At 47.6% G+C, this 71020-nt stretch overlaps 4 protein-coding genes and 1 long non-coding RNA gene across 7 annotated transcripts; all 5 read left to right on the top strand.

The window, feature by feature from the left end:
- The first annotated feature begins 11582 nt into the window (after positions 1-11582).
- Positions 11583-18719, top strand: LOC136504506 (probable polyamine transporter At3g19553). Its single transcript, XM_066499444.1, has 3 exons — positions 11583-12147; positions 17197-17703; positions 17833-18719. Exons 1-3 carry the CDS (start codon positions 11696-11698, stop codon positions 18323-18325), a joined length of 1452 nt encoding a protein of 483 aa, XP_066355541.1. The 5' UTR covers positions 11583-11695; the 3' UTR covers positions 18326-18719.
- A 2212-nt stretch (positions 18720-20931) lies between these two features.
- Positions 20932-22969, top strand: LOC136504886 (uncharacterized). Its single transcript, XM_066499923.1, has 2 exons — positions 20932-21080; positions 21371-22969. The coding sequence occupies exon 2, from the start codon at positions 21545-21547 to the stop codon at positions 22517-22519; it is 975 nt and encodes a 324-aa protein (XP_066356020.1). The 5' UTR covers positions 20932-21080; positions 21371-21544; the 3' UTR covers positions 22520-22969.
- A 5517-nt stretch (positions 22970-28486) lies between these two features.
- Positions 28487-29900, top strand: LOC136505738 (uncharacterized). 3 transcript variants are annotated; one of them, XR_010771292.1, is made up of 5 exons: positions 28487-28657; positions 28749-29050; positions 29179-29284; positions 29365-29465; positions 29801-29900. It is a non-coding gene; the product is annotated as an uncharacterized lncRNA (long non-coding RNA). The 3 variants fall into 3 exon arrangements; XR_010771291.1 differs by having other exon boundaries at positions 28487-29050; positions 29391-29465; XR_010771290.1 differs by having other exon boundaries at positions 28487-29050.
- A 25618-nt stretch (positions 29901-55518) lies between these two features.
- LOC136506148 (uncharacterized) lies at positions 55519-57328 on the top strand. Its single transcript, XM_066501263.1, has 2 exons — positions 55519-55727; positions 55874-57328. Exons 1-2 carry the CDS (start codon positions 55638-55640, stop codon positions 56414-56416), a joined length of 633 nt encoding a protein of 210 aa, XP_066357360.1. The 5' UTR covers positions 55519-55637; the 3' UTR covers positions 56417-57328.
- Positions 57329-64113: 6785 nt separating this feature from the next.
- Positions 64114-64989, top strand: LOC136502619 (uncharacterized). The gene is made up of 2 exons (XM_066497876.1): positions 64114-64311; positions 64456-64989. Exons 1-2 carry the CDS (start codon positions 64222-64224, stop codon positions 64987-64989), a joined length of 624 nt encoding a protein of 207 aa, XP_066353973.1. The 5' UTR covers positions 64114-64221.
- Positions 64990-71020: the final 6031 nt, after the last annotated feature.

Below are 71020 nucleotides of genomic sequence, written 5' to 3'. Positions count from 1 at the left end.
TGCCACCCTGCGAAAGCTCGGAGTCAAAGATCGTCCCGAGTATGAGGGCCATGAGTATGAGGAGCATGGCACCGAGCGGTGTGAGGTTACCGTCTACATCAGGAAGAGTGAAGAGTTCCCCGACCTCACTGAAGCCTAGAGTGTGACCGCAACTGGGTTTCGCTTCGTCGACACCTACCAGGTTGTGGCCCGCAAAGCCTTGCGGTACCTCTGCCAGATCTATGAGGAGCCCATTGCCCATACCCCCATGAGATTCTTTCCACCTTTGGACAAGAATTGGCGGGCATGGAGGGCTCGCATGGAGGCTTTGCAAGGGCGAGATGCGCAAGAGGACAGTCCAACCGTGGTGTACTTGACCACGTACTTGCTTGCTCTGGATGAGCAGTACGACCGGCAAGCCTTGGAACTGAGGAGCTATCTCCATCGCGCCGAGGAAGCTGAGGTCTTGAACCGGATGCTCCAGTTGCAGCTCGCCGAAGCGCATGCTAGTGCTGCAGCTGCTGAGAGCTGGGAGACTGCTATGTCGGAAGCTCTAAAGGAGGCTAAAGACCAGCATGTTCATCAGCTGTGGGTGGCCTATCTTGTCACCAGGGCTGAGCGGAGGATGCTGGTTGCTGAAAGGCAGGATGCCCCGATTTTAGAAGGAATCCCTATCCACCCACCAGCACATCCCCCGTCGGAAGTGTCAGATGTAGAACCCTTGATTCCTCTCACTCAGCCATTACCACGAGAAGATGTAGATTAGTTGCCTTGGGATGTTGTACCTATAGTAGTAGTATTTGTCATCACTGTCCTCCGGTATTGTACTCTCACCGTTGTTTTCGTCCGTAGTTGTTGAGATCGTCCGACCATAGGCGAATGCTGTGTCGTGAATGGGAGCCTAAATGCTTGTGCGTTGTACCCGTATGAGATCGTTGGAACATGCATTTTAATTATTTCGCTATGTTTATTGCGTTCGTCTACTTAAGTTCCGTTAGCCGTGCTTAAAGTTTTCAAGGGCTATGTTAAGTGAGTTACAAGAGAAGTTGCCATTCAGATACCAGCAGATCAGCCATGATTGGATGATTTTGGACACTGTATCGACAAATTATGGATGTTCCAATAGGACACTTGAATCTTTGTAAATCAAATCCACCGTTGGATTTGAATTCCTTGTCCCTTGTTGTTTGAATTTTCACTTGCAATACTCCCCTTATTCTATGGTCTATGACCCCACTGCCTTCATGGTGTGTTAGTTGGTAATAGTTGCTTGGTTAAAAGCTTATGGTGCCGCGATGACACCGAGGGCTCCTTGTGGAACAGCTGCCACATGTGATGCTGCTCGGCACGCGCTGGTATCGAGGTTGTTAACCAAGTACCTTTACCAAGTTACACCACCGTACCTTTTGTTTTAAAAATAATTTCCTTGGAAATGTTTAGGTGTTCAAACGGGAAATCCACAACGGGTTGATAAACTAGTGTTCTCTCAAAGAAAGCAAGAGAACATGGTTTTGGAGGAAGAAAGTATGACATGGTCTCAATCTACATGAAAGACGGATGTGGTCGAGTAAAGGAAAGAAAAAGAAGAGTAGTAAGGAAAGTTATCCGAGGGTAGTCGGGTGTGATTGTAAAAGCCTGAATGGACGTCATGTCCCAAGCCCTGTTTTTAGTTGACCGCGCTACACATGCTGGGTCATTTCGCTGCGTGCCCTGCAAACGTTGTCTGTATCGGGCCTTTAGCACCCTGTTTTCGCGTGGCCGCGGCATCGTGCCGCACTCGCCGTCTTTGTGCACTGTGCGCTTTTGCTTTTCTCTGACATACGGTCGGCTCTCGACCTCTCACGCCTCGTCCCTGTACCGGACCCTCCCTTCCCCTCCCTCTTTTCTTCTTTTGTGAACATGGTCACTCGCACGCCTACATCGTCGAGCGGACCCCTCCCCCTCTCCTCTCTTTTATTTCCCCCTCTGCTGCTTGCGCAGGAAGCGCACTATGTCTCCGACCTTATCTCCACAGCATGCACCGCCTGTGTATCCCATCCCCGCCGCATCCGCTTCCGGTGTGCTGTGCCCCACCTCCGTTCGCCTATATAAGATACCCTTGGTCCTTGCTCTTTTTCTCCATCCCCATTCCACTCGCCTTCGGAGCAGAGCTACAAAATCCGGTCGACATTGTGAAGCTAGGTTCGTCAGTCTGAGGTGATGGTGTAATCTAAGGAGAAGAAAGGATCTGGTTCATCGAAGAAGTTCAAGTCTACCGTTGGTTGGTTCGGTCTTAGGATTCACGATGTTTTACTTCTCAGTCGACTGTTTCTGGATCTGTTGGTGCTACACCATGTTTTGGATACTCATTATCTTTTTATTTCTCCATTGTCCTCGTCTATCTCGACTTCTGGATTAAGTCTCGGTTGGAGTAGGTTGCTCTTAACCATGTATCTCTAGATCTCCGCGTGGTTTAGTATTCGAAGTCATACAATCTTTCGTGTAATCCTAGATCTACGAAATGTAATCGTGTTTTCCCTCTTCTGGTTCTTGCTTCGAATCTCGGGACGAGATTCTTTTTAAGGGAGGTTGGTTGTAACCCCCTGGTGTTACGATCTTGTTTAGCACTGCGATTTAGGCCTACGAAAAATTTCCGAATCAAGTTTTCTCAGGTTTTGATTTAAAACGTACTTGAGGCGATAAGCGAATCCTGTGTGACGTAGTTTTGCGGACTCAAATAAACGTCCAGGTTAAATATCAGCGCGTAAAAATATTTAGGAATGTGGAACGATAATCCTGGCAAATAAATAGCGAACGGTTTGTTCTATTAGATTAAGCAGGAAAAACAACTTTTATAAATAAAATAAAATCCATTAATAAATAGAACGATATGCATATATAGCGTTTGAATCAAATTTAAATTTGAGCTTTGCTGAAATTTTCCTGTGACTAGACGTTACAATTTGTGTAAATTAGTAAACCGATATATATATATATATATATATATATATATATATATATATATATATATCATTATGCAGCGAAGTTGTGTTTACTCCGTCCAGAACAGGACCATCTCGTCAATCAAGCTATTTCCTAGCTATCCAAATGGTTTTATATATATATATATATATATATATATATATATATATATATATATATATATATATATATATATATATATATATATATATATATATAGAAGTTGCGTAAAGCCAGTGCTGAAACGAGCTCCATGTTGATTGGACGTGTTGTTGACTGCTCTTCTCGTTACTGTTTATGTCCAGACGCCTCTGCTGCTCTGTCCATGTTTGTCTCTGATTTGATCTTTCGAGCTGAGCAACCGAGCCTGAGCCAGCACGTGTGTTTCAGGCGTACAGTCACGACGCGTAGACAAGGTTAGGCCAAGGTCATGTTGCTGTTGTTGTCTATGTGTCGAGCACCCGACGTGTCCACAGTGCCAGCGTCGGTACGATGTGTACCACCGACGCTATCCCCTTCTTTTTTTATATTGCTGCTGCCGGGTACTACTCCCCTTGCCTCTGTCTGTTTCCCCTCCCTTGCAGTGCAAATCTCCTCCGCTCCGCGCTCGGAGTTGCCAGCGCCGAGCTTCTCCACCACTAGGCCGTGGCTGCGTCCAGCCTTGGCCCCGCCCTTCCGAACAACTCGCCGGGGCCGCGCTCGCAGTCGCCATGCCTCGCGCAACCGGCGCCCCTTTCCGCTTCCTCTCCCACGCCACGCCCGCGCACGCGGACCCCTGGTTCCGCTGCTCCTCGGCCCGTGCGGGTCTTGCTGCCGCAGCGCGGGTGCGACCGCCCTGGCCGCGCCCGAGCCGCAGCATCCCGCGCGTCCCGCACTGGAGCTCCCTCTCGTTCCCCTCTGTCTTGGTCCACCGCCGTGGCCAGGCGTGCCCGTGTCCCGCGGCTCTCTCTCCAGCGCGCGTGCTCGCTCGAGCCGTGAAGCACCTCCCCGCTCCTCGGCGCGCCGTGCCGCAGCGCCCCGCCATGGCTGCCCACCGGTGTCGGCTCTCCCCGCGCACGTGAGTTCCTTGCCACGCGCCAGAGTCGCTGCCGCAGCACCTGGCCTCTTTTCCCGCGCCGCTCGACCACGCTGTCGTTGCCGCCTTGAGCTCCAGCCCCCAGCCGCAGCGCCTCGCTGGCGTCCGCGCCCCTCCCCGCGTGACCGCGCGCGAGCGCCGCTGCACCTGGTCGCCCCGCTGACGTCCGTGCGTAGCTCCGCATCATTCTCGCCGCGCCATCCCGGGGAGCCCTTCTGCCTGCGCGCGCCCCTTGGCCCCGCGCTATCCCGCCGTTCCAGTGCAGAGCGCCCGAGCCGCCGCGGCTACTGCTGCCCGGTCATCCTCTGCTTTTGGGGAAAGAGAGACATGGTGAGCAAGGGTATAAATCCAAGCTGGATTATTATACAGGGTTCTTAATGCTAAATACGTGACCTTAGTGAATAGTGCTGATGTACCTCAGCGGGATTTGTTAGAAATGCAGGGTCGTTTTTGCATAAACACGCGTGGGCCAGCTTGCTTGGGCCGCTCGCGCCGCATCTGGGCCGGTTTGTGTCGCCGCACTGGGTCGCGCGCAGCTGGTTGCCACCTGGGCCGCCGATCAGTCGTGCGTGTGGGCCGGCCTGCTCACTGCGCGCCCTATCCCCGCGCCTGCTGTGGGCCGTTTTGGTGATAGCTGGTCCCTTTTGTTTTTCTAAAGCACTTAGTAATTTAGTTTGGGAAGTAAACTTGTAAAATAAATATAAAATAGCATAGGAATCCAAAAATAGTGAAACCAGTTTTGTTAGTCTCCTAAAATCACGATCTACCTATTAGTATAGTTTGTTCATATAGTGTGATAATATTCTTGGAAGCTATATAATTAATTTAAGGTACTTAATATTATAAATATAAACTTGTAGGAATTTCCATGATAAATTAGTAATATTGTTGAATCTAAAATTTGTACAATAGGCTCCTAGCTATAACAGGTACTCATTATAATTTTTGTAGCTCCAAAATAATTAGTTGCTAGATAGACAATGGTGTCTTATTTCGAATATAGTACATCAGATAGGATGAAATAAAGAAACACCTTAGTTTATATAACTAAAAGAATTGTTGAGAAATAACGACTTATCCAACAACGTGTATATGTAGCCTAAGTACGGTCGTCGTTAGAACTAGCCCGATAACTCTAGAGGCGTACGTCGTATTTTACGAGTCACGATTGCAGTTGATTAATTACATTTTTGCATTGCATCGTATGCATATCATATAGGTGCGATGAGGGATCAACGGATCGATCGAATGATGATTGGGAATCCAAAGATGGTGTAAGGGTATTCTCTCCAGGAGATGATGCAATGGGCTTCTATCTAGATGATGGTGGATGACCTGAAGATGCAAATACTAACTCTTGGTTATATCTTACCCAGGCAAGCCCCGGTGCATAACCCATACTTCTCTGTAGTTTAAATTATACTATTTATGCATTAAGTTTTAAGGAGTTGAATGAAACCCACTTGCATATATATCTTTATCCTATGAGTCTTACTAGTATGACATGATTGTGTAGATTGCTATGCTATAAGACTCCGGTAGAAGTCGAGTGATTGCCTGTGCTCGGGGGCTCCGATCCCAGTGCCTCTACAACAACGTCATCCACAAACGTCGCCGTACTGGCAATCGATCAAACCGACTAGCGAGTGCCGCTACTCGCCTACCTCCTCGAAGAGGTTCTCCCACCCGAAAGGACTGAAGCCCGATGAATCGCTCGACACGCTAAGACCTTCGTCGTGCTCGATAACGAACTCTACAAACGGAGTCCGTTAGGGGTACTCATGAAGTGCATCCCCTCCGACCGGGGGAAGCAGCTCCTCCTCGAGGTCCATGCCGGGATCTGCGGACATCAAGCGGTCCCAAGGTCGCTGGTCGGAAAAGCCTTTCACCAAGGTTTTTACTAGCCCACCGCGCTATGAGACGTTGAGGAGGTCATCCGCAGGTGTGAAGGATGCCAGTTCTACGCTCGGCAAACCCACTTACTGGCACAAGAGCTCCAAACCATCCCCATCACCTGTCCATTCGTAGTCTGGGGCCTCGATATGGTAGGTCCCCTCAAGAAGGGGCCAGGCGGTTTCACTCACCTTCTCGTAGCGGTCGACAAATTCACCAAGTGGATAGAAGCTAAGCCCATCACCAACCTCCGCTCGAAAGAAGCAGTCAAATTCTTCCTCGACATCATCTACCGGTTCGGCGTTCCCAACTGCATTATCACTGACCATGGGACTAATTTCACCGGAAAGAAGTTCCTGGACTTTAGTGACGGATACGGCATTAGAATCGACTGGGCTTCGGTTGGACACCCGCATACCAACGGTCAGGTCGAACGCGCCAATGGCATGGTCTTCCAAGGACTCAAGTCACGCATCTTCCACCGACTCAACAAGTACGCCGGGCGATGGGTTGCAGAGGTCCCAGCGATCCTCTGAAGCCTAAGAACGACTCCGAACCGATCCACAGGGTTCACACCTTTTTTCCTGGCCTACACCACGAAAGGAAGATCAGAGGAAGGATACTTGAAGTCGGTGACCTCGTACTTCGGAGGACCCAATCGACGAAGGACAAGCACAAGCTCTCTCCACCATGGGAAGGACCCTACACGGTGACAGAAGTAATCCAATCGGGCACCTACCGACTAGAGGACAACCACGACAATGTTCTCACCAATACTTGGAACATTGAGCAGCTACGTCGATTTTTTCCCTAAAATTAGTCCTACAGCTCTTTTCAGTTAAAACACTTGACCCGATAGAGCACCCCGACCCGAACACCTTCTTCGGCCCGGGGCACTCGAGGGCTCCACTAGGGGGCACTACTACCTCTTTATCTTGTTTATAAATAATATGGTGAAATTCCTTCCTACCTAATCGGAAGATTAGTTTGTTCCTTTAATTTGCCTTACGTAGCTTTACCTTAAACATTCCGACCGATCACACCTCGCCTTTCCCTACGGTTGCAAACAGTCGAGCCTCATAGGCCACGCCTCGGGCTCCCAAGGTTGCAGCCTACGGGACAAACGGGCAGGTATGAAAGAGAAAGAAATTTAAAACAAAACTATGCTAAGGGAAAACTTAAGGAACAAAGGGGACAAGCTTTTCCCGAATGGAGTAACTCCATCACAGAAAAACAAACAACTAATTGTAGTAGTCAAACGTACACAATAACTGATCACACGGGGACTCGCCCACAAACTTAACTATTACATTTTTCTACTGCTACTGCAGACGCTCAACGACATCACCGGAGCGCCGCCAGCCGTAAAACTACTTCCACTAGGGCCCTGCTCGATTCTGCTCCCTCGACTTCGGCAGAGCGCAACGGGTACCTCAAAGGCGTCGCACCCATAGATACTCAGCAGAAGAACATGGAGCTCCTGACTTTCTCATGCAGTCGAGGCAGCTCTTTGGTAGGGGCGTTGCCACCAAGCTATGGCCACCATGGCTGAAAGAAATCTCATCAAACTTTATGAACTGACCAACCTGAGCAGCCACAGGCATGGAACCCTCCACCAACAGCGAGATCTCTACCGAGAGAGATCAACCGGCCTCCTGAGTCGATCGATTCACTCAGGATAAGCACCGGGACACAGGTAGGAAGCAAAGGGATGCCCCATGTTGGCCATGCCGGCTCCATCACGAACGACGAGCGCGGGTCCCAATCGGACATTTCTGACTGAAGCTCTCCGAACCCCGTCACTCCAGTCGTCAAGGCACGGAACCCTCCACCAACAGCGAAATCTCCACCGGGAAAGACCATCTGACGCCCTGAGTCGATCGATTCACTCAGGGTAAACTCCGAGACACAGGTAGGAAGCGAAGGGACGCCTCGTGTTGGCCATGCCGGCTCCATCACGAACGACGAGCTCGGGTCCTGGTCGGACATTTCCGACTGAAGCTATCCAAACCCCGTCACTCCAGTCGACAAGGTAAACACTACCAAAACCCCCTCTATTTCTTTATATCATTCATACATCCATACGCGCATTCATTCCATACGCCCGTGCCTCTCGGATGATTCAGGCCCTGAACCGCCCGGGGGCTCGGGAACTAAGCATCGCACGTGCAGCGAAATGCATCAGAATGCTCCGTGTTGCGTCATGAAGCGGGGTTTGCCTCATTCGATATGGGAAACCAACAGAGCCAGGGGAGAAAACCGTAGATGAGCCCCGTGCGGCCCTCGCCCAGTCCGGCAGACCGGGTCATCTCAACCTTCTCGTTCGATCCTAAACCTCTCGCCAGGCCCACAGAATCCCATCGAAGGGGAGGCCGTTAGGCCACCCGGGTCGGTCTCCGGAACGACCTAGGCATCTGCTAGGTTGCAGGTAAAGGAGTAGTGAAATGTCACAAGAGGGCTATGCCGACCCCGTCATGAACGACGGACCCTGATTTCACTGAATCACACCCGTTAGCGAACTCACCGAGCTAGTCTTCGAGCCCGAGCGATCGGGATAGGCGACGAAACTCAGCCCCTCCGGTGGTGAGGCACCGAGGATGAGGTAACGCAAAATACTCACATCGACCCCTGCGAAGGCCCGACAGGGCTCGGGGGCTCAAGACAAATGCCAAGGGTCCGCGACCTCGAACTCATGTTGACAGGATCTACGACATCCGGCTACGGCTCTTGGGTCTGCGACCCCGAACTCGCGTCGACAGGATCTACGACATCCGGCTACGGCTCTTGGGTCCGTGACCCCGAACTCGCGTCGACAGGATCTACGACATCCGGCTATGGCTCTTGGGACCGCGACCTCGAACTCGCATCGATAGGATCTACGACATCCGGCTACGGCTCTTGGGTCCACGACCCCGAACTCACCTCGACAGGATCTATGACATCCGGCTACGGCTCCTGGGTCCGTGACCCTGAACTTGCGTCGATACGACGTCTGATTCCTGAACCAAACTAACTAACTATCTCGATCCACGACGCGCACCGACGCCTAGGTCCCTTCGTGACTCCGCCTCACCCGATCCTACGGCGCGCATCGACGCCAAAGATCAGTGAGCTTTGTCGCATCCGAACTAAAATTGTCTTGATCCACGGCGCGCACCGACGCCTGGGTCCGTTTGCGACTCCGCCTCACCCGATCCCACGGCGCACATCGATGCCAGGATCAGTAAGCTCTATCACGTCTGAACTAACTCTCTCACCTGATCCCACGGCAAGCATCGATGCCAGGAATGGGGAGTTCTATCTCTATCCAAAATTCCCGCGCCTAAAAAACACCTTGGCAGCACAACGATGCCCTGGTTAAATAAAAATGCCGTCTCAAACTAAAAAAAACATGCACACGTGCCCGTCGACGTAACATCCCCCAGCCAGTTAGGCCCGAACTACCCGGGGGCTCGGGGGCTACACCCGCGAGTGCACTTACGTGCACCCGTCGACAAAACAAAAAATCTCTCCCGCTGACAACACAGAAAACCCTCGAGCTGGCTTGGCTCGAACCGCCCGAGGGCTCAGGGGCTACACTCGTGGGTGCGCTCGCGCGCACCCACAAGCAAGACAAAAATCCCCCGGACGATTCTACCCGAATCGCCCAGGGGCTCGGGGGCTCCTGTCGGGTTCATAAACCCAGGGTCCCTCGAGGACCGGCTTCCACGCCAGGGCTCAGCCCAAAAACGCAGCCTATTGCTCCTGAGCCGGCCCAAGAATCTAAACTCAATGGACCGGAGCACTCGATTCGGGCCCTAGTCGCCTTCGGCCCACCTTACCGACTGAAGCGCTAGCTTCAGGCTCAGGCCGCCTCCGAACGGCCTCTCCGATCGGAGCGCTAGCTTCAGGCCCCAGTCGCCTCCACACGGCCTCCGCTTGGAGGGGTCGACCCGAGGACTGCCTCCGACTCTGATCCCGTGTCTCCGACCAGGGTTCATAGAAAACCCTGCTCATCGTTGTTCTCCAACCAGCGCACTAGAGCTGACTAAAGCCATCCGACCGGATACGCCCGCTCGGAAAGAACCAGGAGGCCTGCGGAGAAAGGCAAGGCAAGGCTCGTAAGTCAAACCACGACACCAGGACCATACCCTGCAAAACAGTGCTTTTACAACCGCCCTGCCATAAACAGTGTTGTAGGCGCCGACATTTACCTCTACAGTATTGTGGGCGCCGTTAAAACACCCACATGCGGTAAAGACCCCCATGTGCCTCTGGACACCGATAGTGTTGTGGGCACCGGAAATCACCGTACCGGGTGAACGTGGTGGGCCATGCCTCCGGGCATTGAGACTGTGTTTTGCAGGTACCGACGTCCAACCCTTCCTGAAGAAGCCAATGCAACCTTCCACATGCACCTGACATTCTACAGTGCGCCAACAGTGTTGCGGACGCCTACCATCTTCTTGTACCCGACGGCGTAGGCAACAAGACTCAGTAACCGACGTACCTCTTCCCTTTCACTTGTAAAGTCATCCCCTTTTTCTATAAAAGGGGATGCGCTCCCTCCAACACATGCAGTGGCTTCAAGGCTGATCTGTGACTCCAAGACAACCACAAAGCCGCCAGGCTTGGACTTCAAGCGCACGCTCGAACACCCAGCTCATAGCTTAGCTCCAGTCGATCTCGGCCCTTTCGACCGGACCGACCGGACACCCCATCTTTCTCTCTCTCTCGTTTGTAACCCCACTACAGACTTCGAGCACCTGAGCTCAGGAATAAAGTCGTCGACCGACCCACACTGGACGTAGGGCACGTTGTCTGAACCAGTATAAACCCTGTGTCATTGAGTGCTTGGCCACCTCCGATCACAACGTACAACAAAACTACAAATATTCACTTGTTGGTCACTTTCTGTACCGACAGTTGGATTTCCATAAGGCAATATCGGCCTCTTTTACTGCAAGGTTCGGAATCTTCAACACTCTGTTTTGATGGTGAAGGATTGCAAGCCTGTGTTACTTGAAGGTTTCCTCCAGCCAATGTTCTCTCAGTTGATACTAGATCTCGTTTTGAGCAGCGAGTGGATTATGTGGTCTTCAAAGCCATGTTTGGTGAGGGTGTTTGCAGGTGGCCCTTTTCTTTACGGCTATCTTCAAGTTCTGGCAGGTAGTAGACGTCCAAAAGAAGAAAACGATATTTGATCTTTGATGTACTCTTATTTTTTAAGGTCGTTTTATGCATTTTTGTCCATCGTTTGTAGTGCCTTTGTTTTTCTTGAGATATATCATATCTGAAACACTCTTTTGAATGTTTTTATCAAGAAGAAAAAAAACAGCAACGGAATTCTAATTTCTAAGTTGAATGGAAGTATGGAGTATCCTGTATCCACATTCCACAGCCGCCCACCGAAACCCACAAACATCGGCAACGACAATTTGCTTATATCTACTCTATATATACACGTAGTCGGTAGTCGCACCATCAGCATCAGGCACCTGAAGACTCACACTGACCGACATGTGGGCCACCTCCAGGTCGTCCCCACTTGGCCCATTCGCACATGACCGATTTCTTTTTCCGTTCCCAGTTGCAACTTAACGTGCCGCTTGCTGCATCACAGAATCCCCAACTCGCCGGACCAGATGTCGGGCCCCACCTGTCATCCACCAAACAAACTCCCATAATATCTCTCCCAGCAACCCGTCCTCTCTACCCCAACCAGGCAATCAGGAACACCACAAACTCGCTGACTTGTCAATTCCTCTCTGTGCGCGCGTGGCGCCGGCCACGGAGGCCGTTGACCCGATGACCGGCGCGGCGGCCGTCGTCGATCCCCCGGCGCCGTGGCTGACGGTGCTCCCCCTCATCGCGCTCATTTTCTACGACGTCTCGGGGGGCCCCTTCAGCATCGAGGACTCGGTCCGCGCAGGCGGCGGCGCGCTGCTCCCGATCCTCGGCTTCCTGATCCTCCCGGTCCTCTGGTCGCTCCCGGAGGCGCTGGTCACCGCCGAGCTCGCCTCCGCGTTCCCCACCAATGCCGGGTACGTCGCCTGGGTGTCCGCCGCCTTTGGCCCCGACGCGGCGTTCCTCGTCGGGTTCTCCAAGTGGGCGTCGGGGACGCTCGACAACGCGCTCTACCCGGTGCTCTACCTCGACTACCTCCGCTCCGGCGGCGGGCTGGCGCTGCCGCAGCCGGTGCGCTCGCTGGCGGTCCTCGCGCTCACGGCCGCGCTCACCTACCTCAACTACCGCGGGCTCCACGTTGTTGGGATCAACCCGGCGTAGAACGAGAGAGAAACGCACGCGAGATACTCAGTGGACACATGGTGTTTTTTGTGCTGCAAAGGCGGCAGCGTTTTCTGTATTGATCAACTGAATATAAACAACAAACTACAGAGAGAAAACCGCGGCACGTTCGTGCTCACGAAGTGCCATCCCACCACGCTGGGACGTGCCGCGAACTACGCGCGCATGACGAGCACGGCGAGCGGCTGCATGCACACTAGCTAAACTTAGCAAATAACTGAAACTAAAACTAACTACTCCTGTACACGATCCGGCGCAAGACTTATCCAACAAATCACCCCCTAAGTCCTGCTGCCGGGAGACGAAGCTTGGCGAGGCCGATCTTGCTGCGCAACTCTTCGAACTTCTAGCGCCCAAGTGCCTTCGTGAGAATGTCACCGAGCTGCTCCGCTGTTCCGATGAACTACACATCGATCAAGCCACGCTCTGCGCACTCTCGGACATAGTGGTATTTCACATCTATGTGCTTGGTCCGGTCATGGTGCACAGGATTCTTGATCAGAGAGATGGCAGACTTGTTGTCCACCCTCAGCACTGGTGCGCTGACCTCGACATCGAGCAGGTCGGCGAAGAGGCGAGCCAACCAGACGCCTTGGCAGGTCACTGTCGCTGCCGCGATGTACTCCGCTTCACACGACGAGAGGGCCACCACCTTCTGCTTGCATGATTGCCATGAAACTGGCCCGTCGCCGATGAAGTAGATGACCCCGCCGGTGCTCTTGCGATCGTTGACGTCTCCGGCGAGGTCGCTGTCACTGTATCCGTGCAGCAGCGGCAGCTTCTTTTTGTCGCCCCGCTTGTAGTGAATGCCCAGCGCTGCTGTCCCTGCCACATAGCGTAGTATGCGCTTGACAGCAGCCTGGTGCTCCTTCGTCGGCACCTCCATAAACCTGCTCACGTAGCCAACGCTGAACGACAAGTCCGGACGCGTGTGCAGCAGGTACCTGAGACCTCCCACAATACTCCGGTAAGCCGTAGCATCAACAGGTGGGGCTATGCTCTCCTTCAGTAGCTTGAGGCGAGGCTCCATCGGCGTCGCGCTCGGGTTGCAGCCGAGCATGCCTGCTCGCTCCAACAGCTTCTAGGCATAGCGCTCCTGGGAGATGGTGATCCCTGATGGCGCCTGAACCACCTCGATGCCGAGGTAGTAGGACAAGGTGCCAAGGTCGCTCATCTGGAACCTCCTCTTCATGTCCTCCTTGAACTTCTGAAGCTCGCCAGGATCACCGCCCGTGATGATCAGATCATCGACATATACGCCGACAATCAACCTCCTCTGGGCCTTGCCGCACGTGTAGACGCCATGTTCGTTCTCGCTGCGCCTGAAGCCGAGGGAGAGCAGCGTCGCGTCGAGCTTGGTGTTCTAGGAGCGAGGAGCTTGACGTAGTCCGTACAGCGCCTTGTGAAGGCGCAGCACCTTGCCGGGGTGGTTCTTATCGACGAAGCCCGGCGGTTGAGCAACGTACACTTCCTCCTTGAGCTCTCCATTGAGGAACGCCGATTTCACGTCCATGTGATGGACCGGCCAGTTCCAGTGCGCGGCAATGGCGATCATGAGCCGCACGGACTCGAGGCGCGCCACCGGCGTGAACACCTCCTCGAAGTCCACCCCTTGGCGCTGGACGTAGCCCTTTGCCACCAGACGCGCCTTGTGACGGACGACGGCGCCCCGCTGGTTCCGTTTCACCTTATAGACCCACTTGAGGCCAATGGCACGGTGACCGCCAGGGAGCTTGGTGAGACTCCAAGTCTCGTTGGTGGTGATCCCGTCCATCTCCTACTTCATGGCGTCCTGCCACTCGGGGGCATTCTCCGCCTCCGTGTATGAGCTAGGCTCCTCGGCGGTGACTGCATGAACTTCATCAAAGTCAAGGATGCGAGGAGCTTGACCAGGTGGTGTGTCGTCGCCGATGATGTTGTCGACGAGGCGGTAGCGCTGGACATCGTCATCGTCCACGTCTGCGTCGAGCGCGTCGTCAAACGTCGGCAGCGTCGTGAACTCAATGCCATCATGTGGAGATGGTGGAGGTGGCGTGGCAGGCGCCGGCGATGCAGGTGGAGGTGTTGCCGGTGCTGTACCTAGAGAAGTTGGTGTCGTAGTAGGCTCCGGCACCCCACCACCGACCGGCATGGTCATGTATTCTACAGTGAATGGCTCACCACCAGCAGACGACGTCGATGCCGTGTCCCAGCTCCAGCTTGCGCTCTCGTCGAACACGACGTTGCGCGACACGTGCACTCGCTCACCAACTGGATCATACAGGCGATACGCCTTGCTTCCTTCTTTGTAGCCGAGCAGGACCATCGGAGTGGACCGATCAGCAAGCTTCTTGAGATGGGGCCGCACGTCCTTGACATGGCCAATGCAACCGAAGGTCCTCAGGTGATGGACAGAAGGCTGCTTGCCATGCCAAGCCTGGTATGGGGTGACACCGGACAGGGCCTTCGTTGGAGAGCAATTCAGGAGGTAAACCGCAGTGTGCACGGCTTCACCCCAGAACCTCCCCGGGACTCCTTTGGCCTTCATCATGCTCCGGGCTGTGGCAACCATAGTCTGATTACGGCGTTCGACAACCCCGTTTTGTTGCGGCGAGTAGGGGGGCTGTCAGTTGGCGATGCACGCCATGGTCCGCCATGTACTCCCCGAACTCAATCGAGGTGAATTCACCACCCCGATCAGTCCGGAGCGCCTTGAGCTTGCGTCCGCTCTCCAGCTCGGCACGGGCCTTGAACTTCTTGATGGCGGTAGCCGCCTCATCCTTGCTGGTGATCAAGGTGAGCCACATATAGCGACTCATGTCGTCGATCAACAGGAGGAAGTACCTCTTTCCCCCCGGCGTAGTAGGCTCGATTGGTCCATAGATGTCGCCGTGCACCAGCTCCAGGTGATCGTCGGCGCGGTAGGAGGACTGCTGCGGGAACGACGCCCTCTTCTGCTTGCCAACGAGGCACGCGTCGCAGAGCTGGTTCACGCGATCGACTTGGGGAAGACCGCGTACCATGGACTCCTTTCCGAGGTGACGGAGAGCTTGGAAACTAAGGTGGCCAAACCTCGCGTGCCAGAGCCAAGTTGGCTCGCTGCTGCACGCCGCCAGGCACACGGGCCGAGTGATCTCCATGTCGAGATAGTACAGGCGGTTCGGTGCACGCCGTACCTTGGCGAGAAGACGACGATCAGGCTCGTAGAGGCGAAGCACGCCATTCTTGATGTTCACCTCGCTCCTGGTGTCGTCCAACTGCCCGATGCTGATGATGTTGGCAGTGAGACGCGGGATGTAGTACACGCCGGTGAGTGCGCGATGCTCGCCGGACTTGCAGGCGAATAGCACTGTGCCACGCCCTTCGATGTTCACCAGCGAGCCGTCTCCGAAGCGCACAGTCCCGCACACGGCGGGGTCGAGCTCGGCGAACGCGCTTCGGACGCCCGTCATGTGGTTCGTGGCTCCTGTGTCGAGGACCCACCGACCTCCAGCGTTGTCCGCCTTCTCGTCGAGGTGGGCGAAGACCTTGGCCTCGACCAGCTTGACGCGGCGTGGTGCCTTGGCAGGTGCGATGACGTTGACCTCTGCCAGTTCCGCCGTGGCTAGCATGAGTGCCGGCTCCTCCTCATCGGCTTCCGCCTCCGCGATGTGGGCCGCCGCCTTCTTCTTCCCGTGGCAATCCTTGGCCCAGTGGCCAGTCTTGCCGCAGTTCTTGCACCGATCGCCGGGTGGAGGCTTGCCGGTGCCCGCGTTCTGGCCGCCGCGGCCGCCGCGCCCGCGTCCGCACCCTTGACGCTTCCCACGGTTGCCTGATCCAGAGCCGCCGCCGGAGTTTCCTTCGTCGCGGCGCTCCTTGCGTCGGGCCTCCCAGTCCTCCTCGCAGAGCATCAGGCGGCCCATGGCGTCCGTGATCTGCTTCGGCTTGCCGCGCTCCTCGAAGACGTGCAGCCTCCCGATCACGTCCTCCACCTTGGCCTTGTTCAAGTCCATGAACATCTCGATGGAGACAGCCGCTTGATTGAGGTTCTCGGGCACTACCTGCAGGAGTTTCTTGACTACCTCGGTGTCGGTGATGTCATCCCCGAGAGTGCGGAGGTTGGTGGCGAGCGCGTCGATGCGGATGCCGAAGTCGCTAACCGTCTCACCGTCCTTGAAGCAGATGGAGTTGAACTCCCGGCGAAGTTGCTGCGCGCTGGCGTCGCGCGCGCGCTCGTCGCCGATGCGCAGAGTCTTGACCGCGTCCCAAGCTTCCTTCACCGTGCGCTTGCGGGCGAGGGCGCTCCACAGCTCGGAGGGGACCGAGCGCAGGAGACCGGACATCGCCAGCCTGTCGTCGTGGTACTCATCCTCGTCAGAGGGATCCTCCATGCCGTCGTTGACGACGTCCCAGACGCGGATTGTCTGGAAGTTCACCTCCATAACCAACGCCCACTCCGGGTAGTTGGTCCGGGTAAGCATCGGCCAATGGACGCTCGCCGACGGCCGCTCGATGACGCGCTCGACGATGTGCTCCCCGGCGTCCCGGGTGCGCGAGCGGTGAGTGGAACGGCCTCGACGCTGTCGTCGTGGAGGTGGCGAACGCGACGGCACAGGAGTTTTCTTCCCGCCGGAGCCATCACCAGTTTCCTTCGGTGGAGTCTTGGACATGGCGACGGCTTAACCCGGCTCCGGTACCAAATGTTGGGATCAACCCGGCGTAGAACGAGAGAGAAACGCACGCGAGATACTCAGTGGACACACGGTGTTTTTTGTGCTGCAAAGGCGGCAGCGTTTTCTGTATTGATCAACTGAATATAAACAACAAACTACAGAGAAAAAACCGCGGCACGTTCGTGCTCACGAAGTGCCATCCCACCACGCCGCTGGGACGTGCCGCGAACTACGCGCGCATGACGGGCACGGCGAGCGGCTGCATGCACACTAGCTAAACTTAGCAAATAACTGAAACTGAAACTAACTACTCCTGTACACGATCCGGCCGTGCGTTTCTCTCTCGTTCTACGCCGGGTTGATCCCAACACACGTCGTCGGCCTCTCGGCGCTGGCGCTCACCGCGTTCTCGCTCTCCCCGTTCCTCGCGCTCACTGTGCTCGCCGCCCCCCAGATCCGCCCGTCCCGCTGGCTCGCCATCGACGCCCGCGCCGTCGACCTCCGCGGGTACTTCAACTCCATGTTCTGGAACCTCAACTTCTGGGATAAGGCCAGCACGCTCGCCGGCGAGGTCGAGGAGCCCCGGAAGACGTTCCCCAAGGCGGTGTTCGGCGCCGTCGGGCTCGTCGTCGGCGCGTACCTCATTCTGCTGCTGGCTGGTACCGGCGCGCTGCCGTCGGAGACGGCGGCCGAGTGGACCGACGGCTTCTTCTCCGAGGTCGGGCAGCGGATCGGTGGGCCGTGGCTGCGCGTGTGGATCCAGGCCGCCGCCGCCATGTCCAACATGGGGCTCTTCGAGGCCGAGATGAGCAGCGACTCCTTCCAGCTACTCGGCATGGCCGAGATGGGCATGATCCCTGCCATCTTCGCCCGCAGGTGAAATCTCCGTCTACGAGCTGAAAGAAACAAAAAAATCAATCTTTTTAGCGAAATGTGAAGTTTCCCATCGAACAAGATACTCAATGTCTGAATCTTCTCTTTGTGAATTGGTGCTGATGAACGCAGGTCGAAGTACGGGACGCCGACGTTCAGCATCCTGTGCTCAGCGACCGGGGTTGTGATCCTCTCCTTCATGAGCTTCCAGGAGATCATCGAGTTCCTCAACTTCCTCTACGGGCTCGGGATGCTGGCCGTGTTCGCGGCCTTCGTGAAGCTACGCTTCAAGAACCCGGACCTGGCGAGGCCGTACCGGATCCCGGTCGGCACCTCGGGGGCCGCCGTCATGTGCGCCCCGCCCGTCGTGCTCATCACCACCGTCATGTGCCTCGCGTCGGCTAGGACCGTCCTCATCAATGCCGTTGTGGTCGTCGCCGGTGTCGCGCTGTACTACGTTGTGGAGCGCGCCAAGAGGCACGCATGGGCCGAGTTCTTGGCGCCCGTGCCTCCGGCTGACAGCTCCCACGGATCAACCACGGCGCCTGGCGCCGCCGACCTCGAGGATGTCCGCGCCGGGCTGCTCTCGGACGAATCGGCAGACGAAGGAAGCAAGGTTGAGTGAAGATTCGTACATGAACCCGATTGCCGTTCGATGTACAGTAATTCCAGTGAATATACACGGTGAATTATGAATTCAGAGGAGCTCAGGTGATCGTGTTCACCAGAAAATTCAGAACTGCAGACCAATGAGTAGAAGAAGTCTGAACTAGTGAACCATGAAAGGGAGAACAGATCTCAACTGAAATTGTCAAAGTTGTTTTTGTTTTGACTTTTGAAGTGTAGTGTAATGTATATTATGTAGGTGAGGTGTCGGTTTGAGAAGAAGCTGTATTTTTTCAGCAAAGGACAGATAGGTTGTACGTACTGTACTTGAGTCAACTTCATACTTCAGTAAATTGACCAACCCAGAAAATTTGTGTCGTAACTTTGCAGAAATGCGATCATTTGATTAGGTGGATTGTTCATCTGAATAACAGAGTAGCATTTGACTTCGCATGGCTGTTTCCTGCCGGTGCCAGATCATTTGATTAGGTGAATTGTTCAACTTAGAATACTCCCGAGGTGTTCTTCTGTAGCTTGAGCGATGGGCAGTGGAGTTCTGAAAACATTCGGAGGACGGTGATCAGGCATTCAGGCATGTGTTTTTTTAAGTCCACTTCTATCGAAAATCTGCATATAAAGGGATAAAACAATAGACTGCACAATTCTTTCTGTTTAACAAACTGGCACGAGACCGTGCCCATTCCATAGATAAGGGTTTGGTACGGAGATTAAAAAAACACAGCACGACTGTATTATTAGAAAAAACAAAGCACGACTTGTTGGCCCGTACCGTACTGAACCAATCCTGTTCCATCAATTGGCAAATCCGGTTTCATTAGTTCCATTACTGAACCAATCCGGTTACATCAATTGGTCAATCCGGTTCCTTCAATTGGCCATGTCACAGTCACCTCCTTCATAAAAACAGACCACGTGACTGAACCAGCAATTTTAATCACAAGGAGCAGCATCGGTGATCCGAAGAAGGGGCGGACTACTTTCACACTCGACGAACCGAGACCGAATTGTGATGCAAGCGGATGCATGCCACATATTACAGTCTGTTTGTTTACAAAATAGTAATTAACAAAGTTTACATTACACAAAAGTGTAGTTCCCGAATAATAATGGGGAAAAAGTCAAGATTGCACAACCATCACTAGGTTTTCTGTAGAGAGTGCTGCCAGACTAATAGTATTTAGTTTTTACTTATCCATAGTCACTCGTAGATCTACTTTTTAAAGAAAAATAACGGCCAACCAGCAGCACTCTGCCAAAAAGTCAAAATAACTTACAATTTGTGATCGAGGGAAAGTTTATTAATTTCAACTAAGTTTATTGAAGATATCGTTAATATTTATGACTCTAATAAGTAAATACTCATTTAATTCTAAATTATAAGACGTTTTTAGTCTTTCTACATACATTGACTTTACCATGTATCTAGACATAGTGTGCATATCAAAATATACATGTCTAGAAAAAAAAATTAAAAACTCTTATAATTTGAAAAATAGAGGGAGTACATTATAAAATATGTCCTATTATTTTCAGAAAAGTAAAGTTTATTTCGATCTCTATCTAAGTTATACACTTAATAAAACTTAATTTGATAATAATTATTTAATTTTATAAATTATAGTACTTTGTACTGTTTGGCTTGGAGTAAGAGGTGTAATAGTTCATGAAAGATGAAACAGTGTTAGGTGATCATTCTTCTTCCTTGTGAAACTCGGTAATTTGTTCTTGTAAAAAGCAACGTTGGAGTGACTGGTCGATTGCGTCAGTAAAGCGTACCACAATGGCATTCTCGTTCGGCAAGAAAGAGAAGAAAATTGGTGCACGTATACACTGTAACTTCGTTGCGTGCACGACTAATGCACGTCGCAGAAATTTGCATAGGTGGAAGTGGAAGTGTGGAAGGATTAACCGACTAAGAGCTGCAAACACGCATTGATGACTTACTTAACATATATTTCATGAATGGTAAGTTCAGTCTCGGCGAGAATTTCATATGAGTTTCATCTGTATCTAATAAATGTCATATGCATGAATATGTTTAATAATATGATAACAGTTTTAAGAATAAAGAAAAGAAATGAGTTCTTTTGACATGATTATCAGCTTTATATATGAAATAATAGAACAAAACTATATAATAGATGTTTAATCTATATTTTATTTTATATGATGTATAACAGTTTTGAAAACAAAATTCTTTATTGAGAATGGCTAATGCGCCACTGTAATAGCCTAATACGGCACGTGCGGACGCGCCAAGCTGACGCAAGAGCAACTCCTAAGTTTTTTCACTCTCTCTCCATCACATCAATTTTTTGACGCATGTATGAAGCATTAAATATAAGTAAAAAAATAACTAATTACACAGTTTGGTTGTAAATCACGAGACGAATCTTTTGAGCCTAGTTAGTTCATGATCGGACAAAGTTTGTCAAATATAAACGAAACGTGCTACGGTGTCCAGATTGCAAAAATTTGCAATCTAAACATGGCCCCAGTTCGCTACGCGCTTACCGAACCTGACGTCCGGGACCCACCAGCCAGTGAGGCATTAACCTGACACAAGGACAGGTAATTGGTCACGCGCCCCCAAATAGCGTCACCCACCACTGTTCGTCGTCCCAAACCAATAATTTGGGGGAAAAACTCCAATTGCGGCGGGCAAAAAAAAAGGAGAAAAATATTTCTCCGTTTTTTCACCCCCAATTCTGACTCGCCGGCGGCGGCCCGATCTCGCCGGAACCCTACTCGAGGTGAGTCCCCCGCTGTCTCCCTTGAATTCTCTTCGTTTCGCCCCAAATTCCTTTACCGCTGCCCCGAATTCGAGCTGCTCCACGCGGTTTCCCCACACGGATTTGGTCGGAGCTCGCCGGGATTCGCGGCTTGCTCGCTCTTGACCGGAGAATCCACGTCCGGGCTTGCTCGGAGCTCGATTCTGTCAGCGGCGTTGCTGAATTTGGCCGCGGAGCGGACCTCCCGAGTTCGCGTGCGCCGAGGTGATTCTCTCTGTGCTGAATTGCTGCTTCTGGATCTGGTCCTGCAGGTGGGGGGTAGCTTCGGGCCGTGCTGCGGAGCTCGCTTCTCGCGGCGAGCTCGGCCGCCGCGGGTCGCTGGAGCCCGTGGGCGGCGCCGCCGTCTTCTAGGGTTTGCTCTTCCCGGAGCTGCTCGGCCAGAAGATCGTCCGGCCGGCGGGGCTGCATTTTGTGCCGCCGCCGAGATGCAGCCGCCGTCGAAGAAGTTCGCTCGCGTCGACACGCTCGAGCTCAAGGCGCGGATCGTCAAGCGGCTGGGCCCCCAGCGCGCCGAGCTCTACTTCCGCGGCCTCAAGAAGTTCCTGAGCTGTCAGCTCGGCAGGGATGAGTTTGAAAGGATCTGTGTTGCTGCATTGGGGAAGGAGAACATCAAGCTCCACAATTTCCTCATCCAGTCCATCCTCGGCAACGCGTGTATGTCAGAGGGGCCGCCGCTGAGCATGCAGACGGCCACCGGAAACTCGCAGACGAGCATGGTGTCCAATGGGACACTCACCAATGGCTTACGGCCGGTGAGGAGAGTGAGGCCCCTGACTAAGAGGTTTGGTGATAAGCCGAGCCCGATTGGGAAGTCTCCTCTTGGTCATCCGGGGACTGGGGGGGAGTTTGTGTCAGCTGGTAGCAAGGCTTTGCAGGAGGTTATCTCTGTGGAGGATGGCGAGGAGGTCGACCAGGCCCGTGGTAGTCCAGTCTGTGTGCAGAGCCGAAGCCCGATCAGGCCCCCACTGGGAGTTCTAAAGGTTCAGAATTCTGAGCCTTCGACATCTTGTGCTTTAGATGTGTGCTACAATAATGGTGAACTGCCAGATTCTCAGTCGCTGTCCAAGCTACTTGATGAAAAGTTGAAGGCTCAAGGTCTCAGTGTGCCCAAAGAGTGTGCTGATGTGTTGAACTCTGGGTTGAATGCCTACATGAGTCAGATGCTGAAGGCCTGTCTAGGTGTTGCGAAAGCAAGGGGAATCAACCGGATGATGCGCCAGGCAAATGGCCGCACTGCAGCTTCAGTAAATAGTGGGCAGAACAATGGCATTCCTTTGGAATCAAGCTGTTGTTACCAAGCCTCGTTGCTTGATCTTTCGACAGCAGTGCTATCAAATGCTCGGTTAGTGCCATGCGTGGAGATTCGTGATAAGATTTCTTCCCATCTCCACAACAGATAAGAGAGGCAGCTAGTTTCCTCCACATTTTTAGCAAACCTTATGGTGGAGTTGATCAAGTGTAGGCAGTACGCTGTAGTGCCATTGATCCTGCTGTAGAAACTACAGGTAGTTAGGTTGAGGTAAAGTGGAGTTTGACTGTAGGACTGGGTAGTGTACCCATGGCTGGTGAGGATGATACTTGTTAGGATGCAGTACATGATAGTGAGCTTCATTTAGCTGTGATTATTCACAAAAATAATTATAATAAAAGATTCTGGAATGTGTTGTGGCTTTTTTTTCACACCTTATACACCAATGTTACCATGTTGTGCCTGTACAAAGAATCAGGTACTGTGTTTAGAATATGTTGCTGTTGGATAACTTGGGTTTGTTGCCAGATTATTGGTTTGTTTATTTTCATAATTGCAAAGCATCTTGTGTAAGAACAATGTGCAGAGGCATTCATCTATTTGGTTATTATTACTGTTGATCATTTAATTAGTGTCGCTTAACTGTGCCATATACGGAGTAAATTCTTGTTTCTTTTTCTCTTTGTGATCTATCTGTTACCCAGGCCCAGCTTGACTTGGAACCAACATATAGCTACGAAATTGTACAGATAATTTGTTTCTCTGCGTCTCAATATGCTTCATTGGCGATTTGATTTCTGCATCTCAATTTTCTTTCATAGTGATTTGATTTCTACATGGTGTCTTCTGTGCTGTTCTACTATCCTGAATATGTACACTTTTTTTTTTGTGAATTCTGAATATGTACACTCTGATGCAGGCGTAGGGGTTTATCTGCATTGGTCTGATTTGCTACAGGAGATTGCCATGTTATATCCACTACCGTGCCTGTCTTTTGTCTTGTATATAGAGGGAACAAAAAATGAGATTGTTGATGAACACCCGAGGTCAGAACCAAACGTTACAGATTTACAGAGGACCCAAAATGCAGAAAGATGAAGACATGCACCCTGTTCGCTTGTTGGTTTCAGTCAGGCTTATTCAACCAGCCAACAGTGTTTTCCTCTCACAACAAACCAGCACTAGCACTAGCCAGCCCAAACCAGCCCACAAACCAATCAACGAACACGCCGATGATTCTGCAACTTCACGGTATCAGACTGAGACCTTGCAGAGGATTCTGGTGAGCATGGAGCGATTGATTGGTCTTTTCTCTTCATTTGCGACCTGTGGATCAATTGGTCTGTCAGACTATCGCTGTGTCAAAGGCAGAGGTGCACGTCAATATTTTTCTTCGAAATTGTCAATAAGTATAATATACGTAGCTGTTACTAAAAAGCCTGGCACGGATTGACGATTTTTAGTTCTACTATAAAACAGTCCATGACCATAGTAGCCCCAGCCTCTGCCACTCGGCAAGCCCAAGCGCCCAAAGTCAGCACATCTTTCAACTCTCGGGCTTATTTTGGGTTGTCTTTTAATTCCATAGTTTTAGGTACAAATTGATATTGGTTTAACTTCAGTTGTCTTTTAAGTTCTTAGCTTTAGGGGTCCTAATCCGAACCCCTTCTTATGATGTCACACATCCTTACCATAGGGTTTTTACTACCTCACAACGGAATCAGGTTGGATCTAGCGGTAGGGCGAGGTGGGCTCCAGTGGCGGAGCTTCTCACAAGCCAACAGGGGCATGACCACCTCTGAACTTTTGTAAACTCCATTAGTGGTAGTCATTTGGCATGATAAAAATCAAAGATTAGCATGGTTCTGTAATGGTTGGGCTCTGATGGGTATGGGTTTAGGTCCAAGCTCCGCCACTGGTGGGCTCGAGCCCCGTCTACCCATTGGAAGCCCCTTCTTAAGCCCCTACTTCATTTTATTGGGCCCCCTTTGAATGTAGTAGCTTGTACAAGGCTGAAGTGTCAAGTTTTCCAGGTACTCAGGTAGGGTGCTGAACAGAATTTGCCTGCAGTCTGCTTCGTTGTTTAGCGTGACTTCTGCGATGATCGTTGTCACAGCTTCCAGTTCTGTTTCCGCTTTGTGACGATAGCCTGCGTGCAAGGCGCACTCCCGAGGCAATTCTGTCTCCCTCTTCCTCAGTGCTATGTATTTGATGTAAAATCATAACTTGGCAAAAAGCTTTCGTGCTCCATGCTATGTAGGGGATTGTATGGTGATAGTCTCATTGACCCCATGCATGTTTAAGGGTTGTCAGCAAGCTAGGCCTTGTTGAAGATGTGAAGTGGATGTAATTTTGTGTACTTTTGCTGCGAATTTACCTTGCCCATATCACTGACACCAAGATGGAGATGTTTAACAAATTACTTTGACATCACAATTTATGAAAGCACGCACACGACACTCCCTATCTTTTATGAGAACTTAGAGATCGAGCTAGTAGTTTTTGAAATTGACAACATCACTGTAGATGCATCCTCTATTTTCAATGGAAACATAAACTATCATTAAAAAATACAATTTTTCAGTGGAAACGCCGCAACCCGAGTGTCCGGCCCTCAAAAAATATCATATGGGCTCCAGGTTATCTCAACCATTCGTTCTCTACGTTAATTCTTATCGACTTATTTCTCAGCCTTCCACCAACATCGTCTCCTGCTCTACCTCTTCTTCAGACTCACATCCGCTCGTGGCTTGCCCCACTCCATCCCCCACGCGCCCCTTTCCCCTACCGCGCTCTGTCCCTCGCCGCGTCGTGCGCTTCCCCCCACCGCGCGCCCATCCACTACCGCACCCCACTCCATCTCGCCGGCCGGGGCCGTGGCGTCACCTGGCCACCACCAACCCGACACCACCAATAGGAGGTCGTTGCTGGCCTTTACATCGTCTCCTGCGGCTAGCCAAAGATACCACAGCAGGAAGGGAAGTCCGGCAGCGGAGGTGTGTGCTAGGCTGTTGTTCTTAATGTCCTCTTAATCCGAGCTTGCTGGCCACTGTAGTTCCCCCACTAGGTAGGCCACGACGACGTTGTGTTTAAGTGTTTCAGGTGTTTTCAAACATATTGCAAGCTTATGTTTCAAATATTTCAGTTGTTTCAGATGTATGTTTCAAGTGTTTCATATGGATGTTACAACAAGTTGATTCGGATGTTGCATATGTTGCAGTGGTTGCATATGTATGTTGCAAGCGTCTGTTCCCAATGTTTCATCAGCTTTTCCAGATGTATGTTGCAAGTGTGTTTATCAGGATGTTGCATATGTTTCGCATATATGTTGCAAATATTTTATCTGGATGTTGCGTCTGTTTGCAATGGTTTTCAGGTGTTTTTGCAAGTGCTTTAGACGTATGTTGTAAGTATTTCAACTATTTCTGACGTATGTTACATATGTTTCATCTAGATGTTGCAAAAGTAGATTGAGATGTTGGACATGTTGCGAACAGACAGAGGAAAACGGGCGCACGCGGAGCGGTCCCACGGCCGAAGGCGGTCCCCATGTGCGGGAACGAGGTAGGTGAGGGCTGTCCCCACGGAGCGGCGCAGGCGAGTAGACGGACAGACAGGCGAGCAGCGCGCCAGGCGACTTATTTAGATTTTTAACTTAAAAAAAGCACTTTGTCATGCACACGTTCATATGACATACCCAAACAGGTGCCCATGCGCACTCTCTCCCACGTAAACGGCACCCAGAGAAAAAGATCGAAACACACCTTCGTACTAAGCCATGTTTAGTTTCCCAAATTCCTGAATTTGGCACTATACAAAAAGAAGATTTCCCGTTACATCAAACTTGCGGTACATGCATGGAGTACTAAATATTGACGAAATCAAAAACTAATTGCACAGTTTGGTTATACTTTGCGAGACGAACATTTTAAGCCTAATTAGTCAACAATTGGACAATTATTACCAAATACAAACGAAATGATACATTATGCTACAGTGTCGCTACAGTGCACTGGATTTCCGTCGACGCCGAATCCGGCCGGAACTAAACATGGCCCTAGTCCAATTCCCACAGCATGTACCATTCATACGCCCCAAGAAAACCAGGGGAAAAGGACAGATAGAGCTTGAGTCCAGACGTCCAGTAGTCCTCGAGAAACTCCGGAGAGGGACCAGAATCAGAGAGAGAATGGGGAACTAAAGTGGGGAACAAGAGGCCTAGAGAATGTGCACACTTTTAGGCTACAAATGTTAGTGTGAGGTCATCACGAAACTCGTCTTTTCAGGCCCTTCCTGCCACCTCTTTTCTGCGGCTGCCCCTCGCTTTCTCTCCAGGTCTGGTTTAGATTGAGGTTAGAAATCAGTATTTGGTACTGTAGTACTTTCATTTGTATTTGATAATTATTATCCAATCATAGCCTAACTAGGCTCAAAAGATTCGTCTCGTAATTTACAATCAAACTGTGTAATTAGTTATTTTTTTATCTACATTTAATACTCCATACATGTGTCAAAGATTTGATGTGATGAAGAGAGAGTGAAAAAACTTGCAATCTAAGGCCCCACTCATGTTTCTTCTTTCGGTGCGCTGCGGCTCAGCCGCTCAGGTGGCGAGCGTGCGTGCCGGACAAACCTGTCGGTTCTCCTACACTCCCCAACAGTCATCTGAATCCTGAGTGCCTCCACAGGGTCAGGGATGACTTGTAACCAATCCTGGTTTCCGGTTGGTGATTAACTAATCGTGCTTATACTAATTGCACTTGGTACTTTGATTTTATATATCTGCATCTTTTGTTCTTGTTGCAGCAGCATGAGTTTGCAAGTCACATTGCCCGTGTTTCTTTCTGGTATGTCTTAACATCAACATGTCTCGTTCGTTTCGCTGAAAAGCCAAGCTAAAAAATATTGTCTCCTGATCTGTAGTGATAGAAAACACTGTACCATGTCTGAATAAGTTTAAACGAACATGGTCTCATTTTAGTACTTGGTCAACACAAAAAAAAAAAAGATTCCACGCTAATTCTCAAGGCTTATAAAAATAAAAAAACCGACACAAGTTGATAAGTTATCCACAATGCTATTATACACATTAATTGTTCTAAGAAGAAATCTAGACCATTGATTATGTGGGTCCAATAATTCAGATTAAGGGCTCGTTCGGAATGCGGAAATAAAAAAACTTAGAAATATAACAGGTGTGTATCTCATACAACTAAAAAGAACAAACTGTGGACATCTTTTGGTGCGACATTTATTTTGGTTCGTTCATCTGCCCCGCCCCGTGCGAACTTTCTCCGTGCCCGGCGATTCGCTCAATCTGCGCGAAGTGTGGAACCGGCGTGGCGCCTCTCCTCTCCATCGCACGCGCCTCTCCTCTCTCCGCGCTCGCCCACGCCACCGCGCCCGCGCGCTTGCCCACGCCGCCGCCGCACCAGCACGCCTCTCCCCGCGTCGGTGTCGGATTGGTTAGGGTTTGGGGTTTCGGCAGCTGCGCCAAATCCCGCCGCCGCTGCTCGCTCGGTCGCTTATGTCCAGTCACGCTCGTGGTCAGGGCATCAAGCGGCTTACGACGACGCTCTCCTCTCCTCTAGAATGCGCTGCGGCGGCGGATCCCCCTCGGCCCCTCCTGTGCGGTGTGCCGGATCCGGTGCCACGTCCTCTCCCTGCCTCCTGCCTCTTGCAGCCTCCCCTCCCATCTCCCCGTCGCGCCCCCTCGTGCCATCCGCATCCCGCCCCCACCGGCCACCCCCACCTCCATGCGGATCGGCGCATGAGGACCGGTGGCGACGCCCCTTTTTCTCTGCAGGCGGCAGCGCAAGGCAGTGGCGCCTCCTCGCCGCCATGGGCCATCCCATCCCACCCCTCGATGGCGGCGCGTCCCACACCGTACGGATGGAACCCCCGGCGGCGATGCATCCTGCCCCAATCCCCGACCTCCTGGGCACATCGCCTCGCGTGGACAGGAGGGGCCGGCGGGCAGCGCAGCCTGCTCTCATGCGAGCGGCATCCCACAGCTGAGGTGCATCCCGTCCCCCCCGTTTATTTGATGATTTCGTCTGTTCATGTAGTTAGAAGGCATGACACATATCTTTGTTTTCTTTGGTTGTTTCAAGCTATTACTCAAACGTTTATCATGGAGATAAAGTGCCCCGGGCTGACATAGGAAAAAAAATTCATTCCTAAAATTGCTGGTCCTGATTTTCCTATAGTAGTGACTTCATATGAGATTGCCATGGTAGGTGCAAGGTTTCTTGCTCACTGTATGTGGACGTACATCGTTGTGGATGAGGTGACAGAAAAAACCAATGTTATAGATTTATTGCTCTTTTATGGCTTTTTCCCCGTTTTGTATTTACATGTCAGTTCTATGATTTCTAAAGGGGCATCGGTTGAAAAATTCTAAGTGTAGACTATTAAGGGAGATGAAGCGCATACCAATGGATAACAAGCTCCTTTTACTGGGACACCCCTTCTGAACAATCTGGCAAAGCTACGGTCACTATTGAACTTCATTTTGCTTCATATATTTTCATCACACCAATTTGGGCCAGATTGGTTTTTGGTCCTTAGAACTATCTTTGTGCGGTAAATCGATGCAATGCATTCTGTTTTTGCCGGACGTTGATAATCTTTAAGAGCAATATGGCAAATCGCAGCTTCTGGATAGGCTACTAGCTTGCAGGTAAAATCACTTGCAGGTCTCATATTTTTTCCTCTTCTGGACAGATTCGTTGTTGCTTCATCCACTTTGCTTCAGGCCCTGTCTTCCATTGCTCTAATGATCCGTTTGCAAATTTTTTTATCTTCCAGGTTTTGCCCATGCGGAAAAAGACTGCTGCCCGAGGATGCTGAGGCCAGTATGGTACATACGTCTTCACCTTTTTAAAGTTTCCTCTCCAGTTTTTGAGTGATCCAGGTGTAGTCCAAAAATCTATATAAATTATAGGAAATACTATGATCTGTCAAGAACATATGCCCCAATTTTGTTGATTTTAGCACCTACTCTGTTTATAAATTGTCAGTTTTAAATGGACCATATGACGCTATGGCTCGTCAGTGCCCTGCTTGGATATCTTCGGCGGCATCGCCCAGATCGGGTATGCATCATTCCTTTTCTTCTTGGCGTCCTTAGAGTTCTTTCTTTGTAATATTGTTACTCCTAACGAAATTAAATACTATATGGTTTGCCTGCTTGACAGGGATACAAGGTGGACATGCTGCTTCCTGTCAATTTACTTTCAATTATGCACCATGTTCGCTTGTTGGTTTCAGCCAGGCTTATTCAACCAGCCAACAGTGTTTTCCTCTCACAACAAACCAGCACCGGCCAGCCCAAACCAGCCCAGAAACCAACCAGCGAACATGTCGATGAATATCGGTCTTCGACAATTTGAGCTGACTTTGTTTCTTTTGTTGTCGTTTTGATTTTCAGTTCTTGGTTAGCCTTGAACAGATATGTGGTGTTATTGCTGCCTGCTTCGGAAGGGCTGCGCAGAAGATTTGGCATCATGGCTGCCTCTTCAACAACAAGGTGAGATTTTGTATGCCTTGCCTCTTTAGTTAGTTTTTTTAGAGCACACTAACTTAATGTAGTGTCATATCTATTGTGTGAATAGAAACTATATAAACTAGAATTATGGTAGGTGGCTTGCTATTTTAGTAGGCTAGCGCAACACTTGTTTCGCCTCATAATTATCTAACCGGTTTGTTGAGTGTTGTTGTAGAAATTTTTAATAGGCTATTCACCCCTCCTCTAGTCATTAGGACCTTTTAAGTGGTATCAGAGCCAAGGTCACCGTGATTTGAGGCTTAACAACCTTCGGTGTAAAAATAGCTCAAATCAACAACATAAAGAAGCCACCCCAATTTGATGGCTCCAACTATCCCTAATGGAAGGCTAAGATGACAACTTATATCAAGTCAATCAATAGGAATGTTTAGAAGGTGGTAGAGACAAAGATTGAGATTGAAGATGAAGAGGCTCCCACCGCCGTCGAAGAAATACTACTCCAAAATAATGACATTGCTCTTAGTGCTATCCATGGTGCTTTGGATGAAAGAACATTTGAGCAAATCAAGAATATTGAGAGAGCTCATGAGGCATGGAAGAAATTGGAGGAATCATTTGAAGGCACTCAAGCCGTGAAGGGTGCAAAGACATATATTCTCAAAGAGAAGTTTGCAAGCTTCAAGATGAAGGAGGATGAGAGTGTGCCGGAGATGTTCCATAGGCTTCAAGTGCTTGTCAATGATCTCAAAGCACTTGGAGAAGAGGTGAAGGACAAAGACTTCTCCCACAAGTTCTTGAGATGTTTGCCTTCAAGATTTAGCGCATTGGTCAGTATTCTAGTGATGAGCGGTTTGGACACCATGACACCAAACCAAGTGTTGGGAGATATAATGACCGATGATACATATAGAGATGATGATGAGAAGGAAGAAAAGAAGGAGAAGAAAGATGAGAATAAGAAGAGTGTGGCATTCAAGGCCATATCATCCAAGGGCAAGGCAAAGCAAGAAACATCAAGTGAAGATGATGGTTCATGGGATGATGATGATGATGAGAAGATGGCTCTCTTTGTCAAGAAATTTAGCAAGTTCATGATGAAGAAAGGGTACCATGCTAGAAGAAAGAAATCTTCATCCAAGAACAAGGAAGAGTCAAGAAGGTGCTTCAAATGTGGAAGCAAAGATCATCTTGTTGCTCAATGTCCATACAATAGCGACAATGATGGTGACAACAAGAAGAACAAGAAGAAGGACAAGAAGGAAAAGAAAGAGAATAAGGACAAGATGACCTTCAAGAAGAAGAAGGGTGGTTCATATTGAAAGGACCTAGGATGCCGCCTAGAGGGGGGTGAATAGGCTTTTCTGAAAATTAACACCTTTAAATGCGGAAATAATTTGACAGGGGAGTTTCCAAAATGGAAACTCCAAATTAAGAGTACTACCACCCCTCATAAGTTAGCCACAAAGTAAATAAGGTATAAAGAATATATCTAGAAGCTACAACCCTGCAACACCAAGTTAGAGCAGAGAATAAATATTTTCAGTGCAGGCAGGAAATATCGGACGTGTCCGGTATGAATACCGGACGTGTCTGGTATACACGATTTCTGCAGATCAGCCCCGAACTTGCTCCTTTCGATTTCTATCTTCAAACCAAACTGCAGACACCTAATGGAGATGACAATATACACAGAGAACCTGCAGCACAGCTAGAGCAACACAAATATCAAATGGAATGCGAATTAAGACACGATATTTGTTTTACCGAAGTTCGGACTCGTTTGAGTCCTACTCTCCGTTGAGGGGGCTGCGGGCGACCCAGCGAAGGTCAGCCCTAGAGGATACCATGAAGGTCACTCTAGCCGGAGTCTTTTCCAACTCCTTTTCCTCCTTCCACTAAATGATTCCGAGGCGGCGGAATCGACCGTTACAAACTTTTCGAAGCAACCACAATCTCTCGGTTGCTCTCCGGCGACGCCTAGCCATCTAGGACCGAAGAGTCCAAGAGTAATAAATGCGAATCACGAGATTGACAATATGCACAAGTGCTCAAGTGGTGGCTTGCTCTCTTTTTCAAATTCTTTCTCAACCCACAAATTGATTTTGCAATTTGGATCACACACTCACTAAGAGAGGGTTTAGGAGAGTTGGCAAGGCTCAAAAACGTGTGTCTATCTCAACAGAATCAGCAGCCTCCAAAGGTGGAGGCTTGGGGGTATTTATAGCCCCCTTGAAAATCTAGCCGTTTTATAGCCGTTGCAATACCAGACATGTCCGGTATGCATACCGGACACGTCCGGTATGACTCATACTGCGCCAATGGTAACTAAGTTACAGTGAAGATGTGAGGTGTCGGAACTCCCGATGAATGCCGGGACTCCCGACCGTCGGAACTCCCGACTCACGTCGGAACTCCCGACCCTCAGCATTTTTGAAAAACATGTAACTAAGTTAAGGTTAGTGAGATGTCGGAACTCCCGACGCATGTCGGAACTCCCGACCCTCACGACTTTTGAAAACTAGCCGTTGGCCTCTGGTCATCCATACCGGACACGTCCGGTATGAATACCGGACACGTCCGGTATGACCAGCACAGTGAACCCTCCAAGTCAGTTGAAGTACGAGACGTCGGAACTCCCGACCCATGCCGGGACTCCTGACCGTCGGAACTCCCGACCTACGTCGGAACTCCCGATGAACCAACCCGAGAACAACAGTTTTACAGCTGCTGGACAAATACCGGACACGTCCGGTATGAATACCGGACACGTCCGGTATTGCCAGACCAGCAAAAAATCAGTTAGCACTTTTGTCGCTCAAATACTCAAAACTCACATGGGTTGGCTTGAGCACTTATGAAACATTATCTATCAACATGATGCATCCCTCTTAATAGTACGGCATACCTATTAAACTCAAGATAAACGGAAATATGAATTTGTACCACTTGAGTTGTTCTTTTTGAATTGATGCCGTCCCTTCCAATCTTCATCAAGTAAGGATGCTAACATGTTGATGTTGATCTTTTCACTTGAGCATAGCCATCTTGAGCATGTGACTTGATTCCATTCATCAAGTTTGAATAATCCCAAATGTATCAAGTCACTTCCATCAAATACTTCATTATAGATTTGATCCTTCACATAAATATGACCATCTTAGCTTGATTAGTACCTCAACTAAATGCAAGTACTTTCTTCTTCACCCTAGCTAGGTTCTTCGGCCGCCAAGCCGTCGCTTGCCCTTCACCCTTGCTTAGTACCTCGAAGCCTTTCCTTGCTATCTTCACCATCTCAAGCCATCAAGTCACATCTTGTGTTGAATCATCCATTCATGTATTGTTATCATTTTCATTTCAATCTAGTAGGCTTCAAATATGAGACCAATCCATATGCAATCCCTCATGTCTCATTAACTAATAATCATGAGCTTGCTTTCACATAGTACATGGAAATCCCACAATAATTAAGCCTTAGCATGAATTCCATTTGCATTGTTGTCTTGTGCTTGAACTAGATTATTTATACAACAACACATCATTTTGGCTTTCATTAAGTACCTGTGAGATAACCTATTACCTGTTCACACTTAGCAAACGGGTTAGTCCTTTAATCATGTTGTCATTCAATCATCCAAAATCCACTAAAGGGCTAGATGCACTTTCAATCTCCCCCTTTTTGGTGATTGATGACAACTTGATTAAAGCTTACAAAATGATATAAACATTTAAACTTTTGGGTTCAATGATTTATGAGAGGCTCCCCCTTAATATGTGCTTAAGATTAGAATTCACAAAATGACCTCAAATGTCAATTGCACATACTAAAACATATAGGAGACTCCCCCTAAATCATTGCATCCGTGGGGTGCATGTGTGTGTGATAAAGTGAAACCGTGATGCATATGACAAGATATATCACACAAGAATAAATATAAAAGCATCACATCAAATATTTTCATTCTAGCATGCATAGTCCTTATGAAAATAAATATGACATATGTAATTCACATATAGCACTCATTACAAATTTTCTCAAGTCCAGAAACCACTGATATATATAGATAAAGATCATGTCTCAAGAGATACAAAGATAAAGCATAAGTAAGTCTCATCTCTCACATGATACAATCTATCTCAAATCCAAGATACATCAATGAAGCTCAAAAACAAACTACAGCCTGCAGTACATATCTTCAGGTACAAAGATAAGCAACTGAAACTATCCTGAAGCTTTAATCAGTCTCTCTCCCCCTTTGTCATCTATCACCACAAAGGTCCAACAATGACATACTAAGGACAAAGGGGCTACAAGCTGTCACGGATAGCTGAGATCACTCATCATCATCATCTCGACCAGCATTCTCATCATCTGAGCGTGCAACACCGGCTGGACGAGAACCACCCGCACCAGACGGGTCATAGCCACCAGACCCGTAGAGGCCACCACCACCTATCAGGTCACTCCACCAATCTGTAGCATAGTCGTCTGCAGTGCTGGGACGTGGCTGAGAGTGAGTAGGCACACGAGCCTGAAGTGGTAGAGTGTCAGGGTGCTCAGGTGCCTGCTGCTGCTGCTGTCGCTGTATGAACTCAACATACTCTCTATCATATCTAGCCTGCTGCTGCTCCTCAGTCTCAGGCTCACTAGCTGCCTCATCTGATAGAGGAGACCTAGGAGGATCAAGCTCAAGATTAGAAGCAATTTGCTTCAAAGTCCGAGTGTCCTTCCTCCTAGCCTCCCTCTCCTTCTGCTGCCTAGTCTGGATGTCACGGCACATCCCAAATATGGAGCTGAAAAGCCTGTGGATAGGCGAAGGAGGACTGCCACGGCGTGAAGTAGAACGTGAAGGTGCACGTGGTGAAGGTGAAGCTCCTGCTGGTGCACCACTCCCAGGTGCATCTGCCTCTGGTGCTGCTGTTGCTCCTCCTGGTCCTGCTGGAGGTAACCCTGTCTCAGGCAAATCTGCAATAATCTTCAGGGCCTTGTGAATCTTATCATACTCAAATGTGTGCCCTGTCACCTGCTCAATCATATGCATGATATAAGGAGCAAAACCACAGCCCTTGAGGGGCCTCTCTCCAACACTCCTGATCTCGGACCAAATAAAGTCAAACACACTGAAGGGCCGAGCATCAGGTGCCATCCTGTGGAGTAGGTTCCTGGAGTAATCAGCAATGGTGCCCTTATCTCCACCCTTGCAGTCAATAGTCTTCCTGAACATCCTGTCCAGGTACCTGTAGGTAGGGTGAAGACCTAGAACCTTCCCCACAGCTCCTCTCTCACCACCAGGAGGATACATATATGCGAGCTGCTTAGGGGGTAACACCTACTCGGTGTGGATCCTGTCCCTCTGGAGATCATCCTTAGAGAAGCCAAGGTGGGCGGCAAATACATCATAGTCAATACTGTACCACTGGCCCTCAAGCATCCAGTGCATCCGCCTCTCATCCTCCTCAACGAACAGAGTAGCATAGAACTGAGCTACTACCTCTGTGTTCCAGTCATGCTGGAACTCCATGATCTCATAAACTCCTGTGCTCTGGCAGATGGCAATAGCATGATCAACTGAGGCCTTCTGCAACTCTCTAATATATTGCCAGTCAATCCACTGAGACCTGGCAATTACTGGGTTCCTGGTAAGAATCACACTGGAGTAGAAGTCCAAGTGAAAGGCTGTCTGGAAGCGGTGATCGTACTGAACCTTAGGTAAGCTCCTCGGATCAACCCTTCGCTCATCTCTAGCCTTCCTGGTCATACCCTTTCCCCTGTAGTCAACTCTGGGAACATAGGAGGGCACATTGGGTAGATGTGTCTCAAGAAGACCATAATGCATCCCCTGACCAGGCTGGTGCTGAACTGGAGGAACTGACTCCTCCTCCTCAATCTCCTGCTCCTCATCTGAGCTGTCACCATCTGATCCTCTGTCAGTGCTCTTCCTCTTTCTTTCATCTCTGGACTCCACTCTGAACTCATCAGTGTCTGTGTCAGAAGATGAGCTCCCGGACCCCTCTGCATACTGAGCTGCTGCACTAGAGGCAGCCCTGGTGGACCTCCTGCTGGTCGGCTGAAATCCAGGATGCATATCCTGTCTCGCCTTCTTGTACTTCTCAAGTGCTGGATCATGCCTGTGCTTGGACCTCGGCTCCTGTCGTCCACTCATGGCAGCTGTCCTATATCCAAAGATTTCTAAAGAATTTTAGATACATGCCCATAGCTTATTCTTGAATTGTAATTAGACATAGATTCTTTCATCCAAGGTTTTACAATCACCTCGACACACCATTGTCACAAGGTTTGCAAAACGTAGATACAAAAGAAACTAAGCCTAACAAACCATTCTAGATAGGATTGAGTCAGAGATCAGCAGGGAGTCTGCTCTGCTGGGCCATACTGGACACGTCCGGTAGCATACCGGACACGTCCGGTATGGGCGACCAGCAACCCTAACCGGGGTTCCTCGATTCAAACCACCACGGATCAATTCCAAACATTGGGCATTGCTTCTATATCACCAATGCAGCATATTTACCGAAGGAATTTCCAAATCATGTAATGACCAAGTAGATCGGATGAGGTCCGTGATTAGGGTACCTTGAGAGGAGAGAAGAGAGAGCGATGTTAGATCCAAATCCACGGGCCTTCAATCCTTGATCCAAGCCTTCTCCAATGCAATCTCCCTCTCTCTTTTTTCCTTGGTGAAATCCTTGGTCGCCCTAGGGGAGAAGAAGGGCGTCGGCTGGTTGGTTTGGAGGAGGCAAGTCTGTTTGGGCCGAAGGGGTACGCTCTGTTTTTATAGTCCCGCTCATACCGGACACGTCCAGTATACGCGGGCTGGCCCAAATAATTCCAAAATGTGTTCTCACTCTTCCAAACCCTTTCTCTGTTGTTGCTCAGTCCAAAAAGGTGTATGATCTTGATCCAAACCGAGTACTATCACTTTTCTTATCAAATGCCATCAATTTATTTTCTCTTTTGAAAATAAATGGCATAATCAATAATTTGCTTGCTTGAGAGAGATAAAGTGAGACAAAGTAGATTGTGGACTTAAGAGAGCCATGTCATGTGTGATTAGCCAATCAAACAATCAAGGAGAGCTATAATCATCACATGGCAAGGCTAGGTCACAAAGACCAAGATTCAAATAGTTTTTCAAATTCACACTTGCTACTCATGCTAGTTAGGGGTTTTGAAAAACATCTCTCCTATGTCACACAAATGCACATTCTAACATATAAAGGGCCTTAGATGCACTTACAATGTATGTATGTAAACACATACCTTTGCCTTGAGCCCACAAGAATATCACTAAGAAGACAAGCAGCATGATGATCTTTATGTTGACCTTAATTGCCAAATAATCATGCTAGATATATTTTCATCCAAAGAACTACAAAGAATGCTAGATAAATTTGTTAGTCCACAATGGTGCAACATGGAAATTTAGCTCCCCCTAAATAAGTGCTTCAAGTATTTTGAATGACTTTCAACAAGCACTTTTATTCTAATAAGAAATTGAGAGCCAATTTTCATTTTGACCATAAACCAAATAAGATTGCCATAGTTAAAAGTGAGTTTAAGAGATGCTCACAATCCACTTAGATTTGATAAAACACAAGCTTCTGAGTAAGTTAGGGATATATAAAAAAAGTATGGATCGAATACTCAGTTGAAACACAATTAGTGTTCTGGTCCATGCAATACCGGACATGTCCGGTAGTATACCGGACACGTCCAGAATACACAGAATAGAAACACTGACTTTCTGTCCCTGGCCATACCGGACACGTCCGATAGTAATACCGGACACGTCCGATAGGTGAAAGACAGAACCAATTAAGTTGCTGCTTGTGATTCTTCGTTTTAACTGTAATATTTATTTATTGTATACTTGCATCTCAACAAATAAATTACTCTACTAGAGAGCTAATAAAAGCATCATATGGCAAACATGATAAATCTCAAGTGAAATTAATTAGCCACTTTCATTATTTCACAAATGTACCTATTTGTGAACTATAGAACATGAAATGAACAAGGTGGCTATCCTAAAAGGTTTAGGTACTTGTTACCAATGGTGAGGATGAAATATATGAGATGTTCATTGAATTATCTTCGGGTCAACCATATAAGGGATTAAGATAAGAATTGGTTGATAGATTGAGTGAATATAGTCAAATTGCTTGCTCAACCACCCCGAAAGCTTCATCTCATCACCAAGTACCTACATCATTAACCTAAGCACACTTTGGTACCCAACTCTTGTTGGGTCCTTTTGAGTTAGTCAACAAGTGCTTAGGTACCCAAATGGCTTTAGCACTAGTTTGTGGTGAACACATCACCTTACTAATGCTAACTCCATTTGTGGTCTTCCTAAGCATATCATGATAAACAAATGTGTTTGGCTTAGGTGAGTTACCATTTGGGCATTCATAGCTTAGATGCCCCTTTCTCTTACAAGCATAGCATATGCGGCCTTTGTTTGCTCTATGCTTGTTTTGCTTGTATGGACATCTATCAACCTTGTGGCCCATCTCATTGCATCCATAGCATCTTCTTGTTGCAACTTGGGCTTTCTTTCTTGCCTCTTTGTACATTGGGCATTTCTTGGTAGAAGCCTTTTGATTTGCGGCTTCGACCTTGTCGGCCCAACTCTTGTGTGGACACATAGCCAACTCATGTCCATACAATCCACAACCATAGCACATCCTTTTTCCATGTTTCTTGCTCTTGGTTGTGTTGGCCTTGCTTGAGATGTGATTCTTTTGTTGGGCTTTGGAGGAAGCAAGGTTTGAACCCTTCTCAAGCTTCTTCACCATGTTATCACGGTTATCTTGAGAAGGTTGTGCTTTCTCCTTACCCTTCAACCGAATCACATCTTTCTTTAATCTTTGCACTTCTTCTTTGAGCTCTATGTTTTCTATAAGATTTAGCTCAATCGAAGATTGGCTTGCTTGAGGAGCACATTCATTAGTACAAGAAATATTTAATTGAGATGGTGTACTAGTGAGCGGATGTGTTAGAGGTTGAGAGAATTTTACCGATGTAATCACAACCTCATGAGCCACCTCAAGCATGATGCTTGATTCTACTACTTCCTCATGAGAGCACTTTAGATGAACATAATTTGCTTGTAGCTCATTATACTTGCTTGATAGTTCATCTAGCCTTGCTTTGAGCTCGAAGTTTTCCTTCTCTAGTTGTGAAACACTAGAAGAGGAGTTAGTAGCTAAAGCATGCTCAATTGACAATTTTTCATACCTCTCATTTATTGCCTTTAGCTCTTGCAATTTGGAGATGAGAAACTTTTCTTGATTTTGAAGCGATTGCTCTTGCTTCTCAATCTCTTCTTCAAGCTCATCATTCTTTTCAACTATCTTCATGATGATGAACTTGTCTTTATGGTTGAGATGATCAAGGTTGTAGTTGTCTTCAACTTCAATATCACTCTTATCTTGATCATCCACTTGAGCCTTCTCCTTTTCTTGATCTTTCTTGTTATTCTTCTTCTTGCTTTTCTTGGCCATGAGACATAAGTGATGAGTATCATGAGATACTGAGATTGACTCATCACTTGGTTGCCACCGGGCTTGAGCATCGTTGCAAACAGCTGCTTGCTGGTCTGCTGCCTCGGCAATACCGGACACGTCCGGCAGGCATACCGGACACGTCCGGTACATGCAGGCAGACAGCAGGTCATGCGCTGCTTGCGCTTCTTGCTCCGGCTCGGCACTCTTGAGGTCTTGTGAGGCTTCTTCGCTGTATGAAGACACAATGGACACACTTTCCATTGACTCGATCTCAAGTGCATCATCACATTTGGATTTTCCATATAAATCAAAAAGTCTAGTCCAAATGAGATGAGCACTCTCCGGAGGTGGTTGTCCATTGAATATTGCCTCATCTTGAGCCTCTACACTTAATGTACTCAAAATGACATTAATAGCTTGAGCATTGAGTTGCACGCATATCTCTTCCTCTTTTGACAAATTTTTGTAGTTGCTCCAATCAACTATAAGAAGAGGTATGCTTGCATCCACAATATGCTCAACAAGAGGACTAATATCTCTAAAAGCATTGAGTACATTAATTGACCAAGGTAGAAAGTTTGAACCATCATTTTGGAGAAGCACCGGCTCCAACTCGATAGGCGTCGACATCCTTTTCTCACGGCGGTGAAGCTTTAGGTGAGAACCTAGCTCTGATACCAATTGAAAGGACCTAGGATGCCGCCTAGAGGGGGGTGAATAGGCGTTTCTGAAAATTAACACCTTTAAATGCGGAAACAATTTGAAAGGGGAGTTTCCAAAATGGAAACTCCAAATTAAGAGTACTACCACCCCTCACAAGTTAGCCACAAAGTAAACAAGGTATAAAGAATATATCTAGAAGCTACAACCCTGCAACACCAAGTTAGAGCAGAGAATAAATATTTTCAGTGCAGGCAGGAAATACCGGACGTGTCCGGTATGAATACCGGACGTGTCCGGTATACACGATTTCTGCAGATCAGCCCCGAACTTGCTCCTTTCGATTTCTATCTTCAAACCAAACTGCAGGCACCTAATGGAGATGACAATATACACAGAGAACCTACAGCACAGCTAGAGCAACACAAATATCAAATGGAATGCGAATTAAGACACGATATTTGTTTTACCGAAGTTCGGACTCGTTTGAGTCCTACTCTCCGTTGAGGGGGCTGCGGGCGACCCAGCGAAGGTCAGCCCTAGAGGATACCACGAAGGTCACTCTAGCCAGAGTCTTTTCCAACTCCTTTTCCTCCTTCCACTAAATGATTCCGAGGCGGCGGAATCGACCGTTACAAACTTTCCGAAGCAACCACAATCTCTCGGTTGCTCTCCGGCGACGCCTAGCCATCTAGGACCGAAGAGTCCAAGAGTAACAAATGCGAATCACGAGATTGACAATATGCACAAGTGCTCAAGTGGTTGCTTGCTCTCTTTTTCAAATTCTTTCTCAACCCACAGATTGATTTTGCAATTTGGATCACACACTCACTAAGAGAGGGTTTAGGAGAGTTGGCAAGGCTCAAAAACGTGTGTCTATCTCAGCAGAATCAGCAGCCTCCAAAGGTGGAGGCTTGGGGGTATTTATAGCCCCCTTGAAAAACTAGCCGTTGCAATACCGGACATGTCCGGTATGCATACCGGACACGTCCGGTATGACTCACACTGCGCCAACGGTAACTAAGTTACAGTGAAGATGTGAGGTGTCGGAACTCCCGATGAATGCCGGGACTCCCGACCGTCGGAACTCCCGACTCACGTCGGAACTCCCGACCCTCAGCATTTTTGAAAAACATGTAACTAAGTTAAGGTTAGTGAGATGTCGGAACTCCCGACGCATGTCGGAACTCCCGACCCTCACGACTTTTGAAAACTAGCCGTTGGCCTCTGGTCATCCATACCGGACACGTCCGGTATGAATACCGGACACGTCCAGTATGACCAGCATAGTGAACCCTCCAAGTCAGTTGAAGTGCGAGACGTCGGAACTCCCGACCCATGCCGGGACTCCTGACCGTCGGAACTCCCGACCTACGTCGGAACTCCCGACGAACCAACCCGAGAACAACAGTTTTACAGCTGCTGGACAAATACCGGACACGTCCGGTATGAATACCGGACACGTCCGGTATTGCCAGACCAGCAAAAAATCAGTTAGCACTTTTGTCGCTCAAATACTCAAACTCACATGGGTTGGCTTGAGCACTTATGAAACATTATCTATCAACATGATGCATCCCTCTTAATAGTACGGCATACCTATTAAACTCAAGATAAACGGAAATATGAATTTGTACCACTTGAGTTGTTCTTTTTGAATTGATGCCGTCCCTTCCAATCTTCATCAAGTAAGGGTGCTAACATGCTGATGTTGATCTTTTCACTTGAGCATAGCCATCTTGAGCATGTGACTTGATTCCATTCATCAAGTTTGAATAATCCCAAATGTATCAAGTCACTTCCATCAAATACTTCATTATAGATTTAATCCTTCACATAAATATGACCATCTTAGCTTGATTAGTACCTCAACTAAATGCAAGTACTTTCTTCTTCACCCTAGCTAGGTTCTTCGGCCGCCAAGCCGTCGCTTGCCCTTCACCCTTGCTTAGTACCTCGAAGCCTTTCCTTGCTATCTTCACCATCTCAAGCCATCAAGTCACATCTTGTGTTGAATCATCCATTCATGTATTGTTATCATTTTCATTTCAATCTAGTAAGCTTCAAATATGAGACCAATCCATATGCAATCCCTCATGTCTCATTAACTAATAATCACGAGCTTGCTTTCACATAGTACATGGAAATCCCACAATAATTAAGCCTTAGCATGAATTCCATTTGCATTGTTGTCTTGTGCTTGAACTAGATTGTTTATACAACAACACATCATTTTGGCTTTCATTAAGTACCTGTGAGATAACCTATTACCTGTTCACACTTAGCAAACGGGTTAGTCCTTTAATCATGTTGTCATTCAATCATCCAAAACCCACTAAAGGGCTAGATGCACTTTCACATATGTGGTCACTTGGGATAGTGATGCTTCCTCAAGTGATGATGATGATAGTGATGATGACAAGACCACCAAGAAGAAGGCACTTGTAAGCATTGCAATCAATGAGAAGCCTTCTCTCTTCGACACTCCATCATGCTTCATGGCTAAGGCCACTAAGGTACAAATTTGTGATGATGGAAGTGATGAGGAACATGATAATGAAAATGAAAATGAAAGTGATAGTGATGATGATGAACCTACTGAGGATGAACTATTTGACATGCTAGAAGACTCTAAAGAACACTTTGACATCAAGAGAAGGGAATGCAAAAGTTTGCGTAAGGAACTAAAAGCCCTTAAGCAAGTCTTTGATGAGCTCAATGCATCTCATGAGAGGCCAGAGGAAGCCCATGAGAAGCTTGGCAAGGCTCACAAAAAGCTTGAAAAGGCTCGTTCCTCTTTGCTAGATGAGCAAAATAAAAAGAAGCATGTTGAAACTTGCAATGTAGGCTTAACTTGTGATATAATTGATGAATCATTATCTATGCCTATCATTGTTGCTCCCGCTAACCCTTCTTGTAGTACTTCTATTTCCACCTCATCTAGTAGTGACGGTCTCACTTGTGATGCCTCACTAATGGTTGAGATTAGAATGAGAACCTCAAGAAAGAGGTCAATAAGCTCACTCACACCTTGGCTTAGGCCTATGGTGGTGAGGACTGCTTGCTTATGTGCTTGGGTAGCCAAAGAGCTTCTCTCTACAAAGAGGGATTGGGCTATACCCCCAAGAAAGGTAAGGCGGCCTTTGCTCCTCACAAGACTAGTTTTATGAAGAACAATGGTCGGTTTTGCACTAGTTGCAAGCAAGTTGGTCATAAAGAGCATGAGTGCAAGAACAAGAGCAAAAATGCTAATGTATCCTCAATTAAGATTAATTCTTTCTATGGCTTACTAAGGGTACAAATGGTGTAAAGGCTAAGTTCATTGGTAAACCATGGATGGGCTCAAAGAAGAAAGCCATTTGGGTACCAAAGAGCTTAGTGACTAACCTTCAAGGACCCAAGCAAGTTTGGGTACCTAAAAGGAATTGATCTTCTTTTGTAGGTCAATTACAAAGCCGGAGGAAGGCATTGGGTTCTTGATAGTGGGTGCACTCAACACATGACCGGTGATGCAAGAATGTTCAACTCAATCAACACCAATGGCAATGATGGTTATGATAGTATCATATTTGGTGACAATGGCAAAGGCAAGGTCAAAGGGCTTGGTAAGATTGCAATATCCAATGGCATGAGAATTTCCAATGTGTTGCTAGTAGAGAGCTTGAACTTTAATTTGCTATCCGTGGCTCAATTGTGTGATCTTAAATTCAAATGCATATTTGGGGTAGATGATATAGAGATCATAAGTGTAGATGGCTCTAATTTGATCTTCAAAGGCTTTAGATATGAGAATCTATACTTGGTTGATTTCAATGCTAGTGAAGCTAAATTATCTACATGCTTGTTCAATAAGTCTAGCATGGGTTGGTTATGGCATAGAAGGCTTGATCATGTTGGAATGAAACAATTGAATAGATTGGTTAAGTATGACTTGGTTAGAGGCTTGAAAGATGTTGTATTTGAAAAGGATAAGCTTTGTAGCTCTTGTCAAGCCGGAAAACAAGTTGGAAACACCAATCCTAAGAAAAGCATGATGAGCACTAGTAAAACATTTGAGTTATTGCATATGGATTTATTTGGGCCAACACAATACACTAGCATTGGTGGAAATAAATGACTTTGTAATAGTAGATGATTATACTAGATACACATGGGTATTCTTTCTAGTGGACAAAAGTGATGTGTTTGCAACATAAAAATCATTTGTCAAGGGCATTCACAATGAGTTTGAAACAACCATCAAAAGAGTTAGAAGTGACAATGGTGGTGAGTTCAAGAACACTAGAATTGATGAGTTGTGTGATGAATTTAGAATTAGACATCAATTCTCGACCAAGTACACTCCACAATCAAATGGCCTTGTTGAGAGGAAGAATAGAACACTCATTGATATGGCAAGGTCTATGCTTCAATTATCTTCGCTCGGATCACCAGTTAAACTGGTCGGCTTCGATTATCTCCGCTCGGAACGCCAGTTAAACTGGTCGGCTTCGATTATCTCCGCTCGGAACGCCAGTTAAACTGGTCGGCTTCAAGTCAATCTGCTCGGACTTGATCAAGATGGCATCACCAAAGGATACAAGGCGCTCGGAGACTAGCTGTGGGGGATATGACCTCGGGTATCCACAGGACAAGACATGGGCCGCACCATCAGAGGTGGCCCAGCCCAGAAGATCAAGGCGTGCACCGCAAGGCTGCAAGAATATATTGTAATAGTACCAAATAGAATATTTTCCTTGTAACCCTACCCCTCCAAAGTACATAAGGAGGGGCAAGGGTCCCCTAGACGATAGGCTCCCTAATCTCATACCTAATTAATACAAAATAACAAAGCACAAGATGTATGGTTTTACGTCACGCTGACGGCCTGAACCTATATAAATCTTGTGTCTTGTGTCTCTGTTACCATCTCGCTCCTAATCTCGCCCACCTCTAAGAATAAATCTGTTACCTTGGGTTACCCCTTGGTGGACTGCCGAGCAAATTTTATCGATAAGGACCCTCCCACTCGTTGATGGCATCCCAATCGATCGAATTGCCATTGATGTCCCAATCCGGCGGTGGTTCTTGGTTGAGATCAAATCCTAGTTGTGCCGTGGATTAGAGAGAGGTGGGTTGTGGTCTTTCTACCAGAGAGTTGAGCTTAAGTAGCTTAACACATGCCAGGAAGACGGAATATATAGAGCCAAGGTGGCTTCAAAATTTCGAGTGGCAATTGGCTATCGGCGCGTGATGTTTTGTACGTAAAGCGCGGTGATTTTTGGTAGTAAAATCGGCTTCAAATTTTGGCCGGCAAACAAACTACGCGAGTTTTTGGCATGTGGGGCGCGCGAGTTTGGCATGCAGCCGTTTGCTGCAGTTTGGTGCGCGGGCGTGTATAGACGTGACGTTGGCGCGTATACGGCCGTATTTTTCGCGTAGAGGCGTTGCGCGTGGAAACCGAACCGTTTGCACGCGTGAGTTAATATGTGCCTTGGTCTCGGTGAAAATTGCTTAGGCGCCTGAGAAACTTAGAAGGAGAGAGTATATTTTTTTCTTTTTATGTGCTATTGAACCCGCATGTTACTCTCTCAGCTTCTTAAACTTTGTGAAATATATCAGCTATTTGTTCGTCGTCAAGGACGACTCTTTTTTTTCCTGCTCATGTCATCGTAGCTAGCTGTTGGGACGCCCTTGCCAGCCTTTCTAGGCATGGGGTAGACTCGCACCCACTCTCGCCCTGACGCAATGACGATGACAGTCATGATGGCACGCTCGCATCGCCTCTTCTTTCAAACCACCAGCATTTCTCCACGGTCCACCCCATAAACCTAAACCCCCCATGGCTTTGCCCTAGCTAATCCAGCTGTTACTCACACTCGGCACAGGCTTCCAGGAGACCGGAATGATGGCGAGGGCCACGGCTTCGAGGAGCCCGTGTCGCGGAGGGGCGACAGAATGGAGGCTGCAGCCTGCTGAATTCTTCGCGGCGACCGATGTGCTTTCCTCTCTGAAAAGTTCAGCACTGAATTTTAGCCAGCACCCTCTCTCTCTCATCTTGCCCGTGCGAGTGAGCATGCATGCCATGCTGTGCTCCCTGATTACTTTATCATTGGCTGCTAGCTAGCACCAGTTCTGTTGGATTTATTATGGGCTAGGCCCATTTATATATTTAATAAATCAATAATTCTATGGCTTGTAATTGTGGGTATTATTATTTGTACCGGATTGGAAGTTAAAAGGACGTTGACTCAACTTAAATGGTTGGAATTAATCCGTCTAATTTGAGAAGTTGAGAAATAGACAAAGGCGTGCCACACGCGCGCGTGCCGCCGCCGCCGCCGGCCGGGCTCGGGCTCGGGGCGTGGCGTGTTAACTTTTTAGCACCCACTAACCACGGGAGTTTTCAACGAAAAGCCGGCCTGACTCCTGATCTCCTGGGGTCTCTCTGTCTTCCTTGCGGGTCTCTCCGTTTTCCCAGCGAGTCTTCCAACTCCAGTTAAAATTTCCAGAAACTGGATTCAGTTGCTTGATGGCTTTCCTCATCTCGTAACTCTGCGCGCACGAAGGAGCGAGAGGGCAGGTGCCTCCGAAGCCCTTGTCGTTCGGGACCTTGCATGGGGGATCGGCAATTAGGTTTTTGGGGAGCGTCTACGCGACTGCCCGAAGAGCCGCCGTCACCATACATCGTCTTCTTCCCGATCGCTGACGGAAGGAACATCTTCTTCTCCTACGGCATGTCAAGGGAAGTTGCTGGAATTGCGGATGGGAGGGTATGATCGTTTCATCTTCTCTCTGTTTTACGTTCTACATGTTTCCGTAGTTCATCAGTTTGTTTCATATGTTCAGTCATGTCATTTCATAAGATATCTTATGTCTGTTCCTGCTAGTTATATGCTCTATGAGTCCTGTTGTTTCGTATGTAGCTTTATGCTTGTTGCAGATATGATATATATATATCATTCCATGTGTTTCTCTTTGTTATGGTTCATGATCTTCATAAGTTTCACATGATATATGATCCAGCATGTAGTTTTACCATGGATATAATCCATATCATGATTTCAATGATTAATAATTCTTTATATGTCATCATCATGCTGTTAATTTATGGAATTAAAATGACATGGAAATTGCCTATTATCCTAACAATCCAAAAACCTAATTTTAGGCATTTTCTGTCAGAGGTTTTGCTGCTGTGTTAAAGCCTGATCCTTTTGATGGTAAAAACTTCTTGATCTGGAAAGCTAAGATGGAATTGTGGCTCACTGCAATGTCATGTTATCATGTCTCTAAGGGCAAACCTGCTAACTTGCCTCCTGAGGATGAGGCTAAGTTTAAGGCTGATGACAACCTCTTTCGAGGTGCAGTGATTAGCGCACTTGATCTAAAATTCCAGAAAAGCTATATCATCCTTCCTACAGGGAAAGAGCTGTGGGATGCACTTGTGGGAAAGTTTGGAGTTACCGATGCTGGTAGCGAGCTGTACCTCATGGAGCAGCTGTATGACTACAAGATGGTTGAGAACCGATCTGTAGTGGAACAGGCTCATGAGATTCAGGCACTAGCTAAGGAACTTGAGCTCTTTCCATGTGTCTTACCTGACAAGTTTGTGGCTGGCGGTATAATCGCCAAGTTACCACCTTCTTGGAAGGACTTTGCTACCTCACTCAAACATAAGAGACAGGAGTTCAATGTTGAAGAGCTCATTGGTACTCTTGATGTTGAGGAGAGAGCGAGAGCAAAAGACAATGGAAAGAGTGTTGAGACCTCTACTGCTAATGTGGTACAGAAGAGAAACTCTAGATTCCGCAAGTATAAAAAGAAGAAAAACCAGAACAAGCAAGAGAACACAACTAAGCCTGTTCAAACAGCACAGTTTAAAAAGAACAACAACAAGAGAGATGGAGGCTGCTTTGTTTGTGGCAGTGAACAGCACTGGGCAAGTGAGTGCCCTGAGCGCAAGTTCAAGCAGGAAAAGAAATCAGCAAATGTTGTCACTACTGATACTGGAGAAGGAGCAACTGGGTATGGTAATTCTTTACCATTTGTTCTTTCAGTATGTAATTCACCTGAGTGGTGGATGGATAGTGGTGCAAATATTCATGTGTGTGCTGATGTTTCTCTGTTTTCTTCCTACCAGGTCGAGAGGTCTGGCGCCTTGTTGATGGGAAATGGGTCGCGTGCTCATGTTCTTGGTGTTGGTACGGTCATTCTGAAGTTTACTTCGGGAAAGACGGTGCCATTGAAGAGCGTGCAGCATGTGCCCTCCATCAAGAAGAATCTTGTTAGTGCGTCTATGCTATGTCGAGATGGCTACAAAATTGTTCTAGAGTCGAATAAATGTGTTGTGTCGAAACATGGTTCTTTTGTTGGTAAAGGATATGATTGCGGAGGTTTGTTCCGCTTATCACTGCATGATGTGTGTAATAAAATGGTGAATTATGTTAATATTTCTGATGAGTCGGATTTATGGCATTCACGTTTCTGTCATGCAAGTTTTGGCTGTCTTATGCGGTTAGCAAATCTAAATTTAATTCCTAAATTCAATTTGGTCAAAAAGTCTAAGTGCCATGTATGTGTTGAATCAAAACAACCCCGCAAGCCTCACAAGGCTGCTGAGGTGAGGAATTTAGCACCTCTAGAACTTGTCCATTCTGATTTGTGCGAAATGAATGGAATTTTGACTAAAGGCTATAAAAGATACTTCCTCATGTTTATAGATGACTCCACCAGGTTTTGCTATGTGTATCTCTTAAAAACAAAAGATGAAGCGTTTAATTATTTTAAGACCTATAAAGCTGAAGTTGAGAACCAACTTGAGAGGAAAATAAAGCGGTTAAGGTCCGATCGAGGTGGAGAATATTTCTCTAATGTTTTCGATGAGTTCTGTGTGGAACATGGTATTGTTCATGAGAGGACATCGCCATTCTCACCACAATCCAATGGGATTGCTGAAAGGAAAAACCGCACTCTAACAGAGTTAGTGCATGCCATGTTGAGTACAGCGGGATTATCTAAGGAATAGTGGGGTGAGGCGATTTTGACAGCATGTCATGTCCTGAACAGAGTTCCAACAAAGAACAAAGAGATCACACCATTTGAGGAATGGGAAAAGAGAAGATTAAATCTCTCATATTTGCGCACTTGGGGTTGCTTGGCTAAGGTAAATGTGCCAATCAACAAAAAGCGTAAACTTGGGCCTAAAACTGTTGATTGTATTTTCCTTGGCTATGCCTTTCACAACATTGGGTATAGGTTCTTAATTATAAAATCTGAAGTTCCTGATATGTATGTTGATACAATCATAGAATCTAGAGACGCTACATTCTTTGAGAATGAATTCCCAATGAAGAATACACCTAGTGAAACAAGTCATGAGACTACAATTCCCCATGAACACGAACTAGATCATGCTGAAGATTCTCATGTGCACATCCCTGAGGAGGATGACACTATAGTCACTCGAAAGAGCAAGAGACAGAGGGTTGCAAAATTCTTTGGTGATGACTATTTAGTGTACCTTGTGGAAGACATACCAACCACCATTAGAGAGGCATATTCTTCTCCTGATGCTGACTTGTGGAAGGAAGCAGTAAGGAGTGAGATGGATTCTATTATGTCTAATAGAACTTGGGAGGTCGTTGACCGTCCTTATGGGTGTCAACCTATAGGTTGCAAATGGATTTTTCAAGAAAAAGCTTAGGCCTGATGGTACAATTGAGAGGTACAAGGCAAGGCTTGTGGCCAAAGGATATACTCAAAAAGAGGGTGAAGATTTCTTTGACACCTATTCACCAGTTGCTCAATTGACTACAATTCGCACCTTAATTGCCGTGGCTGCCTCTTATGGTCTTATCATTCATCAGATGGATGTTAAGACAGCTTTCCTGAATGGAGAGTTAGAAGAGGAGATCTATATGGATCAGCCAGAAGGGTTCATTGCGGATGGTCAAGAGAACAAGGTGTGCAGGTTGTTAAAATCATTATATGGCCTAAAACAAGCACCTAAGCAATGGCATGAAAGGTTTGATAATACTTTAACATCTAACGGTTTCTCTGTGAATGAAGCTGACACGTGTGTGTATTATCGATATGGTGGGGGTGAAGCTGTTATGCTGTGCCTATATGTTGATGACATCCTGATCTTTGGATCAAATCTCAATATGATTAAGGAAGTAAAGAAACTTCTGTCGAGCAATTTTGAAATAAAAGATTTGGGAGAAGCTAATGTTATTTTAAACATCAAGCTTATTAGAGAAGGTGATGGTGGGGTAACTCTGTTACAATCCCACTATGTGGAAAAGGTATTAAGTCGCTTTGGTTTTAGTGACTGTGATCCTGCTCCCACGCCTTATGATCCTAGCATGCTATTGAGGAAAAATCGAAGAATAGCAAGGGATCAACTGACATACTCCCAGATCATTGGCTCACTCATGTACCTTGCGAGTGCGATAAGGCCTGACATCTCATATGCTGTGAGCAAGCTGAGCCGGTTTGTGTCAAACCCAGGAGATGATCACTGGCGTGCTCTTGAGAGAGTGTTGCGTTATCTGAAAGGTACTATGACTTATGGTATTCATTATACTGGACATCCAAAAGTGCTGGAAGGCTATTGTGATGCCAACTGGATTTCTGATGCTGATGAGCTTTATGCCACGAGCGGATATGTGTTTCTGCTTACTGGTGGCGCTGTTTCCTAGAAGTCTTGCAAGCAGACTATCTTAACGAAGTCTACAATGGAAGCAGAACTCGCTGCATTGGACACTGCTGGAGCTGAGGCCGAGTGGCTTCGTGATTTCCTGTTGGATTTACCGGTAGTTGAAAAACCGATACCGGCTATCTCAATGAACTGTGACAACCAAACTGTGATCACAAAGGTCAACAGTTCCAGGAATAACATGAAGTTCACAAGGCATGTTAAAAGAAGATTAAAGACTATCAGAAAGTTGAAAACCTCCGGAGTTATAACGTTGGACTATGTTCACACGTCGAATAATCTGGCAGATCAATTCACTAAGGGACTGTCACGAAATGTGATAGAAAGTGCATCGAGAGAGATGGGTATGAGACCCACGTGAAAATCTACTGTAGTGGTAACCTGCTCTATGTGATCAGAGATCCCGTGAAGTAGAGTGGTGAAACAAGCTATAAGTAGATTGAGAGGAAAGTTCCCTACGAACCTATCTCTGATGCATATCTTTCTTTCTGTAAGGCAGGATGGTATTTACCTTAATGTATTTCGAGAGTCTTATAAAGATGAGATGTTGTCCTACAGAACATCTTTTGAGAAGTACACCTATATGAGTCAGACTGTTGGTCACAGTCTATGGGACCTGGGTTATCCCTAAACACTCATGAAAGGCATAGAAGTGTGACTTATATGCTTCAAACAGCGGGGATGCTTGTTGCAACCTAGTACCAGCAAAGGATTTGAGTGAATCTCACCTCACACAAAACTGTCAATTCAAGGCATAGTCCATTGTTCAGTTGTGACTGAGTGAAACTCTTGTTCTAGGTGGATGTTCAACTTAACAGTCTCCATCGAAACACTAGTATATCAAAGAATTGTGATTCTGGAACTATACAGTTACACACCCTAGAGTTTGGTGGGGATTGTTGGATTTATTATGGGCTAGGCCCATTTATATATTTAATAAATCAATAACTCTATGGCTTGTAATTGTGGGTATTATTATTTGTACCGGATTGGAAGTTAAAAGGACGTTGACTCAACTTAAATGGTTGGAATTAATCCGTCTAATTTGAGAAGTTGAGAAACAGACAAAGGCGTGCCACACGCGCGCGCGCGCCGCCGCCGGCCGGGTCGGGCTCGGGGCGTGGCGTGGCGTGGCGTGGCGAGGCAGGCAGGCGTGGCGTGGCGTGTTAACTTTTTAGCACCCACTAACCACGGGAGTTTTCAACGAAAAGCCGGCCTGACTCTTGATCTCCCGGGGTCTCTCTGTCTTCCCTGCGGGTCTCTCCGTTTTCCCAGCGAGTCTTCCAACTCCAGTTAAAATAGAGAACACACGTATTCCGGAAACTGGATTCAGTTGCTTGATGGCTTTCCTCATCTCGTAACTCTGCGCGCACGGAGGAGCGAGAGGGCAGGTGCCTCCGAAGCCCTTGTCGTTCGGGACCTTGCACAGGGGATCGGCAATTAGGTTTTTGGGGAGCGTCTACGCGACTGCCCGAAGAGCCGCCATCACCATACATCGTCTTCTTCCCGATCGCTGACGGAAGGAACATCTTCTTCTCCTACGGCATGTCAAGGGAAGTTGCTGGAACTTCGGAATTGCGGATGGGAGGGTATGATCGTTTCATCTTCTCTCTGTTTTACGTTCTACGTGTTTCCGTAGTTCATCGGTTTGTTTCATATGTTCAGTCATGTCATTTCATAAGATATCTTATGTCTGTTCCTGCTAGTTATATGCTCTACGAGTCCTGTTGTTTCGTATGTAGCTTTATGCTTGTTGCAGATATGATATATATATCATTCCATGTGTTTCTCTTTGTTATGGTTCATGATCTTCATAAGTTTCACATGATATATGATCCAGCATGTAGTTTTACCATGGATATAATCCATATCATGATTTCAATGATTAATAATTCTTTATATGTCATCATCATGCTGTTAATTTATGGAATTAAAATGACATGGAAATTGCCTATTATCCTAACAAGTTCTGTTTAATTTCGGAGCTGTTTATTTTATCTTTATCTTCAGAGGTTAGTTTTGTTCTTTTACTACACTGACTGATTTCTCGCCTGGAATGCAAGTCTGCATCCATGGTGATGTTTTGGATCATACAGACCACAAACGGCCCGAGAAGTGAGAGCTTCAGAATAACAGGCGACAACAGACAGGCAGACAACATGTTTTGTCAAGGAGCTCATGCAAATCTGCAAACTATTGCATGTTTTTGGTGAATGTTTCTGTTCAGAAACAAAAATCTCAGGAGCGTCGATCGACGAACGAACTTGCAGGAGAGCAGCCAGAGCCCAGAGCTCAGAGGCCAGAAGGCTAGCTAGAATCACTGCACCCTATTTGTCTTTTGAGTTCAGAAAATGCTGTTCTAGTTGGCCGATATATGCTTTTGAGAAGCTAGCTCCACACACCACTGCACTCTGCTGGCCAATTGCTTTTGCAGAGCAAACAATCGATGAGCTAGCCGGCCTCCTTTTCCTGGCCAGAAAATAATGGAGTACTTGGTGGAAAAAAGGCCCCCAAAACCCCTGACGAAAGTAGGCTTTTACCTTTAGAAGTATGCAAAGCGAGAGGGAGGCGACTTTCTCCCCTACCTACAAAGCTTCTACTGTTTTTCAACCTTTTTTTGGGCCTAATTTGGCCATGATGATGAATGCAGTTTTTGCATTGAGCTACTACTTCGTATTAGCAGTTGTTAATTAATTGTAAAGGAATATAGTAAGTCACAATGATAGAGGAAATAGTATTCTTTTGCAGCTCTTTTTTTGTTAGTGACTAAGTGGGGATTACCTCTACTAGTATTTCCCCTGCTAGCTAGAAACGTGTGAAATAAAAATCTTTTTTTTGGCAGATCTTTTTTTGTAAGTGACATGCCCACTGCAAGAAGTTTTGAAGGGAACAAGTAGGCCGGCACTGCTGTCAAACGGACAGTGTTTTATCTTATCCATAAAAGGGCTTTTGCACTGGTAGGAAGAAGACCAAAAGAAAGCCGAGAAAGGAGGAAGTCTCTCTCTCACCCCCCCCCCCCCCCCCCCCCCCCCCTCTCTCTCTCTCTCTCTCTCTCATCACACACTCTCTCTCCATTGTGGGCCTAGCACAGTGTACGGCTGCGCCTCCCTCCGCCGGCAAAGCGTGCACCACTGTCTTGTCCTCCCTCGGACCATCTATCCATACATCGATCCATCCCGTTGCTTAGGCTCTTTTCAATCACTTGATCACCACTGAACATCACCCCCAGCTAATCACCGTTACAATGAAGCATTCACCATAACTAACAAGGAGTACTCCTACGTAATTGCAGTTTTGTTTGATGAAGCAATTGCATGCGCATGCATTGCAACAACAATATCAAATCAGTTTCTCAGCATTGTGCAGCAGCAGACATGCATGCTTCATGCTTCCTATCAAAGGGATCTCTGCAACTCTGCATCCATCCATCCATGCATCCAACCAGCCTTTGCTGCCTTCTCAGCTGACTTGCTCCTCCTGCAACTGCAACACAGAGTTTTTTTATGGTTTTTTCCCCCCAGAGAAGAGCAGAAGGCCGGCACTAACCTCCAACTCCAGCAGCAAGACAAGAATTGCAACTGGGCAACTGGCTCCCCTTATTACCCGCTCCCCAATGACATGGGCTTTGTTAATGTTAGATTCATCGATTTGGATAGATGCATCCAATTATGTATCCACCCAACATTGCAAATGTGGCAATAATGCAGGTAGCACTGAATGAGAGGAGCCACACGCATTGCTCATCCATCATCATCAGCTCAATGGCCCTTTCTTCCTATCCCTTTGCTTGTTTTCAGTGACAAGCTGACAGCTCCATCTCACTAGGAATATCTTTCTTATTGCACACATGACATGAGGAGAACGAAACTGTACTAAACAAACTGCACAAAGCAATGATCATGGCACACACTTGTACTCCAGTACACTGCATCACATACTCACAAAGTGTGCGCACTGTTTGAAATGCACTCCTCGGCTCCTCCTGCTGCATGGTTCGCAGTACCAGTTGCTTTGGGTCCGTCCGTCCATGTCCATGCATGCAGTGGGCCCCGCGCGTGCATGGGGTGACGAGGTAGATAGAAGAAGATTAAACTGGGCTCCTGCAGGCCTGTCTGCTCTGGGAGGGGCACTGCATGCATGCTTAGCAAGCCAGCGAGTGACACTGACAGTGCCATCAGCCAGGGTGCATGCATGCAGCTGACCGGGTCTCCCCTCCCTCTCTCTGTCTGCTCTCTCTTCCTGTTGCTTGCCCTGCCAGAAAGGAGGCGAGGCACGCAATTTAGTTACATGTTGCAAAGTTTTGGGCTGTCATATCGGTATTAACGGGTGTCGTGGTGTTCGGATACTAATAAAAAATATAATATTGAATCCGACAGTAAACGCGAGACGAATTTATTAAACTTAATTAACTCATCATTAGCACACGTGTTACTGTAGCACTTTATTGTCAAATCATGGTCTAATTAGGCTTAAAAGATTCGTCTCGTAAAGTAGTCATAATCTACGTAATTAGTTATTTTTTAGTCTATATTTAATACTCCATATATGTGTCCAAACATTCTATAATATGCGACGTAAACTTTTGGGAGGACTAAACAAGCCTTAATCCCTCCCTAGTGTCTAGCGAACAGAAAGGCACCACCATGGGTGCTGGCGGAGGTATTTATAAATCCACTCCCGTGCCACCCCAGTTTCAGAACCACCCCAACACCTGCTCCTGCTCTCTCTCTCTCTCTCTCAACAGCCTCGTGTGTTGTTCCAGTTCCAGTTCCAGCGCCAGCTCGGCAGTCGGCACTGAAGAATCTGGTGACCGGCCGGGATCGGTAGCCAAGCTCCATCGAGCAAGAATAGAGAGCGGCTATAGCTACGAGGATGATGATGGACAGGCAGCTCGTGAGGCAATGTGACATGGAGGTCATGAAGATGGCCATGGTCAAGCACGAAGAAACCTTCAGGCAGCAGGTAATAAAGCACCAAGAAACTATGTGTTCTTCTTCTTCTTCTTCACACCGTTGCTACTTCTTTCTTTCATCCTGAAAACGAAGTGGATGTATGGAGTATGAACTGCTACTGATCATCGCCATTGTTCTTGGCAATCATCCTATCAGGTCCACGAGCTGCACCGCCTGTACCGCGTCCAGAGGGAGCTGATGAGCGACCTGACCCAAGGCGCGCCGGCGCTGATGACCACCCGCCGGCGTAGCAAGCAGCCGCGGCGGCCGCTGAACCTGCAGCTCCCGGCGGACGAGTACATCGTCAGCGCCGACGAGGACGAGGACGCGGACGCCGCCGCCGGCACGGAGCTGGAGCTGACGCTCGCCATCGGCGGGTGGCGCTCAGCCGCCGCCGCCCGTCGCAAGAACCACAACAGGAGGAGGCAAGCTGCAGAGCAGCGCGACAACGCCGGTAGCGGCGGCGGCTCCTCCCCGTTCGGGTCCGACTGCTCCGGCGCGAGCGTCCTATCGTCGTCGCCGCCGTCGTCGGTCGAGTACTACTCCGATGACGGGCCGGCGCCGGCGGTGTTCCACGCGCTGCCACCGCCGCCGTGCCAGAGGGCCGTGGCGTTTGACCTTGGAGAAGGCATGATGATGAGGCAGCACGCGCCGTGGCTGCTGCAGTGCCAGCAGTACCTCAGCCTGAGGATGATATGAAAACCTGCAGCTGCAGCAAGCAGCTCACCGTCCATGTCCATCTATCACATTGTACCAGGTTGTGTGCCGCCGCCGAGATGCAGCCGCCGTCCAAGAAGTTCGCTTGAGCTCACGGCGCGGATCGTCAAGCGGCTGGGGCCCTCGCACTTCGGGTCCGACTGCTCCTGCGCGAGCGGCCTGTCGTCGTCGCCGCCATCGTCGGCCAAGTACTCCTCCGACGACGGGCCAGCACCGGCGGTCTTCCACGCGCCGGCTACTGCCTCTTCGTGGGGCGGTGGCCCACCATGGATGCCTTTGGCTGCAGGGGTTCTCGGCAAAAGCTCACCCTGATTTTTTGTTGGGCAGATGGTGACGCTTCGGACGCCATTTATCTTCTTGGAGGTGTCGTTATTAAACACCATGCTCCCGTGCCGACAATGTCGGATTCTGAGCATATGGCCTGCCTTAGAAGCCTCTAAGGCTAGCGACGATGGCGTCCGGGGCGGTACCCTTTGGTTGTTATATATTTGTGAAGGCTTCGCTGAAAAAATCACCTACGGGGCTCGTCGCAAAAGCATCCGTCATCTGTGGTATCTGCTGTGCTGTCGGCCACTGGTGCAGTCCCTTGCTGTGCCAGTGTGTGTGCCTTCCTTGTTCTCACATTGGTCTATCCTGCAGCGTTTGACCTTGATGTCGTCGTCTGACTTTTATAGCGGATATTCTAGTGGATACTTTGCCACCATGGCTTCGTCTATCATGTAGGCAACCTTTGCGTTGATTTATTTTATTGAAGACTCAGCTGTAGGTCTTGAGTCTTGAGGGCAGTCGCTCTTTCTTTCTTCCTTTTCTTGTTCTTATGTTTATTCCAGGTCACTCATCACTAGTTTGGTGATTTGATCTGTGCTATGAGGGTTCTCTTATAGCTGTGTCGTGTAATTCAAAAATCTTTCGTGCTCCACGGTATGTAGGGGATTGTATGGTGATTGACCCCATAGGGTTGTCACCAAGGCCTTGTTGAAGATGTGAAGTGTGGATGTAATCTGCATAGTCCACCATGTTTCTTTTGCTGCGAATTTACCTTGCCCATATCACTGACACCCAGATCATTATCTAAAAAATCACTGATACCCAGATGGAGTTGTTTAACAAATTATTTTGATATCACAATTACAAAGCACGCACACCCTATTTTTTTATGAGAACTTCTGAGAGATTTAGCTAGTAGTAGCTCTGTTGTCAAGGATCACGTTAACTATCATTAAAACAGTTCAACTGTTAAATCATTTTTATTTTTTACTGAATTTTTTTAAATAGCACTTTTGTCATGCGCACGTTCATATGACATACCCAAACTGGTGCTCACGCACTCTCTTCCACGTAAACGGCACCCAGAGAAAAAGAACGAAACACACCTTCATACTAGCCTAATTTCCACAGTAATACCGTCCATACGCCCCAAGAAAACCAGGGGAAAAGAAAAGGACAGATAGAGCTTGAGTCCAGACGTCCAGTAGTCCTCGAGAAACTCCATGGATAACAAATCGGAGAGGGAAAGGAGAAGAGAGAGAGAGAGAGAGAGAGAGAGAGAGAAATTGGAACTAAAGAGGGGGAACAAGAGGCCTAGAGAACGTGCACACTTTTGGGCTACAAATGTTAGTGCGAGGTCATCACGAAACTCGTCTTTTCAGGCCCCTCCTGCCTGCGTCCTGCCATCTGTTTTCTGCGCCTGCCTCCTCCCCTTCGCTTTCTCCCTTCTTTCGGTGGCGAGCGTGCGTGCCGGACAAACCTGTCGGCTCTCTCCCACCCCAGTGCAGCTCCAACACTCCAACAGTCATCTGAATCCTGAGTGCCTCCAGGGTCAGCCCGTGATGACTTGTAACAAATCCTGGTTTCCGGTTGGTGATTAACTAATCGTGCTTATACTAATTGCACTTGGTACTTTGATTTTATATATCTGCATCTTTGTTCTTGTTGCAGCATGACGTTGCAAGTCACATTGACCGTGCTTCTTTCTGGTGCGTCCTATAGCATCAAAATCTGCTCCCTCCATCCCTAGATATCTGTCTTTCTTGCTTACCAAAAAAATAACTTTGATTAATTTTATATAAAAAAATATTAATATTTATGATGCATAATTGATATTATTAGATAGATCTTCGAATCTAGTTTTTTTTAATAAATTTATTTGGTGATACAAATGTTACATGTATTTTCTATAAATCTACTCAAAGTTATGACATGGAAACTTAAAACGACAAATAATAAGGGACTGATGGGGTATCATTTAATACTTGGTCAACATAAAAAAAGATCCACGTTAATTCTCAAGGCTTGTACTATATATAAAGTAAAAAAACGTACACACGTTGATAAGTTATCCACACTGCTATTATACACATTAATTGTTGTAAGAAGAAATCTAGGCCTTTAATTAAGTGGGTCCAATAATTCAGGCTGAGATTAAGTGCCCGTTTGGATGTAGGAATAAAAATTAAAGGAATGGGAAAACAAAGAAATAGGATGGTTGAGCATAGTAGTAAAATAGAGGGAAAAACACAGAAAATAATTAGGAAGAGGTGTTTGGAACACAAAAATTTATAACACGAAAATACAAAAAAACATGTGTATTTGTTTTTATAGAAAAAAAATCAAGTTTATAGAAAAAGTAACTAATATCTATACTGGCAAACAAGTATGCTGTAGAAATTAAAATAGGTAGCTAGCATTGAATTGACGTCGTACATGACTACTTTCCTCATGGTAGTTTATTTGTTTTTGGACTAATAGGCCATCGATACTTGCTGACATATTTGTATAAAGACACTCTCAATACAGAAACTATAGTTTCTGTGATCTAGGATATTGTTCCAAAGAAACCATAGCTCCCAATGCATTTTTTTCCATGTAGAGTCCAAAGAAAAATCAAGCAACTATTCTCCCACACGTACAGGATCCTCTGCGTCTACTCTGCATCCGTGAACCGTGACCGCGCGCAGTGAAGGAGCAGGAAGAAGACGCGTCGCGGGAGCCAAGGGGAAGAAGACGCGCGAGCTTGGCGGCTCAACGGGCGGACGCAGAGCGAGCTCCCTGCGGGGCGGCGGCATGGCGACGTCGGGCCATGGCCGGAGCTGCCGTGCTCGCGGCGGGATCCGCTCGGCGGCGTCCGCGCGGATTGTCTCTCACGCACGGACCTGCAGGCATACAGGCATGGTGGTGTACGGAAACGAGTACTGCTTCGGCGGTGTACCAGGGAGAGATTACTTTTGATTGGATTAATCGGGAAGCAAATGCAAAGCAGCAGCACCACAGGCGTAGCCATGGCTCATCAACACAGATACGTACGTTCGATCCATCTCCATGCATGTTAGCTTCGACGGTGGCCTGCGAGCGCGCGCGTGCAGGAGAGCTGCGGCGCTGGGCAAGCGGCCGCGCACAAGCTAGACGACGGCCTGCGAGCGCGCGTGCAGGAGTTCGCGACAGGGGGCGCCAGGGAAGAAGCGGGCGCACGGGATCGCGGCAGCGCGTGCGGGAGCGTTCCAGGGACATCGGTAGGCGTGAAGACGTCGAGTTCTTAAGTTTTTCTCTCTTTCTTCCAGTAAAATACAATAAATAGAAGGATAATAAATGACCATAAAAACTATGATAGAGTCTGCATTGGAAGTGCTCTAAGGTTGGGAGTGTGCTAAAATATTATTTTGACATATGCATAATATAATAGCTTCCACAAATTTAAGGAGGAATTTTAGGTTAGATTAAGGAAAAAAATGAGTGATGCCTTCTATCAACCCCCAAGGTTATAAAGATGCAATTATTGGCTATATTTTCTACTGATACCACCGTAACTAGTACACGGAGAAGGCACCCATTAAATTTTTATTTATAAAACACAAACGCCCTGTTCGTTTATAGCTTATAATCGTACTTTTTCAGCGAGGAAATAATATTTTTCTCTCGCAACAAATCAGCCAACAGTACTTTCAACCATGACTTATCAGCCAAACAAACAAATATTGACGCAAAACATGAACATGTTTACATTTAAGGAAAATTTTGAATTATGAAAATGCTCATATTTGTGGTTGGAGAGGGTACATATATATAGGATATTTGCTTCATTATACATTTTTTCTATTACTATTTTAACTGTAAAATAAGCTTAGGATTGCATATGCAAGTGATATTTCCATTAACAAGCAAAAATAGTTCTACAAATCATTGACTATGCAATTCTGAAGTAACAAAATTTCAATTTAGCAAGGGTCAATACTGCCTTTGTGCTAATCAATATTTGTACCAATAATATTTTGACCTAAAATATACTGATTTTAGCTGTGCAATTGCGCAGACCATTTTGCTAGTTAATGAAGTAATAGGACTTTGTGTCAGCTGCTCCAAGAAACTCCTGAACTTGGTTCTCAGAACCCAGTGTAGTACCCCCTCCGTCCCAAAATATCTGTCGCTTTCGCTTCCCGAAAAAGAACTTTGATAAAATATATATTATAAAAATATTAATATTTATGGTACATAATTAGTATCATTGGAAATATATTTGAATATAGTTTTTTAATAAATTTATTTGGAGATACAAATGTTGTACGTATTTTCTACAAATCGAGTCAAACTTGTGGTACGGAAACTGAAAACGATAGATAATATGGGACAGAGGGAGTATTTGGTACCAGAAAAGGAAATCCATTGCAACTAGTTAGGGCACATTTCAAGAATTTTGAGAGTGCGTCATTTGCATTTCCCAAATACTCCTGCAATACATCACATTTAGCACCAGTTCTTATCAGCCTTTCTAGGCATGGGGTAGACTCGCACCCACTCTGGCCCGGGTAGACTCGCACCCACTCTGGCCCTTACGCAATGATGATGACAGTCATGATGGCACGCTCGCTCGCCTCTTCTTTCAAACCACCAGCATTTCTCAAGAGTCCACCCCCTAAACCTAACCCCTAAACCTTGCTGTTACTCACACTCGGCACAGGCTTCCAGGAGACCGGAATGATGACGACGGCCGCGGCTTCGAGGAGCCCGTGCCGCGGAGGGGCGACAGAATGGAGGCTGCAGCCTGCTGAATTCTTCGCGGCGACCGATGTGCTTTCCTCTCTGAAAAGTTCAGCACTGAATTTTAGCCAGCACCCTCTCCCTCAGCTTGCCCGTGCGAGTGAGCATGCATGCCATGCTGTGCTCCCTCCCTCCCTCCCTGATTACTTTATCGTTGGCTGCTAGCTAGTAACAGGTCAGTCTAATTTTGGTGTTGTTTATTTTGTCCTCAGAGGTTAATTTGTTCTTTTGCTACACTGACTTCTAGCCTGTATGCAACAAGTCTGCATCAGTGGTGATGTTTTGGATCATTCAGACCAAAAAACAGCTTGAGAAGAAGTGTGAGCCTCAGAACAACAGGGACAGACAGCCAGACATTTTTTGTCAAGGAGCTCATGCAAATCTGCAACAAATTTCAGTTAACAGGCCGAAGCAGTCAGATAACCATTGCATGTTTTTGACGAATCTTTCTCTTCAGAAACAAAAATCTCAGGTGTGTGGATCGACGAACGAACTTGCAGGAGAGCAGCCAGAGCCAAGAGGCCAGAAGGCTAGCTAGAATCGCTGCCCCCCTATTTGTCTTTTGAGTTCAGAAAATGCTGTTCTAGTTGGCCGGTATATGCTTTTGAGAAGCTAGCTCCACACCACTGCACTCTGCTGGCCAATTGCTTTTGCAGAGGAAACAATCGATGAGCTAGCCGGCCTCCTTTTCCCGGCCTGAAAATCATGGAGTAATTGGTGGAAAAAAGCCCCCCCCCCCCCCCCCCCCCCCCCCCCCCCCCCCCCCCAAACCCCTGACGAAAGTAGCCTTTTAACTTTAGAAGTATGCAAAGTGAGAGGGAGGTGACTTTCTCCCCTACCTACAAAGCTTCTACTGTTTTTTCAGCAGCTTCACACCTTTTTTTGGGCCTAATTTGGCCATGATGATGAATGCATTCTTGCATTGAGCTGCTACTTCGTATTAGCAGTTGGTAATTAATTATAAAGGAGGAGTAAGTCACAATGATTGGGGAACTAGTATTCTTTTGCAGCTCTTTTTTGTTAGTGACTAAGTGGGGATTACTTCCTAGAATTTCCCTAGGAATGTGTCAAATCAAAATCTTTTTTGGCAGATCTTTTCTGTAAGTGACATGCATGCAAGAAATTTTCAAGGGAACAAGTAGGCCGGCACTGCTGTCCAACGGACAGTGTTTTATCTTATCCATAAAAGGTCTTTTGCACTAGGAAAGAAGACCAAAAAGAAAGCCGAGAAAGGAGGAACTCTCTCTCTCTCCCTCGGACCATCTATCCATCCACCCATCCCCCTTGCTTAGGCGTTTCAATCACTTCATCACCACTGAACACCCCCGGCTAATCACCGTTGCAATGAAGCATTCACCATAACTAACAAGGAGTACTCCTACGTAATTGCAGTTTGTTTGATGAAGCAGCAACTGCGCATGCATTGCAAGTTTGGAACAGCCATATCAAATCAGTTTCTCAGCATTGTGCAGACTGCAGACATGTATGCTTCATGCTTCCTGTGAAAGGGATCTCTTCAACTCTGCATCCATCCATCCAACCAGCATTTGCTGCCTTCTCAGCTGACTTGCTCCTCCTGCAACTGCAACACAGAAGAGTTATCAGATTTTTTTTATCGTTTTTTTTCCACTGAAGAGCAGAAGGTCGGCACTAAGCTCCAACTCCAGCAGAGAGACCAGAACTGCAACTGGGCAACTGGCCTCCGTTAGGCCAGTCTCAATGGGAGTTTCATACAGTTTCATAGGCATTAAATATGTTGACATGGCACCATATTGATGAAGAGAAAGATGATAAGAGTTTTATAGGATTAGAGAGAGTTTCATGGGGATGAAACTCTTCGCACTGTGTTAAAACCCCCACTGAGACTAGCCTTATTACCCGCTCCCCAAAGATATGGGCTTTGATTGCAACATTGCAAATGTGGCAATAATGCAGGTAGCACTGAATGAGAGGAGCCGCACGCATTGCTCATCCTCATCTATCATCATCATCAGCAGCTCATATGCTCCTTCCCTTTGCTTGTTTTCAGTGACAAGCTGACAGCTCCATCTCACTAAGAATATCTTTCTTATTGCACACATGACATGAGGAGAACGAAACTGTACTAAACAAACCGCACAAAGCAATGATCATGGCACACACATGTACTCCAGTACACTGCATCACATACTCACAAAGTGTGTGCACTGTTTGAAATGCACTCCTCGGCTCCTCCTGCTGCATGGTTCGCAGTACCAGTTGCTTTGGGTCCGTCCGTCCATGTCCATGCATGCACGTGGGCCCCGCGCGTGCATGGGTGACGAGGTAGATAGAAGAAGATTAAACTGGACTCCTGCAGGCCTGTCTGCTCTGCGAGGGGCACTGCATGCATGCTTAGCAAGCCAGCGAGTGACACTGATAGTGTGCCATTAGCCGGGGTGCATGCATCAGCTGAGCGGGGCCTCCTCTCTCTCTCCCCTTTTGTTTGCCGTGCCAGAAAGGAGGGGAGGCATGCAAAAGTTTATCCCTCTCCTAGTGTCTAGCGAACGGAAAGGCAGCCCCCATGGGCGTTGGAGGAAGGTGTTTATAAATCCGCTCCCCCTGCCACCACTACAGCTGCTCATCCTGCTCTCTCTTTCAACAGCTTCGTGTGCTGTTCCAGTTCCAGTTCCAGTTCCAGCGCCAGCTCGGCACTGAAGAATCTGGTCACCCGGATCGATCCATATAGCTAGCCAAGCTCGATCGAGCAAGAACAGAGAGCGGCTATAGCTACGAGGATGATGATGGACAGGCAGCTTGTGAGGCAATGCGACATGGAGGTCATGAAGATGTCCATGCTCAAGCACGAAGAAACCTTCAGGCAGCAGGTAATAAACCACCAAGAAACTTTGGGTTCTTCCTCTTCATCATCACACCGTTGCTACTTCTTTCTTTCGTCCTGAAAATGATGTGTATGTATGTATGAACTGCTACTGATCGTCGCCATTGTTCTTGGCAAACATCCTATCCAGGTCCACGAGCTGCACCGCCTGTACCGCATCCAGAGGGAGCTGATGAGCGACCTGACCCGGGACGCGCCGGTGCTGATGACCACCCGCCGGCGCAGCAAGCAGCCGCGGCGGGCGCTGAACCTGCAGCTCCCGGCGGACGAGTACATCGTCAGCGCCGACGACGACGAGGACGTTGCTGGAACGGAGCTTGAGCTGACGCTCGCCATCGGCGGGCGGCGCTGCTCAGCCGCCGGCCGTCGCAAGAACCACAGGAGGAGGCAAGCTGCAGAGCAGCGCGACAACGCCGGTAGTGGCGGCTCCTCGCCCTTCGGGTCCGACTGCTCCGGCGCGAGCGTCCTGTCGTCGTCGCCGCCGTCGTCTGCCGAGTACTACTCCGACGACGGGCCAGCGCCGGCGGTGTTCCACGCGCTGCCACCGCCGCCGCCGCCGTGCCAGAGGGCCGTGGCGTTTGACCTTGGAGAAGGCATGATGATGAGGCAGCACGCGCCGTGGCTGCCGCAGTGCCAGCAGTACCTCAGCCTGAGGATGACATGAAAACCTGCACCTGCAGCAAGCGACTCGCCGACCATGTCGATGTCCATCACAATGTACCAGGTTGCGTTGTGTTGTAGAAGAAGCAGTAGCAGCCACTAGTTTTTTTTTTTTTTGTTTTGTTTTTGCCTTTTGTGTTTGCTATATGTCCAAGGTGGCCAATGGAGTCTGCTTGGAAGGGTACGGTTATATCCTAATCCTGATTCCTGATCCAAAGATGTTAATTGATCATGACTAATGAGTGCATCCTGATTGATTAATGATGTTCAGAGTAGTGCTAATTCAGGAGTAGTAATATTTCCACTATTTGTTCAAGATTCTTTGTACTCCTTAGTTCTACTCATGGTTGCAAAGGTGGTGACGAAAATAGGGTTTGCAGTAAAAGGTGGTAATAATAATCAAGCAGTGAAACTGAAAGAAGCAGAGGAACTACAGCTACATGAAAAAGTGAGAGCTCCTAGCCTCCTATTAGACTGTAACTGTGTAAAGGAAAGGGGACACCATTTTTTACTATGTGTAAAGTTACAGTTGATGCCCAATAATAGATGTGGTGTTCTCAAAACATCAAATTAGCTTGGAATCCGGAAATTTTGAGTGGACCACATATTTAGGAGAAAGGAGGGCATCTCTGATGATTGACGTCCTGATTGAATTGTAGCAGAAGCAGAGGAATTCGCATTTGTGCGTGTCAAAAGTAAGATAAGAAAAAAGAGATAGAGCAAGGATATATTAAGATTACACTTTCTGTAAGAGAGAATTTACAAGAGGCCATTGGATGTTCCGCTGGTGCCAAGGGCAAAAATGTCAAGATCAATAAAACATTGGCAAAGTGCGTGGAATAGAATATTTGACTCATCATCATGTTATACCACAAGAAGAAAGAAAGCCTAGACACTGATTGAGAGAGAAGAGAAGAGAAAGTACTCATGTGTATAGTAAAAAGAAAATGCAGAAAGCAAATTATCCATGGAGCGAAAGGAGAATATTTTTTCCTCCAGAAGACTGGCTAGTTATGTGTTTTACATTTCCCGTTCTATTATTTATGAATTCTCCAAACGTGTTTTGATCGGCAAGCCTGTCTCCTCGTGTTGCTTCAAAAAAGAAGAAGAGGAAGACGGTTGAAAGAATCATCTTTTCTTGAATACTAGGTACAAATACAAATCAGCTCAGTTGATTAGGTTTCTTGTGGTGAACCTAAAGCATGGGTGGCGGCAGTGGATCGATCAATGAGATGTGGTGGCGCTAGATGGGGTGGATGGGAGGTGTGGCGGCGTTGGATGAGAAGGTGATGGCGGAGAGGGCTAGACCGATTCGCTGGATGGGGTGCCACAGCAGAAGGATTGGAGCGCGAGCGAGTTTAGTTGGTGGTAGGAGAAGGTTTTGGCCTATGGCCGTGCGCTAGGAAAGCAACTCTTTGATGGCACAACACAAATGTATTAGGGTTCTGCCTTTTCCATAGGATCTTGATGTATTTTATATGGAAATATTACACTGAGGCACCAATAATGTGGCAGGCAATGGGTTCATGGCCTCGAGAAAAACATATAATCCATGGACAATGTAAAGTTTTTCTATTGTCACAAAATGCAGGGACACAAATATTTCCCTAGGACAATTATTCTCCAACAATAGGGAAATGAGATAATCTTAGGGGAACAAGCATATTCCAGTAGCATTAGTCACCCAATCACATATTTAGGCTAAGGTTGCTGGACTATGAATTTATCAAGATATGAAATTTATGAACTCGCTAAGGATAGTGACCAAGGGCAAGCAGTAGCATGGGTCGAGCCGACGGCGATAGCGTGGGCGAGCAGTGGCGGCAGTGCAAGCCTAGCGCCGGTCATGAACGGGTCTAGCTGAGGGCGATGCACAAGCTGAGGGCGGTGGCATAGGCGAGCGACAGCAGTGGCGTGGGCTAGTGCGAGTCGAGGCCAAGGGCGACGGTGCGGGTGAATGGTGACACAGGGCGAGTGGCGGCGGCATGGGTGTCTAAGGCCGAGGGCGATGGCGCAGACGAGCAATGCCAATGAACATGGCTTTGTGCGTGTTGAGAACAAACTGCAAGGACGATGAAAGGAAAATAGTGGATGACACATGGGGCCCACTTGCTAGACACATAATCCCACGTCCAAAAGCAAACAAGAAACATGAATGGACTCGACCCACCCAATCAAATATGAAATAGGTTCATTCCATCCAAAAAAATCAGCGATATATAGATCCAATCCATCCACAAAAAACCAGAACCAAACACATGCTAACCTTCCTCGCAAATTCCAATCCAACAGGATTTTCCGGTCGCATCCTGATACGAAATCCATGACTCATATATAGCCATATAGCGGATTTATGTCTTTCCTGCTTTTTCTATCTGGTGGACAATTGTCCTGTTGCCCGCTTGGACAACAATTCTTCAAGATTTGCGGCTTTGAGATAGATCAAATCTTTGCCGATCGATCAGATCCACCTTTTCTGCTGCTCGTCGCATTATCGATCAGCTGAAAGCGCAAGCAGGAGATTATATATCTGATGATTCGCTCCGCTGCCGGTACTCGTCGCACTTTTGTTTGTCCTTTTTCAGTCACCAAGAAAATTGGTTGTATAAACCTATCGTGAACGTAAAGGGAATATCTCCTCGACTGGAATGAGAAGGGAATCCATGGTTTGGTGTTTTGTTTGGTTCACCTGTGGTAAAAACACTGACGAGAGTGCCAACTGTTGCTGCTCAAATCGGGCGTAATCGATCCACCGAAGCACAGAATTGGTTACCCTGCTATCGGATCTCGGTCGGTGATGGTGAAGCAAATCGAAACCGTTGTTAAATGCTCGAACCAAACAGCTCCTACGGAGAAAGTGCAAATGTCAGTCACGGAGGAAGGAGAGGCACCTCATTATCTTTTGAGAGGAATATAAGAAAAGGCACTTTTTTTTTGAAATCATAAGAAAAGGCACTTTCTTTTTCTAGAGAACAAACAAAACTAGAGAAGGTATTATTGCACTGGAAGTGCCCCCAATTACAATATTGGGCCGGGGGTCGGTTCGGGCCTAGTGGGCCGGGAACCTTCAGACAAGAAACAGAGGTCGAGCTCACCAATCTCTTGATGACGAGAGGCTGTGACCCCTACACGGCCAGGCCCACAGGCTCACTTCTCTCGTTTAAAAGGAGCTTCGAGATCAGCCCAGTGTGAGCGGCAGCTCTGTTGTGCGCGCGAATGGAAACGGCGCCGCCGGGTCGGCGACTTCGGTCCAGGAAGCCTAATGCGAACGGTAAGGGCATGTGCAACATCTGTAAGTTCTCGAAAGAGACGGCCGAACAAATAACTCGTATAGCCCACGGACAGCTGCTATCTATTTGGCTATCTACAAATTTTTAATGCTTGCATATAGCCATGATCAATCATGAATATTATTTCTATATACCATTATGTTGCTAATTGATGAAATCTTTCAGCGAAAACCATATATTATATATATAATGTAATATAATATATTTCATAAATCAAATATAACATATGTCTTCTTCCCCAAAAATTTATGTCTAATTTTCTTTGTTTCCATAGCAAGAATCAAAATCAAGTGAGCATGCAGGTAACTGAAAAAATAGAATTGCAGAATGTGTGCGTTCAAGTGAACATTCAGTTTACAGAACGTGTGCATTCAAGTGAACACTTGCTCAAAAGAAGGCACTATCAGGCACAAACTATACAACATGTGTCACCAGGCAACGTACGTGATCAGGTGGAGTCATCGTCGGCTGGCAACGATACATACAACGGTCACTCAGCTGGTGATTATGCATAGGAGCATGAGCCACAGCCGGCGTCTCACCAGGCAACGGCGACCATCTCTCTCCTCATTTAATCGCGAACACATCAGCATATTTTGTTTAGCTTGAGGTATACAGACGACAGAAGGTTGCTGTTGTACGTGCCCTAATGCTTCGTGGCGTCTGTCCGTTCCGACAGCTTCTTCTCCATTAAAAAAGAAATTGGACGTCTCATCCATCACGACCTTATCCACCGTGTCTGATTTCACTGTGTTCATCTTCCGTGCCCGACTCCACCGTGCTCGTCTCCCTCGCCTCCGCCCGCACTTGGGCCATCGTCCTTCATCCTTGGTAGCTCCGGTGCCGGTCTGGCCGGCGCAACCGGCCGGATCGGGAGGTCCGCCGCCGCCAACGGCTCTCCTTTGCCCCGGCCGGTGCGACCTCCCATCTCCCCCATAGTCGTCGTCGTCCTCCTGCCCGCACGCTCGTCTTCCTTGTCTCTACCCACGCTTTGTGGCCGTCGTCCTCCATCCTCGGCTGCTCCAATGCCCGGTCCGCCATTGGCTTGGCCGACGCGTCCTCCCATCTGCCGTTGTCTACCATTCTCTGTCGCCGGCTAGCCAGAACTGGCCGTTCCCTGCTCTGCACTACGTCATATGGAAGACAGATGAAAAACACATGTTGCAAGCCTATGTTTCAAGTGTTTTAGATGTTTTATAGGTATGTTGCAAGTGTTTCATGTGGATGTTGTAAAAGTAGATCGGGATGTAGCATATGTTGCAAGGATTGTGTGTACACGTATGTTGCAAGCTTCTATTCTCAATGTTTCATCTATTTTCCAGATGTATGTTGCAAGTGTGTTTATTTGGTTGTTGCATATGTTTCACACATATGTTGCAAGTGTTTTATCTGGATGTTGCGTATGTTTTTGCAATAGTTTCAAGTGTTTTTTCAGGTGTTTTTGCAAGTGTTTTACATGAATGTTTGAAGTGTTTCATCTGTCTCCAGACGTATGTTGCATGTGTTGCATTTGAATGTTTAAGAAGTAGACCGGGTGTTACATCTCCCGCTTTGCCTTCTGCTGCCTCGCCTTGGTGCCTCCTCCTCCTGGCACCGGTTAGGCATCCGCTGCCCCCTCCCCCTCTTTTCGATGCTAGTGACGTTCGGGGTGATACGGGCCCACGTGGATGCGCGAAATAGCATGGGAAAAGTACTGCAAACGTGGGTGTCTGTCCGTGCGAACGTCTCGGCGCTAGCAAGCCCGTAATGCAAGGCTAGGTGGAAATCGCCCAAGCAGGCCAGGTTCAGGAAGCCGAAGAGCAAGTATAATAGCAGGCTGCAAGCTGGCTAAATGCTAAGATGGAGGAGAGATAGCATAAGCGGACTGTAAGCTTATAGCCGGCTTCAGCACAAGAACTAAGAAATTTTTTGAGAGAGACAAATGGACCATGTATTAATAGTGATGGGCTAACTACTATATGAGTGGGTTGAGAGAAGGCTGCAAAGAAACCTTACAACTAGCAGCCGGGTGTATTATTAGCCTTGCTCTAATACGAGGAACTTCGTTCGGTCCGGACTCCGGAGTGGATTAACTGAGTCCCGCCTACGTGTGGTACTAATGGTGTGTTTGGTTTGAGGAATGAGGTGGTCCATCATCTTCTCACTCCTCACTTTTTGTATTTGGTTTGTGGAATGAAATGAGTTGATCTATCAACATCTAATTTCTCACAAGCTAGTAATTAGTATATGCATGAGGAATGAGTTGATTCTACTAAAATTCACGAGCATGAAGCATGCGGTAACTCCACAAATTAAATACACCACGTGTGGCCGCTGGCCGCGTAACGAAACATCACGTTTTGTAAGTTGTAACCGAACAAGCTACTGCAACTTGTCCTCTATTCTTCGTCTATCTCTCGCTCTTCTATGCTGCTTCCTATTTTTTGCCTCTTCCACGCCAAGAGGGTTGTTAACACCCAAGCCCAGATATTTTTTTGTTCATTTATTATCCTTTTGGTTTTACATTTTACAGGTGGCACACAGGCATGTCGTAGGCTCATACCTACACAAGCCTGGAATCCTTCCGATGGAACTGATGGCTGATTTCCAATCAGACGGTGCCCGTGGGGACGGTGAGCCGCGCCGGCGGACCAAGATCACCCACCAGGTCGTTTTCAATGGGAACGTGGTAGATGCGCCGATCGGCCTGACAAGCATCGACGACACGACGTCTCCGATTACGAGGACCTCCTGGGGGCTCTTGCC

The sequence above is a fragment of the Miscanthus floridulus genome, chromosome 14 (assembly GCF_019320115.1).
Source record: "Miscanthus floridulus cultivar M001 chromosome 14, ASM1932011v1, whole genome shotgun sequence".
Taxonomy (NCBI): Eukaryota; Viridiplantae; Streptophyta; class Magnoliopsida; order Poales; family Poaceae; genus Miscanthus; species Miscanthus floridulus.
The sequence above is the reverse complement of the archived record's forward strand: the minus strand, read 5'-3'. Positions and strand labels throughout refer to the sequence as shown.

Bases quoted from the DNA above. Each gene is read 5' to 3' on its own strand.
- LOC136506148 (XM_066501263.1), top strand. From the start codon at position 55,638: ATGATGATGGACAGGCAGCTCGTGAGGCAATGTGACATGGAGGTCATG. The intron at 55,728-55,873 runs GTAATAAAGCAC...TCATCCTATCAG, and splicing joins AAGAAACCTTCAGGCAGCAG to GTCCACGAGCTGCACCGCCT.
- LOC136502619 (XM_066497876.1), top strand. From the start codon at position 64,222: ATGATGATGGACAGGCAGCTTGTGAGGCAATGCGACATGGAGGTCATG. The intron at 64,312-64,455 runs GTAATAAACCAC...CATCCTATCCAG, and splicing joins AAGAAACCTTCAGGCAGCAG to GTCCACGAGCTGCACCGCCT.
- LOC136504506 (XM_066499444.1), top strand. From the start codon at position 11,696: ATGACCGGCGCGGCGGCCGTCGTCGATCCCCCGGCGCCGTGGCTGACG. The intron at 12,148-17,196 runs CCACGTTGTTGG...GTTGATCCCAAC, and splicing joins TACCTCAACTACCGCGGGCT to ACACGTCGTCGGCCTCTCGG. The intron at 17,704-17,832 runs GTGAAATCTCCG...TGATGAACGCAG, and splicing joins CCTGCCATCTTCGCCCGCAG to GTCGAAGTACGGGACGCCGA.
- LOC136504886 (XM_066499923.1), top strand. From the start codon at position 21,545: ATGCAGCCGCCGTCGAAGAAGTTCGCTCGCGTCGACACGCTCGAGCTC.